The 67848-nt window shown below is 36.1% G+C and overlaps 1 protein-coding gene across 2 annotated transcripts; it reads left to right on the forward strand.

Moving 5' to 3' along the window:
* The first annotated feature begins 4763 nt into the window (after positions 1-4763).
* TDRP (testis development related protein) lies at positions 4764-60682 on the forward strand. Of its 2 annotated transcripts, none has more exons than XM_027840241.1 (5): positions 4764-4826; positions 5553-5778; positions 33558-33617; positions 56869-56972; positions 59147-60682. In XM_027840241.1, exons 2-5 carry the CDS (start codon positions 5671-5673, stop codon positions 59490-59492), a joined length of 618 nt encoding a protein of 205 aa, XP_027696042.1. In that variant the 5' UTR covers positions 4764-4826; positions 5553-5670; the 3' UTR covers positions 59493-60682. The 2 variants fall into 2 exon arrangements, with proteins under 2 accessions (XP_027696042.1, XP_027696043.1); XM_027840242.1 differs by lacking the exon at positions 4764-4826 and adding an exon at positions 4919-5041.
* Positions 60683-67848: the final 7166 nt, after the last annotated feature.

Genomic DNA, 67848 nt, shown 5'->3' on the forward strand with positions numbered 1-67848 from the left:
TGTTGTGAAGGCAACGTGTGGGTGAGTGTACCTGTACCTCTGGAACTCAGCTTCTTGGATCCACTGTCTAAGGTATGTTGTTTCTGACATATGATAGTAAAGCATACTCTTGCCTGATGGCAAAGCCTAATGGAATATGGCTTTAATAAGGCTGAATGATTGACCAGCATAAGTTGTTGACAATTTTGTTTGGGGCTTTTGTGAATGTGTGCCTCTATTTTGGGGATGCATTCTTTTGGTTTGTGAAGAGTCCATGATTGGGATTAGGTTGTTTGATTTGATTGTGGTTGGCTGATAGATATGGGGAAGGATATTTTTACCCCTAATTCTTCTTCTTCTGGGCTAGGTGGGGCCCTTTGCTAGAGCACCTAAAAATTTAAAAGTAAAGATTCAAAGTGTCTTTGAATCTGAGCAGATCAGAAGAGAAAGAAAAAGGAAATAAGACAACTGATGTCAGAAATTGAGATGAAAATGAGGAGGTACACAGCCAGAAATGGTAGGACAGAGAAGTTAGAAGGTCATAGAATGTTAGAGCTGGAAAGGGCCTTAGAAATCTAGTTCAACTTCTTCACATAAAAACTGAATCTCAAAGATGGGAAGGGACTTGATTATTGTTGCACATCTAATTAGTGGCAGAAGTAGCATGAGAATCCAGGTTTCTTGACTGCTAATGTAGTAATGGAATACCACAGAGGACTCATAAAATCCTGTTCAAAGGATCTGGAACTTGGAGGTGAGTTAGCCCAATTTCCCACCTCAAGCAGGATCCCTACTACAATATTCTTGATTTTACTCTTTCAATTTTGAGGAACCTACAACGTACAAGGTAGTCATTGTGATTCTTGAGGGTGCCAAAAAAAAACAAAAAAAAAAACCAAAACCAACTAATGGGAATACATAGTTTAGTGGTTTTTAAATAAACACACAGGCATATAGGGGGTAATCTTTTTTTGTAAATAGAATAACAGATAGTAAGAAGCAATATGGTGCAATGGTCAAAGGTCCAGAAGATTAAAACTTGAAGAAACTTGGAAATATTTAGTCTAATCCCTTCGTTTTACAGAGGGGAAGCCCAGGCTCTGAGATATGAAGTGAACTTCCCCAAGGTCACACTGTCAGTTAGGACTAAGATTCAGGTCTTCTGTATCCCAGTTCTGTGCTTATCCACTGTTCTGGATAAATAATGGGGAGAGCTAATCCAATCCAACAAACATTTATTAAAAACCTATTACGTTTAAGAGACTGTGTTTGAGGTGCTCAAGATTCAAGGACATAATGAAAAATGTCATTTTGGTCATTGTTATCAGTGAATGATGATTCAAAGTTCAGCAATTGTGAATGCAGGTACCTGAGTTAAAAAAAAAAATCCTTGACAGTTTCAAGGGATATCCTAATTGTTTTGTTCTTCTAGGACTCTGCTATGTAGTGAAAGTAGCTGGAAACCTCATCCTTATTCTTTGGGACCAGGCCCAAACCAAGTTCAAATTCAGCTTTACAGGGCTAAATTAACAATTCAATTAAATTCAATTCAACATTTAGTAAGCTGCCTTGTATGTGAGGGGCATTCTGCTAAAAGAAACAGCCCCTGCTCTCAAGGAGCAGACATTTTTACTGGGAAGGGAAGACACAATATATAGACATATGAGTAAATACTTTGAGAAGGGAGAGTTGAAGGTTTCATGGAGGAAGTGGCTTGACCTGACGTGAACCTTAAAAGAAAATTAGGATTCTGAGAAGAGATGGAGCAAGAGCGAATTTCAAGCACAAGGAGACAGTTTGTCAATGCACAGGTGGGAGGTGAAATGTCAAGTCTGGGAGAAAAACAAAGCCCAGTTTAGCTGAAATGGATAATGTGTAAGAGGGGAGTAGGATAAAAAAGAACTAGAAAGATAGGTTGGGGCCAGATTGTGAAGGGTCTTAAATGCCTGGCTAAGCAGTCTGTATTTTACCCTACCGCAAAGGTTCTTAGCCTTTTTGCGTGTTATGGATCCTTTTAGCAATCTGGTGAAGCCTATGGACTCATTCTCAGAATAATGCTTTTTTGCCTACATTGGAAGGAAATGCCATATTTCAATTAGAAGCAGGGGTTCTTAACCTGTGGTCAAATCAAGTTATGTTAACAAACACTTATTAAGCACCTATTATGTGCTAGGAACTGTGCCAAAAGATGGGGATACAAGAAAAGGCAAAAATAGTCACAGCTCTGGAGGAGCTCACGATCTAATGGGGAGATAACAACAACTATGTACAAACAAGATACAGACAGAACAAATTTAAGATGAGTTCAAGGGGAAAGGACTAGCACTAGCTCATGATTTTTTTTTTAATATTTTGATAACTAATATAATTGGTTTCCTTTGTCATCCTATATATATATATGTTATTTTATGCACTTAAAAACATTATTCCAAGAAGAGGTCTATTGGCTTCCCTAGACTGTCAAGAGGGGTCAATGATACTCAAAAAAATTAAAAACTCCTGAGTTAGAGGTTAGTGAAAATAAAGATGTAATGTTTACATCCTATCCAACTTAGTGGACCCCTTAAAATCTATCCAGCCTCTGTGGACCCCAGGTTCAGAACCCCTGTTGTGGAGGCAATCCTCAGAGGCGACTGAAGGCCTTTGAGCCAGTGAACTGGTGACATGGTCAAAGCTGTGTTTTAGGAAGATTATTTTGGCATCAAGTAAGAACTTTGAACACAGTAGGAGAAAGAAGGAGGTGCCACAAACATGCCCTTTCCCCTCCAAACTCCTGAAATTTGGTTTGTTACTTTGTAATGGGGGATGGGGAGGAATGGTGGTTAGGAGTTTAAATGTCTTTTGTTTAAATTGTGGGTATGTTTAAAGTGGGACTGGGGAGGTCATTTAAAGAGCAGTTGATATCTGATGGGAGGACAAAATATGCCAAGAACTCTGCTACAATTTAGCAGAGCAGTTAGCCCTTCTCTCTTCATCCACAATTAAAACAGTACACAATACTCAATTTTTTTAGTAGACTTACTACTGGTATTGCTTTTGAATTTTGAAGTAGTAGCTGAAGCTTCTGAAATTGTCTATGTCACCAGTAATTTTTCAAAATTTTGGGAGTTAATAGAACCAGACCCCAGTCTCTGGTATTCTCAAGTGAATGATTCTGGGTCTCTATCTCTAGAGTGACCTGTCTCCTAAATTCAAATCCTCCTTCTCCAGAGGTCTTGTGGCATATTTCCATTTGCCTATCCAGCTTCACTTCAAACTGAATATGCCTAAAATTCAACTCAGCCTCTTCTACATCTCTTTTCCCCACTCCCTCACTAAACTAGCTCCACTTATAGACCTCTCCATTTCTGGCAATGGTACTAGCATTCTCCCAGTCTCTCTGATTCCGAGGCTTCTTAAATTTCCCCTCTCTTGATTTCCATATTCAGTTACCAATTGCTGTAAATTCTTTCTTTGTAATGTTTTACATTCTTTCCAGGCTCACTGCCACCATCTCAGGCTAAAATTATAACAATAGTTTTTCCTGAAGCACCTCCCTGCCTCCTGGATAAACCACCTTGCACAATGCTGTTAGATTATACTTGTAATATTCTTGGTTTTCCTATATTTCCTACATTATTCTTGTAGTTTTTCATTTTCACAGTGCCTTGCATAGGTGCTCAATAAGTGTAAAAACAGTTGGTAAGCATTTTAAAGTGGAGTGTCCATCTGGTATGACCCAGGTGAATATGATGGTTTTGGTCCTTTTTTCTTGTTTTTTTTTTCTCCCCATTGCTTTCTTCCATCCAAAAGCATGTATTTAGGACACTTAGTAATCCAAGACATTCCTCACTCCCACCCCACCTCTTTTCCCTGTAGTATGCACGCAAGTGAAAGACTGGCAGAATCGCCAAGGCTATTTTGCCCACCTATTAAATAGGTATAATATCTGTACAACCTCCTCAAGGGGCTTTATTACTCCTTTGTGGTTTTGACTAATGAAATTATACAGGGCCACATGAAAGTTCCTTTGCCCCTAAACTTGGTTTTCCACCTAAGTATAAAATGACACAACTCCTCTGTATGAAAGAAAACTCACTGGAGACTTCCTACTACAGAAGTGAATTCCAAGATCATTGTTACTGGGGAATACTGGGGAACTTTCCCTTCTAGCTGTGAACACACGTTAATCGCCCCAGGACATTTTTCATTACCTTCCTTGCCCCTCCATTATTTCACCTTAACCTTTTTACAATTTATTTTCCTGTTTAGTGTGCAAAGAGTGGATTTGGAGTGAGTTAGTCAACAAACATTTATTAAGCTTTTTCCTACGTGCCAGGCACAGTGTTAAGCCCTGGGGATACGAAGAAAAACAATAATACGGCCCCTGCCCTTGAGGATTTTATATTTCAATGGGGGAATTAAGTCTGGTTACCTGGGTTTGACAGGGACCAGTCATGTGAAACCTGGGCAAACGTTTCGGTATCCTCTCTGTAAAAGAAGGGGTTCGATGACCTCTCAAGGTCCTCTCCTGCAATTTATCTTGTCATCTCATGATCCCTTGTGTGCCTGCTCTTCCCAATGCTCCCCTACAGAGAGGACATGATAGTTGTGGGGTTGAAAGAGAACTCAGCAGTCTTGCTGTCCTTGGGACTTGCCCAAGGTCTCACGCGGGCAGATTCACAATTCGTACTCCGGTCACCTCCTCCCAAAGCCTGCACTCTGGCCACTGCACCACCGAACCTCCTAAGAAGGGAGCGAGAAACTCACACCGAGTATGCGCGAACAGCGAGCAGCTCGCCCTCTCAGTGGCCAGCTGCTGTGCCTCTTCTCCGCTCTTGGTCTAGGCCGGGGCACCGGTTGCCGTGGTAACCGGAAAGCCCGTCTCTCTTTGGGAAGCCGCTCCTCTCCTCCCCTGCCCCCTCCCTCCTCCCTCCCCTCCCTTACCCTCCCCCGGCACCCGGCGCGCTGCAGCTCGCTTGAAACTAACATGGCCGAGCCCCCCGGCCGGCGGCAGCGGCTCCAGTGGCTCTGGCTTCTGCTCCGGCTCTGGGCTCTGGCCGGGGGTGGGGGCCACTCACTGGTGAGACGACGGCTCCCGGGGGGCGAAGGAGAAGCCACTGAGGCGGCCCTGGGGCCAGGGAAGGCGGAGGATAGGGCGGCCTGGGGAGGGGGGCGGTGGTGGAGGGCTGCGGGGACGGGACGGAGGGGACCCCGGCGGCCTTGGGTGGGTGGGGGGGAGGCTAGGCTGAGAGAGAGCGCGCAGGCGGCCGCAGGCCTGAGGAGGACAGAGTTGGGGTCGGCCCCGGGGGGGGGGAGGTGAGGGCAGCCTCGGGACTGAGGGTTATGGGGGGAGCCACCACCCGGGCTGTGCGGATACCACCCTCCCAAGCTGAAGGGAGCTCGCCTTCGAGGCCGACCCAAGTCGGGGTCCGATTTGGGACTGGGGCTGACCGGGGGAGTACCGGGAGGGTGGTGTAGTGTGAGGGGGGGGAGTCTGAGGGGCGCCGCCCCCTCCCGTCCCCGCCCCCTGACCCCTTTTAGTTTTCACAACTTTAGTTTCTCCTTTTTTTTTTCTCCTTCTCTTGGGACAGAAATCATAAACTCGGAAAAAAATTTATAGATCCTCCACCAGTCACCCCCACCGAAATCCAGCAAGTTTAAAAAAAAAAAGAGGGGTGGGGAAGAGGACGCCCCCAACCCTACTGTAGCATGTGGAAACTGAACAAGAGCAAAGTGCTTCTGGATGATTCCCCCGAGGAAGAGGAGAGCCGGGCAGAGGGGACAGCGCCGCCGCCTCCGGCCGCCGCCGCCTCCCAGGTATGTGGGGGCGGGGAGCGGCCGAACCCCCAGCCCTCGGGGGCTCGTCTGTGCGTGGAAGGGGGGGCCGAGCGCGCGGGGGCAGGCCGCAGAGCCGGCGCCCACGCTGCCCCCGCACCCCGCTGTAGCCTGCAGTCGCCGAGCTGGGGCTCTACGTAATGCGCCGCCTCCGAGACCCGGCTGGTCCGCAGCCCTGGACCTGGACGCGTCCTGGCCAGCGCCTCGGGTGTGCCGCTGCTTACCCCTATCTCCTGATCCTAGGAGTTTAATTGCCTGACCTTGGACGTGTCATTTTTTACCACCGTAGACCTCAGTTTCCTCATCTGTAAAAATTAAGGGTTTGGATTCGGATGAATTCTGAGGCCCCTACTTCTGAAGCCTATAATTTCCTAAGTTTGAGACCTGACTCTTTGGGGCTTATCACATGGTTGTGTGTGGGGGTTGGAGGGAAGAGAAGGATTTAGCTTAAAACCTGACGGGCCTCTCTCTCCGATGACTTTGTAGTTCCTGGTAATACTGCTGCTCAGCATGCAGCATCGGCACTCTAACTACATAAAATAATGTTTTTATTTAAGCGCCTAATGAATGCTTTGTCTACCTCTATTAACTTGTTATGCCTAAACCAGCCCCCACTGCCAGGGAAGTCTATATAATGTAATTTCCTTTTCTATAAAATGAAGGTATTTGACTAGTTGATCTCTTTAAATTTCCTTCCAGATCCAAATCCTAAGATCCTATTGACCTTAATGCAGTTAAGCTATAGGATGAGAGGAATCATGGCATAGTGACTAGAGAGCCAGCCCCAGAGTCTGGACAACCAGGGCAAGTTCCATTTATGACACATAAGCCTGTTTGACCAGGGGCAAGACGTATAACCTCTCAATGCCCTAGGCAATTCTCTTAAGACTACAAGTTGTAGAACCCTTGCAAGTCTGCATTGATTGGGAGTGTTTCCTTATTTGGAGTTCCCTATTCCAATGAAATCACAAGTCCAGCCAGGTTTGAACCAAAAAGGCCAGAACAAAACAAAGTAGTCTATAGGAAAGAAAGCTTAAGGAGTAGTTTTTTTTTTTAAACATGGAGAGAAATGCTAGCACAGCTCATTATAATTAGGAGAAATAGAGTTAGAAATATAACTCTTATCAAAAAATATTTTTTTTTTTTTGTGAACTGTCCTTCCAGGGCAGATCAAAATGCATGCATAGATATTCTCATCCTGTACATTTGTTAAAAATCTACCTAAAGTGCCAGAGGCATTCTTCTGGCTCTTTTAATATTTCCTGAATATAAATACTATACTCAAGTTGTCAGTTGTTTTAAACCTTACATGTTTTTTACTTTTCCTTTCAGTATATTTAAGCTCTGAACATAATCAGACAGACATCTAATCCTAAAATGGACATAGTTTCAAATTTTTCCCTCTTTAATTTCCTCAATTTGGAATGGTCAGAATATCAGAACCACAGGCAAGAACTAGTATATATAAGCCTACTGATTTTAATAGTATGAATTAACAGGATTTAGATGTTTATTTTCTTTGTAAGTAGCATCTATTAAAAATTGGTGAAGAAAGGTAAAGGATATTAATAGTTTATGCTTTGTGTCCTTAACCATATGTTCATTTAGTATTTTCAAAATGTACTCATCCTCAAGGTTGCTATTAGAAGCACTTTATAAAGCCATATATAAATGTGAATGGCTACTTTTTCATTATTTATTACCCTTCCCAAGACAAATTTACTGTACTCTCTGATATGAATTTCTTTGAATTAGATATTGAGAGAACGTTTTCATCTTAAATTTTGTTCTAGTTGTTATGCTGTATTTACACTGAATATTAGTATAATAGTTACAGAAAAGTTTGACTCATAGAAAACCATAATCACATGTTTATTGAATAATAAGTTATTGAAATACAGATCTTGGTAAATTTTAACTTTTAATAAATATTTGGTATTTCTTTTTTTTATAAGTGTTTGATTGTGTGAGGGAAAAGTATATATTTGTATACTGAAAACCCTAAAGGCACTGATGTTAAAATTTAAATCATGCTTAAACTGTTTTTAAGAAAGTTTCCCAGATGGGTTCTTCTTACAGATAGTTTCCACTTTTTCTCCTCCATTAATTCCTTCTATTTTATATATAGGTAACTAGGTTAAATATCCAGTGGGATTTTATTCTTTTTTTTTTTTAAGACTCATAAAGAGCAAGCAGTTGAAGAACATTGGCTCTTGAGTCAGAGTCAAATTGACAAGCATTTATTAAGTTCCTTGTATGTCCCAATCATTGGGGTAAGGCACTGGGGATACAAAAAAAGGCAAAGAATAGTCCTTTCTATCAAAGAGTTTATAGTCTAATGGCGGAGACAATATGCAAATAGCTATGTACAAACAAAATATAGACAGGCTGCCTTGGAGATAATTGCAGAGGTAGGCATTAACATTAAGGGGAATTGGAAAAGGCTTCTTGTAGAAGGTAGGATTTTACCTGGGACCTGAAGGGATATGAAGACATAGATGAGGAAAGAGAGAATTCTAAGCCTGAGGGATAGCCAGTGAAAATGCATAGTGGGAAGATGGAATTTCTTGTTCTAGGAGGAACAGCAAAGAGGCCAAATTTTGTGGGGGAGTAAGGTGTAAGAAGACTGAAAAGGTAGAAAGGTGCAAGCTTATGAAGGTTTAAAAAGCTAAACAAGATTTTTTACATTTGTTCTTGGAGGCAATGGGGAGCCACAGGCATTGATTGAGTAGTGAGGTGATATGCTCAGATCCATGTTTGAAGATCAATTTGACAGCTAAGTGGAGAATGAACTGGTATGGGGAAAGACATGGAGATCAACCAGAAGGCTATTGCAGTAGTTCAGGCTTGAGGTGATAAGATCCTGCACTGGGAGTGGTTGCAGTATCAGAGAAGAGAAATAAGTGTAATATACATGAACTTAGGGGGAGTGGTGGTTGCTTTGATAGTAATAAAAGAGGAAGAGGCAAGGATTTTTGCCGGGATTGGGAGGGACTGGATAAAATTAAGTTTTTGATATGTTGAGTTTGAGATGTCTACAGTATATCCAGTTTGAAATGTTTAATAAAGATGTGAGACTCTCTGTGAGATGTGAGAGGTCAGGAAAGAGGTTATTGTTAGGAATAAGTTTGGGAATGTGTGTACAGATAACAGCCGAATCCTTGTGAGCCGATGAAATCACCAAATGAAATAATATAGTAAATCAGATTGCACGCTGTCTTGGGGAGGGGGAGAAAATTTAGAACTCAGAATCTTATGGAAGTGAATGTTGAAAACTCAAAATAAGTAAATAAATCAAATAACATAGAAGAGAAAGAGAAGAGGATAAGTTAGAAATGTCCATTAGACAGTAGGAAATGCAATCCTGGTAATCAAGAGAGAAGACTTAGGTTCAAATCCTATCTCTTAATGTTCATTACTTGTATGACCTTGGGCAAGTCAGTCTCAAATTCTGGAGATAACTGATATGTTAGTCTCCCTAGATCTTGTGCTTGTATTTTTCAAGAACCAAAAAAACCCAGTATTTCATTTTGAATAAATTATGGAAACTCATAGGGCAGCTAGGTGGCACAGTGGTTCCTGGGTTCAAATATGGCCTCAGACACTTACTAGCTGTTTGACCCTGGGCAAATCACTTAACCCTATTTGCTATAGTTCCTTTTCTATAAAATGAGCTGGAGAAGGAAATGGCAAACTACTCCAGTCTCTTTGCCAAGAATACCCCAAATGGAGTCACAAGGAGTTGGACATAACTGAAATAACCAAACAAAATACAAAATGGAAAATCCTAAGCTTTGTCATAATTCATGTCATTTTCCTATTTCTCCCAACATCTTAAAGATTCTTTAATTTTTAATAGAGCTTGTCAGTATTCTCTATATTATTAAAACATTAAGATTTCATTTAAATGATTTGAAATATCTGGGTCATATTATTAAAAAGTACCTACAAAGTAGCTGTGGGGAAAACTTTTCATGTTTCTTATGCTGACAGAGATGAGGAGGAAAATTATCTACTAATTCTGATAGGTTAGTCATACACTAAATTTAGTATTGCCAACTCTTCCAAAAGTCTAAATCTTTATCACAACACCAGATTCTTTAAGTATTGAACTTAACAATGTATTGCAATTCAAACATGAAACCTCTGCCCACAAAATTTTATTTTAAGTTTGATAAAGAATTATACATAAGCAGGACTGAAATAATCTGTTATAATATGACAGGTTCTCCAGTGTCTTATTAAAACTATTAACTTACTGTTTTTACTTAATTTTCAAAGAGTTCATTATAACTACTTTTCACTACTAAGTAGTTTAATTAGTAAGATATTAAACAGATTTCTGTGCTAGAAATGCATGTAGTTTGAAATGAAATCTATTTTGTACCTAACTGAATTGATTTTTCAAGGATGACATCATTTACTTGGTTATTTTATAAAGCAAGAAAGTGGTTTAGTGTTGAACAGAAATGAGTGTGATATGTAAAGCTTTAAAAATTTTAAATTGTTTAATAGGAACTGCTAAAATCTGTGATAAAATGGTTGCAAGGGGTTGAGGATTGGAAAACAGCATATATAAATTGAAAGGAATCAGTTTCAGGACACTTTAGTAGGCATCTAGATCTTTTAATTTGAATCACTGTCCTTTGATTTTTTTAAAATTATATTTTGATCTTGAAGAAAGCAATACAGTGACATGATCACTATCAATTAACTTATGCTTGTGAGTATTTAAAATTAATCTTTAGGAAAACATTTTATGAAAAGTTGTCATATTGAAAAGCAAAGCACTTTTTAAAAAGACTCTAAAATATGCCCTAAAGATATTGGAAGGAGGGGGAATGTGATATTTCAAGTGTTTGTTAATTGGCACTGAAGAAAACCACAGGATAGTAAAACTATAATTCAGAATCTGTTGAGTTAGAGTCTTGTGATAGCACAACCTCAGATGGGCTGAAATTTGCCTTGAAACTGTAGAGGAAGAATAGTTTTGTTAACAAAATTAATCTTGTAAACTTGAATCTTGTAAACAAGATTCTGGAAGATATACTATTTGAATTAATACCTGTGTTTTAGTCCTAGCTTTGGTACATTAGCTATGTGGCTTCACCTAACTTCCTGTACTTACTTAAGTGTCCTCATTAGTAAAATGAGTTTTTAGACTGGAGGATCTCTAAGGTCCCTGTTGTTGTTCAGTCATTTTCCGTTATGTCCAACAGTTTGTGAGCTTGTTTGAGGTTTTTTTTGGCAAAGATACTGGAATAGTTTGCTGTTTCCTTCTCCAGCTCATTTTACAGATGAGGAAACTGAGGCAAACAGGGTTAAGTGACTTGCCCAGGGTCAAGCAGCTAGTAAGTGTCTGAGGCCAGATTTAAACTCAAGAAGATGAGTCTTCGAGATTTCAGGCCCAGCACTCTCTCCATTGCTCCACCTCGCTGCCCAATCTAAGATCCATTCTAGTCCTAAAATTTGGCGAATAAACTATTTTAGAGAATTTAAATAACTTTATTATTTGTATAAATGGTTGCTAATTATAAGTTATCCAGATAGTGAAGCTTATCTGGCAAGACTTCTGTGAGGAAATAAATACCTTTTTAAGTGTTACTATGTGGTCTTGAAATTTAAAAAAAAAATGAATTCTTTCAAAAATATTATGCAATGTAGATTGGTCTTATCCCAATTAGTATGAACTAATAAGGTTTTATTATATGAGATAGCTATCCCTAACAGACACTTCATTGTCAATTTTGAAAATTTTACATATTCTTATCCATTGTAATCCTGTTTTACTTTTTTCCATGGGTTCTGGAGACTACAAAGGAGAAGGGTGGGTATGCAGGAGCTACGTCTCTGATTATGTATTATTTTGCACATTCTTACTAATTGGGGGGAAGGATGAAGGATGAGCATCTCAATTGGAAAAGGAGTCACGTTCCTACCAAGTACATATATGTGTGTGTATTCTATATGTATGTGTATAGATGTGTGTGTAATATTACTTATACATCCTACTGTAAGATTCATTGAGATCTCCAGGTTTGTCTTTTGGAATATAGACAAATTACTTTTTCTCTTCAGTTGCCTTAATGGGATCAATATCTAGATTAGTGGTTTTGAAAAAATATTCAATGGCAAACAATTTTGCCACAAATTTTTCTAGGGTGCTCTGAAATTTTGGATGTTATGTTATTGTAGATAAAATTCATAAGTGATTTTAATATAAATTTTACTTATTCAGCATATGTAGTATATAAATATTATTCACAAGATAAACAAAACTTCCCTATTATATGTAACTAACTCCAAACTAACTGTACTAACCTTGTTAGACATTGAACTTGCAAAGAACTCAATAAAAATGACTTCTCTTACTAAATGGAAACTGTGCATGTTCAAGTTTCCCATGGTGTTGCCAAATTAAAACTGCCAGCTGTATACTGTGATTTTTCTGAGGAATATTGTGCATTGAATTAAAGTTTTGTTTAGGTTAGATGTGGAGATGAAGATAAATTGGAGATGAGCTATTGAATAGTACAGGTTAGGCTCTTCCCCTTCATTGGTTTAACTGTCTCCTTTTTTATATTATGGATACTTGGGTTTCTCTTATGGAAGAAACTGCTAGAAAAAATCCTTCATGAAGACATAGAGCCTCTTTTTGTTTTCTTCCTTCCTTTCTTTCTTTCTTTTTTTTGTGGTAGTTTTAACAGAGCATCATGAGCTAGTTTATCTAGTTCATGCTAGCAATATTTTAAGTTCCTTCAGGGCAGTTGCCGTAATTTATACTTTTTCTTTGTTCTTCACAGTACCTAGAACATTGAGCATATATAGTAGGACCAGAAAAGTAATTATTAAAATCCAACAAACTTTTATTAAATGACTGGTAGACTGGGCATCTTATAGATGACAAATTGAGGTTCTTACCACACAAATAACCATACATAATAAAAATTAGTATATAATAAGTACATAAGAGAGGTAAGGTACAAAGTGTTGTATGAGTCATAGGAAGGAAAGAGCAGTTCTGATTGGAATCAACAAAGAAAGCTTCATGGGTGAGTTATCATTTGAATTGGACCTTAGGGATAAGTAGGATTTCTGAGCTCTGCTTTTGACTTTTCTGGACTTCTTTCCCCATCAATACACAGCAACCTTCTCAAACTGGAAGATCACTGTTCTTTGACTGATCAGTTCTTCCTGGAACCTCCATTTTAAGCAGAGTATGTAGGCTAGCCATGTTCATTCCTTCATTCTTCTCTCAGGTCCTTTCTTCACTCTTTGGACCACCCCCTCCACTCCCCCTTCCCACCCCCGCCAGCTTCTTTTTTATGTGTTGTCTTCTCTTATTAAAATGTAACCTTCCTGAGGTCGGGGTTGGCTTTCTTTTGCTTGTATTTCTTTTACCAGCACTTAGTACAATGCCTGGCACATGGAAAATGCTTATTAAATGTTTCTTGAATTGACTTTCAATAGATGGAGATGGAGGGAGAGATTTTCTAGGTGTACAGAATGATGTCAGCAAAAATTTTTGGAATAATATGTTGTGGTTAGGGAAGTATGAGATATGTGTGAGGAAGTGTTTTACATTTCATATGTGTAAAAAAAAAAAAGAGTAATGTGTCTGTGTCTAGGCCTTTCTTTCAACTTCCTTCTGTTTACCTTCACTGAGGCCTGGTTTGCCCCTGACCATGCTATATCTCTAACTCTCATCTTTACCGCTGGCTGTACCTTTGTCTATGTCCACACCTCTTGACATTGGTTTTGAAGGGGGATTCAGAATACTTACATCCCCCTCTGCCACTTCCGTACTCGTCCTTTATTATCATCACTTAGCAACCATTCTTTCTTTGAAGTTCACAGAATCAAAATTTACCACCTATATCAGAGTATGGTGGCTGTTGTATGGAGTCCCCAGGTCGTCCTTTTTCTCAGGAACTTTAGCCTCTGACTCATCTCCCTCTGCTCAATTCCTGATCATATACTAGGGGGCTTCATCATTCATGTTGATTGTCCCTCTAACTGCTAAACCTTCCAATTCCTCGTTCTCTTTAAATCCCATGACATTTATTCCATTCCACCTCACAGGGATTGTCACACAATGGATCTTACCATTACCCAAAAGTGTGTTCCATTTCTCTAATTTAAAATTCTTAAATTTCTCTGTTGGATTGTAATCTCATGTCATTTCTTCTCTTCCTAGGCCTTCTAACTCTATTTTTCACTCTTATTGAAACTGCCAATTCTTCTACCCTGAGGTACTTTCTTGGGCCATTACCTTTGCTCTGGCTTCACTTCCTCCCCTCACTAATATACTAATATATATAATATATTAATATATTACTAATAATATATAATATTAATATATATTTATATATATATACTAATATATAGTTAGCCAATTCAATTCTATACCATCTACTACTTTTGAATCCCTACCCCCCTTTGAATCCCTAGTGGTGTCCTATCACCACTCACCAAACCTCAGTCCTATATTACTCCCTTCATCCATGTCCCTCTGCTCCTATTTATGCTCCTAACAGGAGCTAGAGGAAGTCATGCAGCTTCTTACTGGGTACATTTTTTTTTTCTTTTTTGGCTAGGCAATGGGGTCAAGTGACTTGCCCAGGGTCACACAGCTAGTAAGTGTTATGTGTCTTCGGTCACATTTGAACTCGGGTCCTCCTGAATCCAGGGCTGGTGCTCTATCCATTGCACCACCTAGCTGCCCCTTGACTGGGTACATTCTAAATTCATGTTATCCATCTTTAACTGGATTGTCACTGCAGCAAGTCAATCCTTTTATTACTCCCTAATTCCCTATTTTACTTCCCAGAAAAACCTTTCTAAATCTTGATTCATACTTTGTTTGCCTCCTCTCTTAGTTGAGGATCTAGCAGTGTTGAGGAAAATTGAGGTTATTTGAAGTGAGCTTCCTCTTCTTTTTAATCTCAAAACCCTTTAACATCATCACTGACTGTCCTCCTTTCCCTTAGCCTCTGACAATGAGAAAGCTTTTCTCCTTGCCAAGGATAATCCCTGTAAGGCCCTTAATCCCATCCCCTCCTGTTCTCTTTAGTAGATTGCAATCTCAGTCATTCTTCCTCCCTCCCTCTCTTTTCCTCAGCTCTGTCTCCTTATCCCCATCTACTACTTCTTTATGCACTTCAAATATGATCTAATCTCCTCCATCCTTAGCAAAAGCACACATTAAATCCTCTGTCTACTCTGCATTTCTTAGCCACATTGCTAGAAGAAACTACCTCCAAATCCTCTTTCACTTATTTCTTAATCCTTTGCAGTCTGGTTTCTAATCTCATCACTTAACTGGAACTGCTCTCTTCAAAGTTACAGTGATCTCTTAATTGCAAAATTTGATGATCTTTTTAAAGTTCTCATCCTTCTTGATTTATCTGCTCTTTACCACCATCTCTTTCTGTAAACTCTCTACTGTGAGTTTTTGTGACAATACTCCTAGTTTCACTTGCTCCTTCTCAGTTTGCTTTGCTGGTTCATTTTCATTTAAGTCCCTTAAATGTGAGTGAAGTCCTCTTACTGTTCTCTCCCTATACTCTCTCATTAACTCCTATGGTTAATGTCATCTCTATTCTGATGACTCACATCTATATCTTTAAATATTTTTGTGTCCTCATAGAAATACGTATATATAGATAATATACACATCTTCCTCTATATCGATAGATAGATAAATAGGTATCTCCAGTCCCAGTTTCTCCCCTAAGCTTCACACCCAATTGCTTATTGGACAATTCAAACTTATCATGTCCCAAACAGAACTTTACCCTCAAACCTCCTCCTCTTCCAGACTTTCCTATGTCTGTCAAAGGCAGCTACCATTTTTTCAGTCTCCTGGGTTCATAACTTTGTCTCTGTTCTGTACTCCTCACTCCCTTACCCCACAACAATCAGTTGCCCAAGCTTGCTGTTTCTGTTGGCACAACATCTCTCACATCACACCCCATCTGTACTCATATTGTTACCACCTTACCTCAGGCCTTTATCTCCTTTTTCTTTGGTTATTGCAGTGGCTTCTCACTTGGTGTCCCTATTTTATTCTCTCCTTTAGTGCAATCTGACCATGTCATTCCTTTACTCAGTAAATTCTAAAGGCTTCCAATTGCCTCTAGGATCAAATAGAAACTCTTATGTTTAGCTTTTAAAGACCTTTACAAACTTGTGCTAACATAACTTTCCAGTCAGTCAACAAACATTTATTAAGTGCCTGCTGGTTTCCAGGCTCATTGCATATTATTTCCCTGCGCTCACTCTGCATTCCAGACAAAATGACCTCTGTGACTCACACATAACACTCCATCTTGTGTGCTTTTGCTTTGACCATCCCCCATGCCTAGAATGTACTCCCTTGCCACTTCTGCTTTATTAAATCCCTCTTTCCCTTTAAGAAGCAACTTACACGTTCTCTCTCTCAAACTACTTTGTACTTACTCACTGTACATATATTTTATTTATATTTCCCTTTGCACTCGTTTCCCCTGTCAGAATGTAAACTCCTTGCTAGTAGGGATTGTTTTATTTGTTGTATTTGTATCCCCATTGCATAGCACAGGGCCTAATAGGTACTTTTTTGATTGATTATATAAGATTTTGAATGCCAGGCCAAGGTTTTCATACGTCATTCAAATAGGGAGCCATTGAAATTTTTTTCAGTAGTGTAATGACATGATTGGAATGCTGCATTAAGAAGATTAAATTGGCAACAAGGTATAGAATGAAAAGGAGAGGCCTGGAGCCTGGAGGTGAAAAGGCCTATTGGAATAGTGCTGATAAAGAGTAGTAAGGGCCTGAATTATTGTAGTGACATTGAGAATGAAAAGAAGGTAACAGTTGAGACATTTTGGAGATAGAATCTATAGGGTATGGCAACTGTCTAGATGTCAGAGGTGAGATCAATGAATCAAAGATAACAGGGAATGCTTGAATGGCTTGGAGAGTGGTGATACCACTGATAGAGATAGGGTAATTAAACGGAGGAACTGAGTTTAAGGCTAAAGATGATGTTTGGCTTTGGGCATGTTGAATTTGAGGTGTCTGTAGTACATCTAGGTGATTGAGTTGGAGATGTTCATCAGGCCTTTGAAAATGTAGCCTCAGAAGAAAGCTTACATGTAGAAATAAAAAATTTGGAATGATTTTTATAGAATAGAGTATATGAAGGGGGTGGTAATAGAACACTCTCCATTTGGATAGGGGCCCTGGTGCCTTGGCTAGGGTTTTCTCAGTCACTGCTCTGGTGCTAAATTAATGAGAACTTAAGGCATAGTATGCTCCCTACCTTCAGCTACCCCTGCCATTTGTGGCCATAGTCTGAGGGATGGCTTGGAACATAGCACATGCTGGAACCCAGCCATCCCTCATTTGCTCCCTCTCATCCCTCGCCCCCCCCCCCTTTTTTTTTTGATGGGGAGAACTGTGCTTAGTCCTGTTGGGAGCAAGGTTCAAAAAGTGCTGATTCAACGTCATATGGGTCAAAGGGGTTAGTTAGCCCATGCACAGAAGAGGGCCACTTCTTCCTCTGGAGAAGGAAGGTGGAGAGAATTACATTAAATGACATATTCCTAAGTATTGTTATAAAAATGTTTATAGAAAGCATATTCGGTAGGAGTTTTTTTAATCATATTTTATTTTCTCACCTATTCCCAGAGTTTTATTGGGGTGACAGAACAGAATCGCATTGTCTACTTGATAAGTGATAGAGATAAGAGAGTGAGGAAAGAGGCTTGTAGAATTATAGAATTTAGAAAATGAAAATAGCTCCTGTCTTCAAGGAACTTACATTCTATTGAGAAGATTAGTATAAATGAAATAAACTCAAGGTAATTTTTTGACTGATATGGGGATCAGGAAAGGCTTTATGTAGCTGACACTTGACTGAGCTTTGCAGGAAGTGAAGGATTCTTAGAGTACAAGTGAGGAAGAAGTGCATCGTAAGCATGGGGAAAAATAGCCAGTGCAAAGATGTGGAGACAGTAGGTGAAGTGTGTACTCAGTGTGAAGAACCAATTTGGCTAGACTGCAGGGTATATGAAGGGGAGGAATATGTAAGACTAGAAAGGTAGGTTGGAGCCAGGTTATAAAGGACATCAAACACCAAACTGAAAAGTATGTACTTGATCCAAAGGCAAGAAGGAGCTACTGCACTGGAGTTTATTGAGTAGGAATGTGACATGTTCAGACTTGAACTTTAGGAAAATTAACTTGCAGCTATGTGGAGCCTCCACATAATGCTCCTAAAATGCTACTTTGATTATGTTACCTGCTTAGAAACCATGTTGCCTAACATTCAAATTTCTCCACAGTCTGGTTCCAGTCTATCTTTTTATCCTCCTCCAATTAGTCCCCTATGCGCTCCCAGGTACTTAATCTTATGTAAACTTTGTACTATTCCTGCTGCCTAGCACTAAATATATTACAGTGTTGTCTGCATATAGTAAGTAATTAATAAATGTCAGTTGAATTAAATTCCTAATTCACCACTTTTTTTTAGGCCTTTACCCCTGCCTAGAATTTTGTTACTTTTTTTTGTAATCCAGCTCATATCCATTCTTGACCCACTGTGGATAATGTTTGACTTGGAGTTGGGAAAGCCTAAGTTTGAATCCCACTCCAGTTATTAGCTTTGTAATCCCGGGCAAGTCACTTGATATCTGTGGGTCTCAGCTTCCACATTTGTAAAATGAAACCATTGGACTTGATGACCTCAGTGATCTTTCCAGCTCCAAATCTGTGATCCTAAGGTAAGTCAGCTAGTCTGCTTGATCCTTCCTTGGTCATTTCAGGCCACAATGCTCTTTCTTTTCACTGAACACACAGCATTTGACTGCTTTTATCACTCAGTTGGTTCTTATTCCTTAGTCTAAGAAAATTGATTATATCATAGCATTTAGAGCTGGAAAAGAACCATAGAAATCATCTAGTACAAATTCTTCATTGTTTCTACTTTAGACTTGCTGGAAGAATGTGAAAATGAGTAAAATTCATAAAAGATATTACTGTCTTGTTGGGGAAATGAATAAATAGCTTTAATCAGAACATAAGTATATAGGAAGGATACTAAGTCCTATGAGAGCTCTGAGGAAGGAAATATAACTTGGCGTCTGAGCTAGACCTGGACAAATTTTAATAGGAGAGGATAGGAAAGGGTACCTTCTTTAAAGTCAAGGAAGCAGGAAAGGGCAGGCTGATTTGGGAAATGTTAAGTTTGTTTGGAGCAACAGAGTTAGTGAAAGAAAGTGATGTAAATTAGGTCAGTTGGGGCCAGATTATGGAGGGCTCTAAATTAATGAGTTTAGACTAGCAGTAGACAGTAGGTATCCACTTGAAGATTTTTGATCAAATAAATGACACGACCAGAGTTATGTATTAGGAATATTATTCTGGCATTGGCACATAGTATGGATTGAATTGGGGGGCATTGAAGTCAGGGAGCTCATTTATAGCACTATTCTAGTAGTCGCTGTTGAGAGGTGAACTGAACTAAGATGGTGGACATACAGTAGTTGCTGACAACAGAACCAAAAAAAACAACCAAATCATTTGTCCCTGATGACCTCCTTTGCTTACATATTTTGTGCTCTCTTTGTTTCTTCTTGTCTCATGTACCTTCATTCAACTTTTTTTTGTCTTAGTCTTCTCTGATTTCTTAAGTTTCTTTTCTATGCACTTTTTCCTTCATACCTATGTCTTACATCTGAACTAATAAACAGTTCTTAGAAAACAGAATTAATCAGAAGATCCCTGCCTCTTACTCCACAGAAATAATGGAAAATGTGTCATGTATGTAATGTCTATAATAGAAAGGAAGACAGACTGAAGAGATAATAGGAAGAAATGTAATGTAGAGAGATGACAGAGCTGTAGGTTTAGAGGGGAAGGGACTGTAGAGGTCATCAAATCCAACGCTCTGCCCCTTTTCCTATTTTAGATAAAGAAACTGAGATCCAGAGAGGTTAAGTGACTTGCCCAGAGCCACAGTTAGTAAATGTCTGAGAAAAGATATGAGCTGAATCTTTCAGTCTCCCAGCCTAGTGCTACATCCACTGTGGCATCTAATTGCCAAAGAAAAGGGAAAAACGAGATCAGAGCAGCCTTCACGAAAGGGACCAGGCACCTAGAAGCTACTGAGTATGTCCCTCCTCGGCTTTCATCTAGCACTTTGCCAGAAGAACCTAACTAGTTCAAGAGCCTGAGTGATATAGCCACTGCTACTACTTCATGTTAACAAGTATTTATTGAACACAAGCCTATGCTTTTAAGGGCATACTGTTTCTGAAATGACTAGAAGTACTTTGGTTCTCCATATTAGCTTCATGAGTACAAGATAGTGGAGGTTATAGCTAAGCTATGGTTGATCTAAAAAAGACCTAAATGTTTTAAGGATTGCAAGCATAATATAAGTAGTCAACTCTGTGATATAGCACTCTTAGACTGCTTTAAGAGGAGCATTGTGTCCTGAAGTGATAGTCCCATTCTATTCTGCTCTGGTTCAGGAGTGGGGAACCTGCAGCCTCGAGGCCACATGTTGCCCTCTAAGTCCTCAAGTGTAGCCCTTTGACTGAATCCAAACTTCACAGAACAAATCCCCTTAATAAAAGGATTTGTTCTGTAGAACTTGGACTCAGTCAAAAGGTCGCACCCAAAGACCTAGAGGGCCACATGTGGCCTCGAGGCCACAGGTTCCCCACCCCTAGTAGACCATATCTCAATTGTTGTGTTCATTTCTGAGTGCAACAGTTTAGAAAGAACACTGGAAATACTGCTATTTCTGCTACTTGTACTACTACTACCACTGCTACCACTGCCACCGTCTAGCATTGTATATTACTTTAAACTTTGCAAAGTGCTTCAGAGATACTTCATTTTATTCTCACAACAACTTTGGGGGTGCTATTATCCTTGTTATACAGGTGAAGAAACTGAGGCTGAGGCTAAGTGATTTTCCCAGAATTACACAACTAGTAAATGTCTGAGGTTGTGTTTGAATTCAAGTCTTCCTGACTTCAGGCCTAGCACACACTGTCCACTATACCACTTAGGTAAGACTTTAGAATGTTCCAAGAAGGGTAGCCAAAATGGTGAAGGGTCATGAGATCACATATAATGACCAGTTGAAAAAGCTGAAGATCTTTACACTGGAGAAGAGAAAACTCAGAGTAGGGATTAAACTTTATGTCTTTAACTTTAGGGGACAAAAGAAATAATGGATAGAAATTACAAAGAAGCAGATTTAGTGATGTAAGAAAGCATTTCCTCACAATTAGAGTTATCAGAAAATGGAACAATTTGACTAAAAAGGATGGTGGATTCTCCCTCAGTGTTGGACGACTTCAAACAGGTTGGATGAGAACTTTTCAGGTACATTTTGATGGGGATTCTTATTCGGGTACAGATTGGACTTTGTGGGTTCTGAGGTCTCTTCAAATCTGAAATTCTATAATTCTGTAATTCAAACACCCAAGCCTAGCATTACAATGAACTTCTTAAAATTGAAAAGTAATTATATGGCAGTCTCTCTTTGTCTATATCTTGCTTTGCCACTTTTCATTTTGTGACTTTGGCCTTTCTCCATCCCCAGCTTTTATCAACTCTCTAGTGTGTGTGTCAAGACCCACTATTTAAGAAAGATTTGTTTTGGGGGGGAAATCTTAGTATTTAATTAATAATTTCTGTACTATTTCTATGTCAAAATATAGATCCTGTAGAGGGTGGATTAATCCTTGAATTTCTCTTCATATCTCCTACCTAGGCCTCTTTGAACATGAAGAGATCTTTTGTTTTTGTGAGTGCATGAGTCCCTTCTGTGACTAAAGGAAAAATTCCAAGTTCAGTGGAGATAAGACAGTCAATCAATCAACAAACATTTTTTAAGCACCTTCTATATGGTAGATACTGAGAATACAAAGACAAAAATGAAACCATCTCTCCCTCAAAGAGCTTTTGTTCTTTTGGGGAGGATAACAAATCCATAATTAAGTCTACAGATAAATTCAAGGTAAACATTTTGTAGTGGAGGATCTAGTTCCCTTCTGATGATACAACTTTCCTGGCTACCCTAGTCAGCAATTTGACTCATGCCTTTTTACTCCTGTAGTTGGATATTTGGAATACTCCTTGCTCCCCATTGCCACTTTCAGGTTCCCTCTCTCTCCTACCATTGCTCAGTAATCTTTCTTTCTTTGGTGTTAATTCAGTCCATATTTATTAAGCAGTCAAGATTCTGCTATCTATAGACTTCCAAGACACTTTCCTTCCTTCAGTCATTTCAGTGCATGGCTCAAAGTCTTTCTCTACTCCCCAGCTCCTGCCCTAGAGGACTTCGATATACATATTGTTACATTTTCACCTTCCAGGTCTTCAGTTTACTCATTTCCCATAACTTATTCCTTCATCTGACCAGTTACACAAAGATGGTCATACTCACCAACAAGTGTTCCATATTCACTTATATAAACTCTGAAATTTCTTTATCTAATCATAATCTGTGGTCATTCCAGTTTTTCTGTCTTGCATCTCTAAACCCTGTTCTTTCTCCTCACCATAACTTCCAGTACTTTTACTCCTTAGTTGTTTGGAGATGTGCATTCCTGTAGCTTGGGAGAAAAATCGAGATTGTATCTAGATTTTAGAGTTGTCTCCAGACTCATGCATGGGAGTTGATGTTCTCACTAAGTGGGAGAATATAGAAAGAATGGAAGGAATTGTTTGTCAGCTTGGTGTTTAAATGGTGAACTAGAGGTAGTACTAGACTCACATTTTCAGCTCTTTTCCTTAATAGGGACTTTTTATTTGGTCATTTGAATATGTCTCGTTATAAAAATACTCTTATTGTTTGGTGTTTCTGTGAGAAACAGTATCTTCATATCTTTTAAAATAAGTTTTAATTTTTGGTTATCAAAACCCAAGAAACTTTTAAAATTATGTTATAAAATATATAAGAAAAATCCGTTAATTTCTTTTAACCACTATGTAAGGTTTGTAAAACATACAATTTTATCACTAGAAGGAATTTTAGATGGTTTGGCCCAATCTCCTCATAGTACACATGAGAAACTGAGGGGCCTAGTCTAGAGAGATTAAATTATCTGCCCAGCTGTATATAGCTAATTATTAGTGGATCCAGGGCTAAGTTGGTTTGAAGATTTTGGATTTTTTACTATGTTAATGATAAGCATTTGACTGAACCTTACTAAATACATGATGTTTTTTAAAATAGATTTTTATTTATTATTGTCTTTATATCTCCTACATGTCCTCTGTTTTCTTTCATTTACCCCCTTCCAGAAAGCCATCTCATAGAGAGTTAAGAAAAAAGGGGGAAAAAAAATCAGTAAAACTGATCATTACATTGAAGAAAACTTTTAGTTCATATTTAATGGCCCCCATTAATGGACCTCCCATTTTTGCAAAGGAGTGAGGGAGTTTTCTTCTCATATAAACATATGGTCTTTGGGATCATGCTTGTCCTTTATAATTTTGCAACATTTGTTTCCCATTGTTTAATGATCGTTGTTCTTTTAATTTCTATTGTAGTCATTGTGTATATTATTTCCTTGGCACTGCTTAACTTTATATACGTTGGTTCAACTAAGTCTTTCTTATATTCTTTATGTTTCTCACTTTACAATAGCATTAAATTTCATTCATATACTATAATTTGTTTAGTCATTTCCCAGTTGAAGGGACATCAACTTTGTTTCCAGGTTTTGGCTACCTTTCAGACATCTCAAACTGGATGTCCAGTAGACATCTTATATTAGAGGACAACATCATCCTTCCAGTCAGACAGGCTCAGAACTTAGAAATTATCCTCAATTCCTCACTATTTCTAACCGCCCCTCCCACTGCATGCGCAAGCATGTGCGCGCATGCACACACACACACACACACACACACACACACACTCAATCTGTTGCTAAAGCCTGTCCATTTCACCTCTGCAACATCTTTCTTACATTGCCCCTTCTCTCCTCTGACACTGCTACCACTCCAGTTCAGGCTGTCATCACTTTACATCTTGATTATTGCAATTGCCCGCTGGTGGGTCAGCCTGCGAAAAGGCTCTCCCTACTCCAATCTATCCTCCATTTAGTTATCAAAGTGATTTTCTTAAAGCACAAATTCGACCATGTCACTGCACTACTCAGTAAACTTCATTGGTTTCCTATTGCCTCCAGAATCAAATACAAAATGTTCATTTTGGTATTCAAAGCCCTTCATAACCTGACCTCCTCCTACCTTATTCAGTCTTCGTACATCTCTTAACTCCCTGCCATGTACTCCTCTATCCAGTGACACTGGCTCCTTGCTATAATCTCCAGGCTCAGGTATTTTCTCTGACTATCCTCTATTCTTGTAATATTCTTTCTATTCAATTATGCCTACTGGCTTCCTTGGCTTACTTTAAGTATCAACTAAAACCCATCTTTTACAGGAAGGCTTTCCCAACTTGTATTACTTCTAATGCTTTCCTTCTGTTAATTATTTTCTATTTATCCTATAATATAGCTTGCTGTATTTTATACTCCTTAAGGATAGGGGACTGACTCTCTTTTGCCTCTTTTTGTATATCAATGCTTAGCACAGTACCTGGCACATAGCAGGAATTTAATAAATGTTTATTGATTACTTGTTTGTCTACCATAAAAAAGTGATACTATAAATATTTTGGTATATATGGATACTTTTTATCAGTGACCTACTTTACTTGAGTGATTCCATATTGCTTTCAAAATGTTAGCTCTTGATATTTTAAGCAATATTTACCAATAATCAAATTCTAACTCATCAGTAACCAGTGAGGGTTGATGTATTGAGAAACTTGAATTTACTTAAATTCTTTTTTTTTTTTATTGCTTTATGGTGAGGCAATCGGGTTTAAGTGACTTGCCCAGGGTCACATACCTAGTAAGTGTCAAGTGTCTGAGGCTGGATTTGAACTCAGGTCCTACTGACTCCAAGGCCAGAGTTCTATCCACTGCGCCACCTAGCTGCCTCTACTTAAACTCTTGAGACTCAAGATAAAAATACTTTCCCAAAAGTCATGGTGTTTTTTATCATCTCTACCCTGCTTCCTTCCCTTGGTTATCTGGGTTTTGTAGGAGAGTCTGCATAATGAAACTCAATTTAAAAAATTTTTATTTAGTACTTAAAATTGCAGAGGGAGGTATGCATGGATTTATAAGGAACATTTAATGCACCTGTTAAATTAGTCCTTTTTATCATTTACAAGCTTGTTTAAACAAAAGAACATTTGTGAGTTCCTAAGGTATGTTATGGCTAGGTTACTTTAGGTACTTTTACTAAGAATAGGCATTTTTTAATAAGTTTTTTTATTTCTATTACCTAGATACCCAAAATAATGTATTCAAAGGACAGTTACTTGTGCCAACTGAGTAACTTTATAAACGAAAATTATACTGTATGCTAAATCCTTATTCCAAACAATGAAAACTTATTTGGGCAAATTAGTCTGTTAAGTTACATCTAAACCAAACTTTAAATGGAATGAATGAAAAAGTATAATTTTAAAAAATGCTTCAAGTGGAAGATTTCCTTTTTAAAAAGACAACAGTGAAATGATTTGAATTTTAAAATCAGGATCTGGAAATAAATGTTAAGCCATGAACAGATTAGTTTTAGTAATCTTCCTTGGCATCCTTGAGTCTAATGTATATTGAAAATTAACTTTTTCCCCCAGGTTGTTATTTAAAGAACAGAAGCTTTATCCTGTTGAACATTGAGAAATGTCTAGACTGAGAAATAGGGAAGATAAAATTAAAGGTTTTGTCAACTGTGGCCCCTAGTCAATATCCCAAAGTGATGCCTGTTCAAAACCAGAATGAGTATGTGGTAGGATGTTCTTGGCAAATGTTGTGAACAATATATGCCATCATCAAGGTGGTGGATTGAAGTTTATTTCTTTGAAACCTACCAAAAGTTACATGATATACAGGTGCAGTTGAAAAGTTTATTTGCCATCACTTAATTACAAGAGGAAGACTGAACTGCAAATCAAACTTTTTTCCTCATTATTATAAAATAAATTATTAAAGCTATTAAAATAGAGGACCCAGTTCATTTAGTCAATGAGTTTAAAAACAACCTTAGTTAATTTAATTGATAACTTTAAAGACAAATCCTTTTCCAGCTATTTATCTTAAAATTATATAGACGTAATATTTTCCATATCTGTGTAAGTTTAGAATAGTCATAAATCATAGAGCAGGAAAGAATCTTGGTCATCCAAGTTCACTTACTTTATAGATGATGAAACTGAGACTCAAAGAAATGAAGTAATTTGCCCAGGGTCACACAGCTATTTAGTGATAGACTGCTTGTGGGAAAAAGTTTCAGTGTTCATAAAAAATTAAAGTTCTTGAATCTTTTTTTCCTTGCCAGCCAAGGCCACATTTCCTGTACCGTTCTCTCTGTGCCCTTCGGTCTATTAGCTATTTTTTCCTTGTGAAATTCCACCTGATTTAGTTTTTGCTGCTTTATATTTGCCAAGTACTATTAACAACTGTCTGGCTTATGGAAATTTTAGTGAATTGAAGATGGAACAAAGGATAATAAATGCTTTTAACTTTTTTTATCATACCTCTTGCCCAGGATGTCAGTATTACTAATATTGCTCCTGCAATATTTAGTTTAGTTACTTAGAAAAGATAGTTACTTAGAGTGAGGATTTTCTATAAAGTAGTATAGTACTTTGAAAAACTATGTAATGTCATAAAATCATAGCTTTACTATTGGAAGGAATCTCAGTGGCTATCTTGTTCAACCCCTTCATTTTACAGATGAGGAAACAGACAAGGAGGTAAAATAATTTGCCACAGGTCAAACACTAGTAAACATAAAGGGAATTTTAACCTGGATCCTGTGACTCCAGAATCAGTATTCTTTTCTCTGTACTATATGTCTTGACTGCAGATTTGCATTTTACCTTTATTTATCTATAATCTCCCTGCAAACTAATTTCTGGAAACAAACATATAAGGTAAGGAAGGTGGTTATAAAAGAAACTTGGAAAAATATATGGAAATAGTCCAGTTCAAGAAATGTTAATTCTCACAAGTCATCAATCAATCAACAAGTACTTATCAAATGCCTACCATATGCAGACATTGTGCTAAATAGACACTGAGGATACAAGATCAAAAACTAAACAGTCTCTGTCCTTCATCTTATATTCTTTCAGAATAGTGTAAGTCATAATACGATCTGGTCTTCTTTTAAAGAAATATAATTTCATTTTTTTCTCATCTTAGATATTTTGAAGAATGATCTATATATTTAATGGAAAATGTTTTACTACAGAATAATTTTGTCATTTTGTACAGAGATAAAATTTCCAAACTTATAGTACTTATTAGTAAACTTACATATACAATATTTGAAATTTTAACTCCAAGTTGGAGTGTAGTAGAGGGCATTGTGGTAAAGAGGACCTGACTTTAACCTAAATTTAACGTAATCTTTATGGATCTTCTAGATCCTGATAAAGCTCAAAATTATTTAGATTTGGTCACAAGTTAATGTCTTTCTCCCCCACCCCTTAATCCCCGCACTGAATACTGGGATATGTAGAATGCTTTATTTTTTTTTTTCCAAAAACTGAACTTAATCAAAATGATACTTTGTGTCCTTGCCCACTAATAATATGTTTTCAGAAAAGTTTCTGGTGGCCTTGAAAAATAAGGGTATTCCTTTCTCCCACATACTTATGCAAACCTTTATGCTAATAAAGAAATCAGATTCCTCCCACCTCTTCTTTTTTTTTTTTAAATAACTTGAAGGACTCTTGATTATTATGGTTCATCTTTAGTTTTTTAGATACGCATTCCAGGATGTTGGATATAAAGCCAGTTTTCTTTAAAGCAGCCACCTATTTCTACCAGTTTCAAGAACTCTGCATTTAGGTTTGAAACTAAATTTCTTTTCCAGTGTTTCTAAGCACAAGAGAATAATAAAACAATTTTGAGGGAAGGGATACTTTTAGGTTCATTGATTAGGGTGTGCCCCATTAATAAATATTTTTTGTCATGTACCCCTAATGCATATTTATTTGTATATTCTATAATGTACTATAGTGCTAATATGTATATTATAAAATGCACACAGATATGCATTTTTAAATGAGATGAAGATGAAATAATTTTTAGTAGTACATTTTCACTCTCACTAAAATTAATGTTTTTAGTGAGAACCATATGATTGTGTCTTTCATTATTTAAAAAAAATCTTGGTGTAACATTTCAAGTTCAATTTATTTGTATTTTGATACTTGCTTTTAGTAAATGTCATAACTGTAAGTACCTGGCATATAGTAGGTGCTTAATAAGAAATGTTTATTGATGGATTGAAAAAAAATACCAAGGAACACAACAGAACCACACCCAGGCCTTGAGTTTATTACCTCTGTGACCCTTGAAGGGAGTAAGATTTCTGAAGGGACATTTGTCTATTAGAATGTAAGTACTTGATAATAATTTAATTTCTTCAGAACTAACAAGTTGAACAGTTTGTTCAACTGTCTTTACCTTTCTGGGTTGTTTTTTTTTTCCTGTGATTGTATTTCAGATATTCTGCCCATGTCTCTCTCCATCCTCAAAAAACACTCACTTGGTTGACACATCCCCACTATTGTTATATATCTCACCTCTCTTTGGATGCTAAACTTGTTGAGAAAGCAAGTATTTCCACTTCTCTCACTCTGCAATCTGACTTCTGACTTTATAATTTAACTGAAAGTATCCTCTCTAAAATTAGTAATTGCTAAATCTAATGGATTTTTCTTAGCCCTCATCCTCCTTGATCTCTGCAGCCTGTGCCACTGTTGATTATTATCTCTTCCCTAGGTTTTTGTGGCATTACTCTTCCCTGATCCTTCCTTCTGTCCAATCATTTCTTCTCAGTCTCCTTTGTTGATTCTTAATCCATATCCTGCACACTGATTGTAGATGTCCACCAAGGTTCTGTCTTGACCTCCTTCTCTTGTCATTGTATACTATCTTACTTGCTAATCTTACCAGTTCCCATGGGTTCAGGAATTATTCCTTTGTAAATAATTTCCAGATCTATATGTATTCAGCTTTAGTATCTCTGCTGCACTGTAATCATCCATCTCTAATTTCCTCTTGGCCATGTTGAACTGGATGTTTTGTGGCATCTCAAACTCAAAATGTCCAAAACAGAATTCATATTTCCTATACCCCCTCCTCCCAGTTCTTATTTCTAATGCCCTTATTACTATTGAGAGTATCACCCTTCCACCAGTCACCCAGGCCTGCAATCTCTGGTTGATCCTTAACTCCCCACTCTCACCTCATGTATCCATTCTGTCTCCAAATCAATATCTACCTCAGTATCTCTCTTGATACATTCCCTTCTTTTACTTATATGGCCTTAAGTCTAGCTAGTTCAAGCTCTTAGCACTTCACCTGGACTACTGCAATAGCCTTCTTTTTGGTCCCTCTGCTTCAAGTTTCTTCTATACTCTAATCCATCCTGCATTCAGCTGCAAAGGTAATTTTTCTAAAGTGTAGATCTGCCTACCTTATCCTACTTGCCCAATAAGCTCCAATAGCTTCCCTATCTTACTTCCAGGATCAAATATAAACTTCTCTGTTTGTCCTTTAAGCCTTTCCTAACTTGTCCCTTTTCTCCATTTCCAGTTTTATACCTTATTTCACTCCATACACTCTACAGTCCAGCTACACTAGTCTGTTTACAGTTCTTTGAACAGGATACTTCCTTTCCTACTTAAGTGCCTTTTCACTAACTCCCTACCAAGCTTGGAGTGATCTGCTTCTTCACTAATGCCTCTTAGTTTCTCAGGCTTCTTTCAATATTCATCTCAAAACCCATCTTCTTTCACAGACCTTTTGTGGTCTCTCCCTACTCCCCCTCCCCCCCATCCCTGATTGCTAATGATTCTTTTCCTTTCAGGTTACCTTGAAACTACTTGAAACATCCGTGTACCTGGTTATTTTTATTTCTTCCCTATATATACTCCTTGAGGGCAGGGAATACATTTTTCTTTGTGTTTCCAGTGCTTAGTACATTCCTTGAAACATAGTGCTTAATAAATGTGTGTTAACTGATTGATTTTTACCTGAGTCCAGCCTTTTCATCAAGAATGTATCAAAATCTTCTGTTCTATTAAGGGTCCATTTCTTTCCCTGGAGAATTATGTTCAGCTCTGCAGGGATAAATTATTTTTGCTTGTAAGCTTTTGTTTCCTTGTATTTTTGAGTATTCCACACTTTCCCTTTTTTGTTGTAATTACACTATAGTCTTGTGTGATCTCCTTGCCTGTCATTCCTTGGTGTTTGAACTCCATAGCTGCTTGCAATATTTTTCTTTAGCCTAGAAACTCTGAAAATTTGGGGTAATGACTTTTCTGGGTTCTTCAGTTTGAGGTTTTTTTCAAGAAGTAACCAGTGGGATTCTTTTAATTTTCTCTTTGCTCTCTGGGTTCTAATAGTCCTGGACATTTTTATTTCCTTTGAAATATGGTATCCATGTTTTTTGTTTGATCACACAGTGCAGAGATCCTGGTGATTTTTAACTTACTTCTCATCCTGTTTTCCAGGTAAGTTTTTATAGTGGATATCTTACATGTGCTTATAATTTTCCAGTCTTTTAACTTTCTTCTATTATTTTTTGATGTTTCATTGAATCATTGAGGTCTGTTTCCTCCATTATATTTTTTCAAATGTATCCACTTTTTGAGGGGTTTTCTACTTTCTGTTTCCATCTGTTTACCTTTCCTCAAGATCTATAATTTTATTTCTTCCTTTAGGTCTTTCATCCATTCTTGGAGTTGTTTTGACCAGTCCATTCTTTTTTTTTTTCTCCTTTTTTCTCCTGGGGTTCTGTGCCAGATTCTACCCTTTCCTGGATACTTGGGTGGGGTCACTAGGTATATGTCTTCATACAATGGAATGGTTCAGTCCTTGTCCCCTTCCCTGCCATCTTAATTCCTTGTTTCTACCTATGTCTGATCTTGGACTGACATAAGCACAGGTCTCTTCCTTGTATCTCTCATCTTCTCCTCAGTTAATTTTATTCCTTCTAATCATTAATCTTTTTAGCTTCAGGCCTCCTGGAGGTCCTCCAGGCATAGGCTGCCCAGGAGCTTTAGTCCTTTTCTCTCCTTTCACAGTCTCCTGCTGGGAGCTATCTTTGTCCCTTGGTGACAGGGTTTCAGGTCTCCCAAACCAGAGATTGCATTGATTTCAGCTTCCTAGAGGGTCTCAAGTTAGAGCCAGTTTCCTTGGCCCTTCCATCTCCTTGTGAAGTCACCTACTGCAAATTAGCTTTGTCCTCTGCTGAGTGGCTCCATGTCAGGACCCACGGTTTTCTTGGATTCAGTCTCTCTCAAGGACCCTAAAAATGAACCGCAGGATTCTGGTTATTGCCTTACGCAGTCCTGGCCTGGATAGGCAGGCTTGTTTTGTCTCTGGTTTTATTGAATCTTTTCTTCCTTTGGCACTTTTTCATCTTTGTTGGGTTACTTGGGAGTCCTGAACTTGACTGGTACATTTCAGGTCACTGTCTTTGTTAGCTGTAGTTGTTTTTACTTCATAATATGGTTGATGAAGAACTTATACTAGGAGTAGGAAAAATGTCAGCTCTACCACTTTCTTGTTCTTAGTGCTCACACTAATAGAATTATCTTCAACTCATGCTCTCTGTGTGGGAGTCTTTTTAAACCACGTGTCCTTTTTGTTAGGATTAATTATGTTAAAACTGTATAATATAATCTACAAATACATTTAACTGGGTACATGTAAACTGAAGTATATTGCAGCATACTAAAAACAGATGAAAGAATGAAGGTGCTATTGTCAGCTCTTCCTGGTTGTGGAACACCCCATGTTGCCTCAGCTCTATAGGCTGAACTCCATGGTTACTGAACTCCCTTCCAAGTATCAAGTTCTGTGATTCCATAGCTTGATGGTTTAGAAGATCAGGATACTTCCTAAGCCATGTATAATGTGTGATTGTCATGGACGGATTGAAGGCACCGTTATCAATTCATAGATCATAAATTTACACTCAAAAGAACGTTAGTCAATTAGTCCAACACATTCATTTTGCAGATGAGGAATTGAGGAAAATAATTTACTATAATGTATATTTTCTCTTTTATTAGAAGTGCAAGGAGGAATATAAAGTTCTGTTGGTTAATAATGGGGAAAATCTCTCTCTACAGGCTGCCATTTGGACTTCCTTATAGTCTTTATCAATAACTTTATGTACTTACTGTTGGTTGGATACCCACTTGTCATTTGTTAACTGATTTTGTGAATTCCTATGTTTATTCCAAGGCCTAGGGATTACTTAAGAACTGTAGTATCATCAGATGTTAATTTTTGAAGGGACTTTATAAACCATCAAGTCTTGGAATCACAGAATTTGACACTTGGAAGGGATTTCAGTAGCTTGGGAGTTCAGCTCATACACCACAGGTATTCCCACTATAACATACCTGAAAAGTTGTCATCAGGCCTTTGCTTGAAGACCTACAAGGTGTAAGGAGCCCACCATCTCTGGAGGCAACCAGTTCTACTTTTTGTTCTAATTGTTAAAAGTTTTTCCTGACTGCAAGCCTAAATTTACCTCTTGTAATTTCTAGCCACTCTTCTTGTTTTGCCCTCTACGGCCAAATAGAACATTAGCAGTCTCTTCTCTATATCACTGCTCTTGAAAGATTTGAAGGTAGTCCTGAGTCTTTTCTTAATCAAGTTCAGCATACCCCATTCCTTCAACTAATTCTTATTTAACATGGGTGCAAGGTGTTTTACTATCTTGGATGCCATTTTCTATTACATTCTTTAGCTTCTCAATATCCTTATTAAAACTGTGGCATCCAGAACTGAACATAGTAATTCACATGAGGTCTGATAAAGCCAGAGTACGGTGGGAATATTACCTCCCTGCTCCTGGAGGTGATGACTCCTAATATAGCTCCAAATTGTATTAGTTTTGTTGGTTGACACATCATGCTGCCAACTCTTACTGAATTTGCATTCTTCTAACCCCTAAATCTTCAGAACAACTACTATCTAGTTGTGCCTCTCCTTTCTTGTACATATTAAGGAGTACAGCCTCCTCATTTTGTAGATGAGGAAGCTAGCATACAGAAAGGTTGAGAGACTAGCCCAAGGTCACACAATGAGTTAGAAGAATCAGAGGTAGGACTAAAATCTAGTTTTCTGGACACTACATCAAGTATTGTATCTGGACCTCTCTTTTGTTTGCTGTTGATGTCAGAAGCTAACTATTGTTAGGGGGAATTCATATCCTTGAGTGTGATAACTCAGGCAAGTATTCTGACTCTCAGACCATTGTACTACTTTATTTTTTTTTTTTTAAGTTTAAGGATTGTTAGTATTAAAATAAAAGGGTGTTAAATCTTAATAGTAAATGAAATTTCCCAACCACATATGGAAAAGTTGCATACGTTTATGAAATTTGTGTAATTCCACATCCATTGCCTACTAGTTAGACCTGGGTAAAAATTTATAAGATTATGCTTTTTTAGTAATGTCATGATTAAAACAAATATCTACTACAGAAATAGAATTTCCCATGGAATTGTGATGGAACTTATCATTAAGTTTAGTAGATTTAATAAATGTTTTTATTTAATATTTTTAGTTGGTGAATGATTTATTTTTTATTCAGTTTTCTGACTTTTTAAAAAATTTGTTTTTCTTAAGAACAAGGACCAGTTACTTCAAGATGAAATTACCTCCTCCGTGTCTCAACTTGCCACAAAGGTAGGTATTTGCATATTTGCTTTCCCTTTTCACATGATGTTTCTTATATAGGTCTTTATTTTTAATTATACTTTGAGTGTAGTTCAGTCTCATACTGAGACAAATTGATTATCTCTGTTTATAGAGCAGTTTACTTACACTTTTTAATTTAGAGTGAATGGAGAAAACAGTAATCAACGTACAGTAGAAGGAAAAAGATATATTTTTCAAGTATTAAAACACATTGTAATCATTCTACATCTAATGTTTCTAGTAATAGGTAAATGTGAATGTACTTAATCAATATCTTATTTTTTCTAATTAATAAAATCAGTGCTGAGAGGTGAATAATTTGCTCTAGTTCAAGCAAAAATTCCTACTCACTTCTAGACAATCCCCTAACAAAATGTTTTGTTTTTGTTATGTTTACACATGCAAAGTAAAGCAGGAAATTGCAGCAATTTCTGGGCAATTAAAACAAAAATGAAATAACTTCTCCCTGAAAGTAAAGTAGAAGTGGTTCTTTTTTTAAAAAGACTTGAATTAGCTGAAAATTGTCTCAATTCTTCGCTTCATTGTTTAATATTGCTTTAATAATAATGTCTGAATTTCTGGTTCTAAAATAGTTTTTCTTTTATATTGTCTTTATATATAGCCCATTATCTATCAGTAGATGTTTGCCAAAGGACAAGAGAATATGGCAGCAATTTGGTTTAGGGAGAGACAATGTGGTTTAGTGCAAAGAGTCCTGGTGTTGAACCCAAGACAGAGATTCAAATCCCAGCTTGGATGCTTACTGGCACCATGTCTCCAGCAAAGTCAATTAACCTCTGTCAGCCTCTGTCTCTTATTCTGTAAATTGGAGTTAATACTTATGCTTTGTTACAGAGTTTTTATGAGGAAACCGTTTTGCAAAATCTAAGAATGATTTTAAAACATCATCTAAGAATGATACATTATTATTATGTAGTTATTACTATTTTAGTAAAGGCCTTAGAATGTAATCGTAGTTTTTTAGCAGTATCAGAGCCTTTGGGGTCCATAGGGTTTATTGATATTGTCCAGGCCTCTTTATTTTACGTAAGAGTAAAATATCCTAGTCAAGTAACTTGTCTTAAGCTCTCTTGAGCTCTAGTTAATGGGAAAACTAGTTTTAAAATCTGAATTGGGAGAGCTAGTCATAAAATTTGGATCACCTAATTCCCTGGACCTCATTTTCTTCTATAATTATTCATTTTATATTCAGGCTGCATAAATTTATGTATGTACTCTTGTCTTCTCCATTAGAATGTAAGCTTCATAGGGATTGTTTTTTGTTTTGTATACCCAGCACCTAGTAGAGTGCCTAATACATAGTAGATACTTAACAGATGTTTGTTGAAGTATTTGAGTATCTACTGTGTCAGGCATTGTGCTAAGTAATCGATGGGGTTACAAAGACATAAAGTGACAATCTCTGTCTTTAAAGAGCTTACAGTCAATTGGGGAGACATGTACATATAAAATTATGCAAAATAATAAGGTAATATTGTGGGTGCTAGTGAGCATTAGTAGTGGATGATCAGGAAAGTCTTAAAAGGTTTCTGGAGCTAGATTTGAAAGGAAACAAGGGATTCTCAGATTAGGATTAGGGGATTTTCAAGAATATATCTGTGTCTTAAAATTCTACCATTTTGACTACTAATGCAGTAGAAATGTAATAGATGATGCTGGTCAAATTACACAGCAGTGCTTTCCAAAGGAGAAAACCTTGAAATCTTATCTAATTCCTATAACTATTTTAGCTTTTAAATTGGATACCTACGGTTATCAAAAAATATTTGGGAGGAATAGAATAATAATAGCTATTGGTCAATGGATCCCCGTCCTTAGAATTTTTAATTATTTTACCTCTATTAAATTAATATTCATTCATTTAAAGCCTCTTTCAGCTTTTTCCTTTATAGATATTCTCTTGTCTGTGTTCAATAAAATTATGACTTTGGACATTAAAAAAACAATCCATGATGTTATATTGAACCAAGGCTTTTTTTTTTTAATTTAACAAAACACACAATTCAAGTTAGTATAAAAGGTAGTGGTTTTTTTTTTTTTTTTACCTTTTATATACGAATGAAAACATTCCTTAAATATGAGGTATTAGCAAGTGAATGGAAGATCTAAATATGTGAATATATATTTATATTTATAAATACATGAATATATATTTATATTTATAAATATAAATGAATATACGAATATGGAATATCTCTAAAACTTTACCAGTGAATATTCTGTTTAAGGAAATGTGTATCTCCTAGTTCTTCAATTTTTTTTCCCCTTTATTTTTTTTGGGGGGGGGGAGGCAATCAGATATAAGTGATTTGCCCAGGGTCACCTAGTTAGTAAGTGTTTGAGGTAGGATTTGAACTCAGCTCCTCTGACTCCAGGTCTGGTGCTGTATGCACTGTACCATCTACCTGCTCCTGTTCAAAAGCAGGGAGTTATCACAAATTCAGAATACAAAGGGATTAATCATATTTTTAGAAATTGTCATGTACTAGTCATACATTTTTTTCACTTTTGAAATTTCATAATTACACTATAATTTAGGTGTAGTCCATCTCTTTGAAAGGAACTTTTTTTTTTAGCATTAGAAGAATTCTACATGTAGAATTTTTCCTGCTATTATAAGTCATAGGATGTAGTTTGACTTTTTTTTAATCATACTTGCTAATATGATGTGACTTTTTTTTCTTTGCTCTAAAATAAGGAATATAAAATTAATATCCTGATTTCTAGTTTGAAAGCTAGGGATGGTAGAAAATGTACAGAAAATCTCAGTGTTTGTTATAGTCCTTATCTGAAACATGATATAGTAATTAGTGATTCAGAAAGATTCCTAAAGTTTGTCAGTATTTACTTGAAAGACTTTTCTTTTACTCAGAATAATAAGCTGTTCTATTAAGTTCCACATATCTTTCTTTCAAAACCATGTACTTTTTTCCTTTTCCTTCCCTGTAAACTTGTTTATGTTATATTTTTTGTTTTGTTTTTGTTGGAAGAGCCTTTTTTTTAAAAAATTATTTTGATTTATCAACAATCACTTCCATAAGCTTTTGAGTTTTAGATTTTTCTCCCCCTCCCTCCCCAAAATGGTGCACAATCTGATATAGGCTATACATATACATTCCTGTTAAACATATTTTCACATTAGTGATGTTCTAAGTAAGAATTAGAACCAATTGGAGGAACTGCCAGAAAGAGAAAACAAAACTATAATATACTTTTTGTACAAAATAATATTTTTTCTTTGTTTTTAAGAAGACTAACTACAAAACTGATTATAAAACTGGAAGCTTGGGCAGCTAGATGGCGCAGTGGATAGAGCACCGGCCTTGGAGTCAGGAGGACCTGAGCTCAAATCCAGCCTCAGACACATAACACTCACTAGCTGTGTGACCCTGGGCAAGTCATTTAACCCCAATGCCTCGCCAAAAAAAAAAAATAAATAAACCCCAAAAACTTTAGGGGCAGCTAGGTGGCGCAGTGGATAGAGCACTGGAAGTCAGGAGGACCTGAGTTCAAATTTGGCCTCAGACCAAACACTTGACACTTATTAGCTATGTGACCTTTGGCAAGTCATGTAACCCTAATTGTCTAAAAAAAAAAAAACAAACAAACAAACTGGAAGCTTGTTTATTTTGGTCATCATTGGTAGAAGTTTTGTATTCTTTATTTTAGAAATGCTCCTGGATGAGAGTGCTTAATGTTGTTTCTATTCTCTGGGCTTCTGAATTATTTTTTTTTTTTAATTTTTCAATCTATTTTTTTGAATCTTCTTTTCAGCCTTATCAGCCCGAGCTACTTGTTTGATTGACACTTATTTCTCCTTACTTTGCTGATTTCAGGACCTTTGAAATGAAAACTTTCAAACAAATCTCCAGAGTGCTCACAACCATGCTTTGTATCAGATTGAGAGTGTTTGTGGTGGGAGGGGATGAGGGAGGGTTGCGGATTTGGGCTTGGACATGGTCTTAGGGGAGTTACTGGATTCTTAGGTGAAATGGGTAATATTAATTGTACATTTATTTATATAATCTCTTAAAGTTTACTAACTACTTTCCTTACTGCATCTGGGATAGGTGTTGTAAGAGTATTATTTTACAGATGAGGAAATGGAGGCGTAGAAGGGGTAAGTGATTTGCCTACAGTCACACAGCTAGGAACTCCTTAGCCCTGGAAACAAATGAAGGTCTGTGGGTTTTGAAGTACAGTTATTTCCACCTGCCTTACTAGAAAGATTTGACTTTAACAAGTTATTGTGGATGCCTGAAGTAAATCATTGGATTATTAAATCTGTATTGTACAATATAAGTTAGTTTTGAATCATGCACATTTTTGTTCACTTTCCTCAGTGGGAATAATTAAAGTAATTGTAATTAGATCAACTAGTAGTATTTAAAAGAAAAAAGTTACCTAGTGCATAAAGTGATTAGATATTAATGAAAATTATAATGAACAAATACCTGAGGTATAATGTACTTCTGTGCATACACAAAGATGTTTTTCCTTAGGTTTACATGAATTTTATGTGTATATTAATAATAATGTGTTAGTAACTTATATTTATATTTTCTAAGTGACTTCACATAACATTCTCATTGTCCTTTTCCAAGTAGTTTGAAGGTCATTTGAAGATTCCCAAATCCTGAGTTTTTTCATGGGAAAAAAATCTGTACAGGATGTTAAATTTTTAAAATTGACTTGTGGCATAAATTGTTCTTCAACCTGAATGTAAGCGATCTTTGCAGAACTTAGTGCATAATGCCAATATTACAATTTAGAACACTGGTTTTACTGTATGTTAGTACTCAGGGATAATGAAGAAGCAAGGTAGAAGTTGCCCTGGTTCCCAACTTTGTTCCAATTCTAAATCTAATTAAGTAAATGGCTAGGTCCATTGTATTATATATTGGTTCACTGTGTGCTTCTGGAATTTCAATATAGCTTTATTCCACAGTAAATAGTAGTGTTTTTATCAGATGGAGGAATGAGGCAGGGAAGCATATAAAGGCCCTTGCATTACTTTGATCAGCCTTGATATAATCAGCATTGTGTGCCATCTGCCAGCTTTTTAGGTAGCTTTTGTTGCCCTTATAAATTCAGTGAGAAGTTAATGTTACTCTCTGTTCCCATTTTTCAATTTTACAAGGGTAGGATCAAAGATTTAGAGCTAGGAGAAACCTTAGAGGTCATCAAATCCAACCCCATCATTTTACAGCATAGGAAACTGAGGCCCAGAAAAGGGAAGTGATTTGTGTGAAGGTCACAATAGAGCTGGGATTTGAATCCACCATATCTAAATCATAGAAATTGTGTAATAACTAAGATTAAGGCTCCATAGAAAGAGATAAATTCAGACAGCTATTAGGAAAAAAGATAACAGCTCCTCTTTCATTTTATAAATTAGTTTCATATTGTTGCATAATTTAAAAGTTATCTTAATGTATCCAGAGTTAAAGTTTAAAACATATATATTTCTGTGCAGGATCCATTGATTTGACTGACATTTCACTGTTACTGTCTTACAGATTATTCAAGGTCTCTATCATGTCTCCTATATATACATAGGATGAGTACTGCTATGAAGGCAGTTCAGGAACAGTCATCTTTTTTTTTTCTTTTGAATTTTACTAAATTTTTTAACTATGCAACATCCATTATAGTCTTGCATTTAAGCTCTATCATTTTGTTTTCAAAGATCAACCTTCTTTCTCTCTAAGTTCCTTTCTCCTCCCCCTTCTATCCCCTCACTCCCTCCACCCCAGCATTCAGAAAGCAAGCAAAACAAAACACCTGTTACAAGCATGCATATGTTAAAGCAAAACACAATTTCTCATTGGCCATGTTAAAAAAGAATATATCTCAATCTGTGCTCTGAATCCCGAGCCAAGTCCATCACCTCTCTGTCAGGGGGTGGGCAGCATTTTTTATCATTACTTCTCAGGAATTGTTCTTGGTCATTGTATTTGAGCAGAGTTCCAAAGTTTTATTTTCTTTTTTCAATATTTTGTTTTAATCAGCCAAGATCCAACCTTCTCACCTCCCCCCCCCCCACCCCATTGAGAATACAAGAAAAACAATATCCATTACCATGTATAGGCAATTAAAACAAATTTCCACTTTGGCCATGTCTTAAAAAAATATTTGTCTCATTCTTCATTCTGAGTCCTTCATCTCTGTATTAGGAGGTGGGTAGCATGTTTCATCATTAGTCCTCTGGTTGGTCATTATGCTGATGAGAGTTCAGCACAATAGTATACCATCATATTTATATATCATAACTTGTTCATTCATTCCCAGATTTGTGGTTACTACTCCAGATTCCCATTCTTTGCCACCTCAAAAAGAATTATAAATATTTTAATATATTTTTAGAATTTATTATGTTTAGGACTAATCCTTCCCTTAATCTATTCTCCTGCTAGCTTCCCTTCTCCCCTTTCCCTCATATTTCACTGTTGAGTGTACCCAGATATGTGTTTGCATTTTCTTCCATATTTTGACCAGCTCAGATGAAAGTGTGGTTCAAGTGTCAGCCATGCCTCCCTGACTCTTTCCTCCTTGTATAGATGTCTACTTGTACACTCTAATTATGTGAGTTAACCTTCCTTTCCCTTTCCCCCTTTTGTACCCCCAGCATGTTCCTTTTCTTCTCTCTCTTTTTATTTTTTTCCTTGAGATCACCAAGACATAACAGAACCACTCCTAGGCCTTGGCTAATTAGATTCCTTCTATAAGAGGTCTGAGAATAATAGAGGGGACACATGTATCATCTCCCTATATATTAATGTTAAGCAATTTATCCTTGTTTGATAGTGGGCAACAGAACTATAATTTGGCATCTTTACCTGTCATAGTGCTCCATTGTGGGTCGGGGGTACCCCAATATGAGTCTGAGACTTCTTCTTGCCCTGGTGCACAGCCATTCCCTGGGAGCTGAAGTACTTTTTGTATAGCATCCTTCTGGCTTTACCCCATTCCCAGTGTCCAAAGGACTTACTGTGATTTTTGCTTCATTTCTCCATCAGGATTCAACCTCATGCCTTTTCTAGATCTGTTAAAAAGTGTTTGTGGAGAAGATCTCTCTGTATTCTTATCACTCTGCCATCTTGACTCTGCCCTTCCCCATTTCTTTGAAACAAATGTACTACATCTTTGGTCTCATACTAGGAGGTAGATTTGCCGTATAGATTTGAGGCAGTAATTTTTGTATTGAGCTTCCTTGGAGATACTTTTTGATATTTCAGAGAAGTAAGATGCTTTAAATAGATGTTCCAGGAACTTCAGACATTACTATATCTTCAAATATTCTAATACTTTCAATTATTACATATAATTATTTGCAGAAAAGTCCTGGAAGAAGACTAACTTGGAAAGTAAGTTATTAGAGCTTGGGAAAAATGTTTGGGGAGGGATAGATATGACAAATAATCTCTTTTTTAAGTATCTTTGGAATATTCTGGACAAAATTTCAGGATACTAGACCCTAAGGACTTAGAATAGGAGAGAATGATCTATTTTGTGTGCCAAATGGAAATTTTGCTAGCTTAATTATTTTTAAATCCCTGAAAGATTATGTGTGTAAGTAATCATAGACTTAAAATTTAGACTCGTGTAATAGCTCTTAGCAAATTCATTATTTGGGAATATTTTTGTAATTCTCTTATGAAGGATTTGGCCTAATAACCTAGAGCTGTCATTTTGTAAAAAATATTTGTTGACACTGGGTGCCCTTTTGGTAAATATTAATACAGTACAATTCATATTTACTTGCAAAATTGAAGAATCTAAACCTTTGGTGGCATTTCTTGGCAGTGAACACCATTGCTCTTCAAGTAAGTTGATGCTCTGAGTTAAAAGTGTAAATTCAGAACATGACCCTAATTAAGAATTTGCTAATATCTTTATATCTCAGCTTAAGTGAGAAAAGCCAGAGTAGTAAATGATTGTGAGCTATTATTATTTGGATTTCTTTCAGCATCACCTAATACAGGCTTTCAGATGAATTTTCACAATTTGTATCCCTACCCTCTAGTCCTCTCCCTTTCAAATCCAGTTTTCACAGAACTGTCAAAGTGATATTCTTAAAGCATGGGTCTGACCATGTTACTCCCTTGCTTAAGAAGCTTCAATGTCTCTTTTCTTCTCAGATAAAGTTCAAACTATTCTGGCATTTAACCCTTTTAACAATCTTTTTCCAGAATGATCTCATGTAACTTTTTATGTACTCTAGCCAAATTGTCCTGTTTGCTATTTCCCCATAGTCTCTCACCTCCATGCTTTTGTGTATGTCAGCAGTGTTCTCCCCAATCAGTTTACCTCTTAGAATACTGTAATTCCCTTCAAGAGTAGCTCAACTACTACCTCCTTTAAAGATACCTTTAAATTACTTTGCATTTACTCATCCATGTATATGTTATTTACTTGCAGTAAAATGTGAGAATGTGATCTTGTTTTGAGGACAGACTATTTCAGTTTCATCTTTATATCCTCAGTATCTGGCTCAGGATCTAGCAAACAGGTGCTTAAATGCTAGATGAACTAAATTGAAAATTCAGATCATCCTCGCCCTAGCTATCCTATGTATCTTCCTATTGTGCTTAAATTTGTTCAGACTACAACCAGAGATACAGTTCTCATTTTTCCTCAGATCTTTTGCCTTTGCACAGTGAAAAAAGTGTGCTGTATTGAAAGCTAAAGACCTTGGTATAAGTCTGACTTCTGCCAGTAACTCACTGTATGACTTTAGGCCCAATAAGTAAAATTGTTTTACAGCAAATAAAATAACTTTCTTGGACTTGTGTTCATCTGTAAAATGAGGGGCTTAGGGTATACAGCTCTGGCCTTGGAGTCAGGAAGACATGAGTTCAAATCCTACCTCAAGCACTTGACGCTTACTAGCTGTGTGACCCAGGGCAAGTCACTTAAACCCAATTGCCTCACCAAAAAGCAAAAATAAAATAAAATGAGGGGCTTAGATAAAAAAAAAATTCAGTCATTTCCCTCCTTCCCTTTCAGTTTCTCCCTTTTACCCATCTTTAGGGAGGGAGGGAACATTTACTTGCCATGTTCCATTTCCATTTCCAGAATCTACAGGTATTTGGAAAAGTATAAAAAGATAAAACTCCTTATGTAGGCACATAATTTTTAGATTATAATGAATTAATTTTATATGAAATATTTCAAATTTATCTCTATAGGTTTTTATGCTTCTATATCATTTAATATTTTAGTTTTTTTTTGCCTTAGTCAGTAAACATTTATTAAACGCTATCAGACAACGTGCTAAGTGCTAGGGATACACATAAGGTAAAAGATAGTTCCTGCTCTCAAATTGCTCACAATCTAATGGGAGAAGGGACAGCTAGGTAGCACAGTGAATAGAGCATTGACCCTGGAGTTAGGAGGACCTGAGTTCAAATATGGCCTCAGACACTTACTAGCTTTGTGAACCTGGGCAAGTTGCTTAACCCCAAATGCCTCAAAAAAAACCCAATCTAATGGGAGAGACAAAATGCACAAGTAGTTATGTATAAAAACGCTATATCTATAGATGTAAATAGATATAGGATAATTTGGAAATAACAGTGAAGGCCTCCTGTAGAAGGTGAGATTTTGGCTGAGACTTTGACTGAGACCAGAAAGCAGAAATGAGGAGGGAAAGCATTTCAGGCAGGGGGCATAGCCAGTGAAAATATTCAGAGATGCGAGATGAACTGTCTTATTTGAAAAGAACAAGACACTGATATCTTTTATTTTTATATCACTTCCATTTCCCATCAAAAACCCTCCCAGAAAGCTATCCTTATAATAAAGGGAAAAAAAGGGAGTAGGGGAGAAAGCAGGTCAGCAAAATACAATAACAGATGCATTGATATAGTGGTTAACATTTTTAATTCTAAAGGAAATAATAGAATATTTCTAGAGGTTGTCAGATCATTTCTAATGTCTCCTATGTCCCATATTCCCTTCCTGTCTAGACTTCTGGTCTCACACAGGCTGGATTTGATCCTGTTGACTTGACCCAAAGAGACATTTTCTCTTTTTGGTTTTTCTTTTTGCTCTCAGAGTAAAACTTAGTGAAAATTTGAATAAAGCGTAGGTTTCCTCAGATGTTGTTAACAGGCTCCCTATCTCCAGCATAGGCACTCAGTGTATAATAAGGGTATCATGTATGGGGCAGCCTTTTTATTTTCACATACCACACTAAATGCATCAAATGAAAAAGCACCCATAAGCAAATAGAGAAATACCAATCACTCAAATAGCCTGTTTGACTCACCTCCCCTCCTCTCCCTGTAAAGAATTTTTAAAATTTTAGTAAATGTTTATTGACCAACTTAGTGACTGAAATCTTCTCTTTCCTGAGAGAGGAAATACTGAACTAAGGAACTCTTAACTTCTTAGAAACTCTCTCAAACTTGGACTTACACATTAGATAGCCCACATGACTCGAAGTGTACACTGTCAGGATTACTCGTCCCTGATCTGTGCTTAGAAAAGGAGAAAGACAGAAAACATTGAGGAATTTTGGTTAAACTCAATCTACTCAGGTGCTTTTCTTGCAAGTTTCAACTTTTAATAATTTGGAAGTAACCTCCACTGTATTCCAGTGTGGAATTCCAAAGGAAAGAAAATATAACAAAAAGGAAAAGAAATGAGGCATTTTAGACTTGGAGAGGAGGCTCACTCCTCAGGCAAATGCCTATCCTCCTAAGCCTCAGCCATCTAATCATCAAAGGTATTCTTATTCTCTGAAGTCTTTTCCCAACAAAGGAAAAGCCCTGTAATCTTGTGTTGATTGTTGGAGATGCATCAAATTGATTTGGGAGTCCTTTGATCATCTTGTTACATTAATAATAATAGCTTTAACATTTATGTACTGCTTTAAGGTTTGCAAAGGGCTTTACATATATTACTTCATTTGATTCTCACAACAACCCTATGAGATTGGTGCTATTATCATTCTTATATTACAGATGAGAACACTGAGGCTGTGGTTAAGTGACTTGCCTCAGGTTTCACAGTTAGTAAGTATTTGAGACAGAATTTGCATTCGCTTCTTGCTAACTCCAAGTGTAGTACTCTATCCATTGTACCACTAATAATGCCAGAGATTTAAGAACCAAAAACAAAACAACCCTATTTGATTTTCTTTTCCTCTAAATAAATGCTTTGGAAGAAGGCTTGAAGATGGTGGTAATTTATTCATCAAATCACTTAACTTGACTTTAGGGGATTATGATTCCATTATTGTAGATATTTCTTCCACTGATATAGACCATTACCTCATATATGACTTAGTACATTAGATGGTCAAGTGTTTATATGTTTCTTTTAGCACTAGGAATCATAGAGTCCTAGGTTTAGAACTGCAAAGGACTTTAGAAGACATTTAGTTCAACAACCTCATTTTACAGATGAGTAAACTGATGTACAGAGAGCTTAAATGACTCGTCTAAAGTGACACAGGAAGTAACTGGCAGAGCTAGGATTTAGAGAACCAAGGGTTCTCTGACCTGATCCACCTCTTTCCCGTCATGTCTTTGGAGCTCCCCCACTCCTTCCTTCTAAAACAAAACAAAGCAAGACCAGAGATTACTCCAGAGAGATCTAGAAAATGTATCAGACCAAATCCTGTTGGGGAAAAAGCTGCAGGTCTGTGGATCCTGGGATTGGGGTCTGGTCAGCAGTAACCACTCCAAGCACTCATCCCCAGAGAGAGACTGTACACGTGGACAACGGGAGATCCCAGACCCATACTGGGGCACTGCAGTGGGAAGAGGTGTTGATTGACAGCTTTGACACCTATTCCTCAATTCTGGGTTGCAGATCCAGAACAGATAGAGGAGGGTACCAGTGCGCTGAAGTGGCTTTCTGATGTAAGAAGCTGCTGAAGGCCCTAAGCAGTGTACCTGGAGAGGAGCAAGTTTGGAAGTAAGCACCAGCAGTGTGACTCCGACCTCAGGAACAGAGCAGGATATCAGTTATAGCTTGTAGCCCAGCCTGAAGCCTACAAAAGCAATAACCAAGGAAGGAATCACAGACCAGAAAGGAACCTAGGGTTCTGTCACACTGAACCTGTGGCTAAGTGTAGTGATAATTTGCTGTCACTCAGGTTCACATGGGAAAGGGGTAATTGGTAAGAACAGTAATGACACTGCCCTGACAGGGCCCCAGCTGGAGCTACTCCTGAGATCCTGGAACAACACAAATACTATTTAGAAAAGAGTGATGGCTGGAAGGGGTCAAACAAAAGAAGAGTCTCTCCGTAAAAAGCTGTTGTGAGAAAGATGCTCAAGACACAGACTCAGAAGAGAATGATTCCAAAACATCTACAAACAAAGCTTCAAGGGAAAATACAACTTGGGCACAAATTCAACTAGAATTCCTGGAAGGGAATGAAGCAAAAGTGAAAAATGTTTTTTACAAATGAAATGAAAAGTGCTAGACTTAAAAATTTGAAAAGAAATGAGAGCTTTGGAAGAAATAATTGGAAAGGAAATTTAATAGCCTGGCCCAAGAGGTACAAAACCTTGCCCAAGCAGCAAACGCCCAGAAAATTAAGATGGACCAAATAGAAGCCAATGATTCTATTTAGCTGTAATCTTCCTTTTGTCTTCTGGTTTCATTTATATTAAAATGCTAGTGATGTTATAGTTTATATTTGTGATATAAATATATTTCTTAACACCTTCCCACCTCCCCCCCTGCCCTTTATACCACTTTGATATGGGCACAGCAGCACTAGAGAGGGCCACACGGGATTGAGGATTTTTTCATGAGTTTTCATTGCAAAGGAATTTGTCACTTAGTGTTCAATCTACTAGTAATAACCCTCTTTTAGATTAGGTCTAACTAATTTATAATCTGCCACTGGAACCATATTCAAAATCCTTTTTTTCCTTAAGAAAACTTGCTAACATGTAGACTTTCATAGTCTGAGAATTCAGGGTCATCTTCCATACTGTGATGTGTGATTAGAGTAAAACTGTGATGCATGTTACAAAAAAAATTGAAATGCATAAAGGTAAAAGATTTAGGCAGGTCATTATACTTAAAAGTATTTGATGTTAAATTAGTATATGGCAATCCAATTAACACATTCTCTAATCTTTTCTAGACAAAGCATATTCTTCTTTACATAATCATAGTTCCAACTATGAAACTGATGTTCTTAACACCTTTAAAATGCAGCCTTTTAAAGGATATATGTGAAATAAAATGGAAATTATGTAGGAAAAAATTTGTGTTGTGAAAAAAACTTCTAAAAACAAGCAAGTTTGAAAAATATCTTGGGTTTTAAATTATATTTAAAATCGGGATCTGGTTTTTTAGTATTTTGGTTTCATTTACACTAAGAATACCAAGCTTGACATGATATACATTCCCCAATAATGTTTGCATTAGGTCATTGGGGAAGGATTTTATATTTAGAATACTCCCTGTTAGTAATTGATTAAGCTAATGTTTAGAGACAGTCTCCAAACTGAAATTCTTAATGTATTCACTCTGCTCTCTTTTTTACTACTTTGCCACCATTACTGTAGAAGCAAATAGAAGGGGGTCACACAGAACTGAGGACCATTTTATATTCTTCATTGTTTTATGGATTGATGAGTCTTTTTTATAATTAACTAGGCTAGTCATTAGGAGGAAGATTTCAAATATCTGTTTGATGGAACCATACTTGAAGCTTTTCAAGGATGGTGGAACCTGCTCTGCCTTGTGTTCTCTTAAATAGGGAGATTTGTTAAGATTTGATGCTAATTAAACACTATTTAGCTGCAACTACACTGCCAACTTTGGGTGTGATGAGTGACTTTACGTTATAGCTAGTTGATTTTTGGATCAATTTCAGATGGCAGAACTTGAAGTCATTGTCAGTTTTTTAAAAATTGATTTTATTGATACCTTTTATTTTTAGATCACCTAAGTTTTTCCCTGTATTGTTTCCCCTCCCTTTCAGAGAGCCATCCCATATAATAAAAATATTTTTAAAATATAATAAAAAAGAGAAAAAAAATCAGCAAAACCAATCATTGAATGGAAAATATCTGTAAATATTTGCACTGTTCCACACCCATGAACCCCTACTGACTCTGTAAAGGAGGAAAGTATTTTCTCATATCTCTTCTTTGGAGCCATGTTTGTTCTTTATAATGTTGTAGCTTTGCTTTCTTTTTTATAAAATTATAATGATAGCTTTTTTTTTGTATCACCTAAATTTTCCCCAGTATCTTTCCTTCTTTCCTTTCCCAGAGATCCATCCCATAAAGTAAAGATTTCTTTTTAAGAAAAAGAAGAGAAAAAAAATCAGTAACACTAATAAATACATCAAAAACAATTCTGAAAACATAGCTGTTCCACAGCTGTGGACCTACCACCTCTGCAGAGAGGAAAGAAATAAGCATTTTTTAAGTGCCTACAGTGTGCCAGGCATTGTCCTGAGCACCTTACAAATATTATCTCATTTGAGTGGGAAGAAATATCTTTTCATATTTCTTTTTTGAGTTCATGATTGTAACATACAGTTTTCATTTGTCTTATGCTGTTTCTTCCATGATGGTTTCAGTGGTTTTTCCATTTACATTGTTGTCATTTTGAATATTGTTTTCTTGTTTCTGCTTACTTCACTCTGCATCAATTTATGTTAAATTTTTCCATGCTTCTCTGTATTCATCACATTCATTGTTTCTTACAGTACAGTAATATTCCCTCATACCATTTTCTGTTTGTAAGCTTCTCAAGGTCAGCCTCTGTCTTTCTTTCTGCTTGTATTTGTATTTCCAGTGCTTAACACCATGTCTGGCACATAATAAACACTTAATAAATAGTGGTTGACTTGACTATACCTCTAGAAACCAACAATAAAGACCACCTTTACTCATCTCACTTAGTGATCTCATTGGTTCCCATGAGTTTAATTATCATCTCTATGCAGATGACTTCCTGGACTACAAATCCATCCCCGAAATGTCTTCTTAACTCTAGTAACATACTTCTAAATGCCTGTTGGACATTTTGAATTATATGTCCTGGTGACCTCTTAAACTTCAACATATCCAAAACGGAATTCCTTATCTTTCCTCCCAAATCTGTATCTTTTCTAAACTTCCTTATTTCTGTGAAGGGTACCATCATCTTTCTAAGCACTCAGATTCACAACTTTGACAATGCCCTCAACTCTTCACTCTTTTTATCCCACATATATAATCAGTTGCCAAATATTGCTGTTTTTATTGACACTTTAAAAAAATTGCTTCATTTCCCTTTTCTCCCCTTATGTGGTCAACACCCTTCTCGCCCTTCACGTCGACTATTGTAGTAGCTTTCTAATGACCTTCATGCCTAAAATTTCTCTCTCCCTAATCAATTTTCCACATAGCTGCCAAAGTGATTTTCTTAAACTGGAGGTTTCCCTAAGACACTGTCATGCTCAAGAAATGTCTCTCTATTACCTTTAGGATCAAATATAAAGTTCACTTTTTGGTTTTTGAAATCTTTCAGAACCTGGCTACAACATACATCTCCAACCTTATTATATTTTACTGCCCTTCCCAGGTCTTCTGTGGTCCAGCCAAACTAACCTTCTTGCTGTTCTTCATAAACTATACTCCCATCTCTTGCATCCACTTGCCTTTGTGCTCTACCATGCCTGCAGTGCATTACTTCTGCCTCTTAGGATTTCATTTCCTGCAAAAACTCAATTCAGATGTCATGTTAGGCATGGAGCCTTCATTTATCCTCCCAGCAATAGTGCCCTCCACCTTGTGTTTATTTTATACATACTTAAAGATGTAAGTGTTGTCTCCTTGATTGAATGGAAGCTACTTTTTGAGGAGCTTTCCCTCATATATTCCATTTCATTTCATCTTTCCATGCCTTTGCATAGCATGTCTTCCACGTTTGGATTTCACTTCCCTTTCATCTACACCGTGTAGAATACTATCAAAGTTCAGCTGAAGTGCCGTCTACTATGTGATGACTTTTTGATACTTCCATTTAATTGTCCAATCCCCCTCCAATTATATTTTGACTGTATTTATTTTGTATATATTTTCTATATACTTACCTGTGTTCGTGTTGTTTTCCTTAAATAGAATGTAAGCTCCTTGAGGGCAGGCACTGTTTTTAGGGGTGTATTCCCAGCACCAAGTACCAGCACACAGGAGCTCCTTAGCCTTTTTGAATGAATGAATGAATGAGCACAAGTATAAAGACAAATAGTTAACTGTGTGATACAATGTTGTACGCTGCTCTGTTCATTTCAGGTATTTGAAAAGTTGACCGAAGTCTGGAATTCCTCTCCTTCAACTTGTTATGCCTTGTGATTAGGCCCTTGTGTAAAGTTGCCACTTCTTATTGATAACATCAGTCATGGAACAGTAATGATGTCTGTAGGACCAAAGAGTAAAGTAATTGCTTATAACATATAAATTCATGAAGTATTTATTAGTTATTCTTGTGTAGAATAGCAAGTTTATGTAGTTTTGTACACCTAGACCTTAATACATACCATGGGATATGTCATACTTCAGAATCCCAACCAGTTCTTAACATTATACTTTTGTTTATAGTTTGAGTAGAAAATGTTGTATAAAAAGTGAAGGTGATGCTTCCATACACTCTATGGGCAGAATTATCTGAGGATTTCAAATGCTATTTAGAAAAAAAAATTTCTCCTAAACAAATTCTGAAGTACAATTATGGTTATCATTTAAATCTTCATAATGATCAAAACCTATTTGTGAAATCTTACCTTGTTGGGACTGTTTGTTTTTGCAAGAACTCTTCAGAAAGAATAGTAATCAGGATGTGCTTTATCTTACAAATTTAATAGCATCAAATTTAATTCACTTAAACACTTATTAAACACTATGATACTGCCACTGTGTTAAATAAGTGGTAAGACAAAGATGAAATAGGACATAGCCCCTTTCCCCAAAGAGTTGACAGTCTAAAGAGCTAATAACAAATTGTCAAATAATTCAGCCCCTACTATGTGCAAAGGACTGAATACAACATGGTAAATTGTTGTGCCCTGCTTTTTTTATCATTTTTTAAAAGTCACATTTTATGCTCATAATTAAATTTTGTCACATTTCCTCCATGCCTTAGTTTTTCAGAAACACATTTATTACTTAATTTTACTTTTTAAAAACATTTTGAGTTCCAAATTCTCTCCCTTCCTCCTTCCTGATGTCAAAATCATGCAAAACATATTTCCATATTAGCCATGTTGAAAAAAAAAGCCTTATGTTTCAATCTGCACTCATCTTTTATCAGTTCTCCTTTTGGATGTAGGTAGCATTTTTCATCAGATTGGTCTTGGATCATTGCATTAATAAGACTAGTTAAGTCTTTCACAGTTGATCATTGTATTATATTTCTTTTACTATGTATAATGTTTGCCTAGTTCTGCTCACTTCACTTTGCTTCAGTTCTTAAAAGTTTTCCCAGGTTATTTTTGAAACCATTCTGCTCATCATTTCTTATAGTACAGTAGTATTCCATCACAATCATATGCCACAACTTATTCACCTGTTCCCCAATTGATGGGCATCCCCTCAATTTCCAATTCTTTGCCACCACAAAAAGAGCTGCTATAAATATTTTTGTCCATTTAGGTCCTTTTCCTTTTTTTAAAAAATCTTGTTGGGATACAGACTTAATAATGGTATTTCTATATCAAAGAGTATGCACAGTTTTATAACCTTTTGGGCATAGTTCCAAATTGTTCTCCAGAAGGATTGTATCAGTTCACAATTCCACCAATAGTACTTTAGTGTCCCTGCTTTTTCACATCTAATCCAGCATTTCTCATTTTCCTTTTCTGTCATTTTAGCTAATCTGGTAGGTGTGAGGTAGTACCTCAGGCCATTTTTTCATATGACCATAGATAGCTTTGGTTTTTTCTTTTGAAAACTGCCTGTTTTGACCATTTCTCAATTCTTTATTTACCCTTTGATCACTTATCAGTTGAGGAATGACTTTTCTTTTTATATGTTTGACTTAGTTCCCTACATTTTTAAGAAATAAGGCCTTTATTAGAAAAATGCTGTAAAAATTCTTTTCCAGTTTCCTGTTTTCCTTCTTGTTTTGATTGCATTGGATTTGTTTGTGCAAAACCTTTTTAATTTCATGTAATCAGATCTATCTATTATGTTTCCCATTATCCTCTATTTCTTTTCTTTGGTCATAAAGTCTTTCCTTATTCATTGATCTGACAGGCAAAATTTTCCATGCTCTCCTAATCTGCTTATACTACCATGTTTATGTCTAAATTATGTACCCATTTTAATCTTATCTTGGTATATGGTGCAAGATGCAGTTTATACCTAGTTTCTACCAAACTACTTTCCAGTTTTCCTAGCAATTTTTGTCAAGTAATGCATTCTTGCCCCCAAAGCTTGGATCTTTGGATTTGTCAAACACTCTGATCATTTTCTGCTCTGTATTACTCAATCTATTCTACTGATCTGCCATTCCATTTCTTAGTTAATACCAGATTGTTTTGATGATTACCATTTTATGATATAGTTTGAAATCTGGTACTGCTTGGCCACCTTCCTTCATTTTTGTTTTCTTTAATTCCCTTTATATTCCTGACAGTTTGTTCTTCTAAATGAATTTTATTATGATTTATTTCTAACTCTGTAAAATAAATTCTTTGGTAGTTTGACTACTTTGGCACTGAGTAAGTAAATTAGTTTAAATTAAAAAAGTAAATTAATTTAGGTAGAATTGCCATTTTTATTATATTGACTCAACTTATGAACAATTAATATTTTTCTCATTGTTGAGATTTGTCTTTTTATATGAAAAATATTTTGTAATTGTGTTCGTATGATTCTTGTGTATGTCTTGGCAAATAGAAATACTTCCACTTATTTTGTACAATCTATGGTTATTTTAAATGGAATTCATCTTTATGTATCTTCCTCTTAGACTTTGTTGGTTACATACACACACACACACACAAATGCTGATGATTTATGTAGGCTTTTTTTTAATATCCTGCAACTTTGCTAACTAAAGTTATTAATTGTTCCAACTAGTTTTTTAGTTGATTCTCTAGAATTTTCTTAAGTATACCTTCGTACTGTCTCTAAAGAGTGATAATTTTGTTTCCTCATTGCCTGTTCTAGTTCCTTCGATTTCTTTTTCTTGTCTTATTATGGCTAGCATTTCTAGTACAATATTGAATAATAGTGGTGATAATGGATATCCTTGCTTCATGAACCCTGATCTTATTAGGAGGGTTTTTGGATTATCCATTTTACAGATAATGCTTGCTGATGGGTTTACATAGATACTGTTTATCATTTTAAGGAAAGCTCCATTTATTCCTTTGCTTTCTATTGTTTTGAATAGGAATGAATGCTGTATTTTGTCAAAAGCTTTTTTTTTTGCATCTATTCACATAATCATACGATTTTTGATGTTTTTGTTATTAGTATGGTCAGATGTGCTGATAATTTTCCCAATATTGAATCAGCTCTACATTCATGATATAAATCTTACCCAGTCAAGAGTATGATTTTTTTTTGGTGATATATTACTGTAATATTATTGTTACTTTTTTATTTAAAATTTTTGCACCAATATTCATTAGGGAAATTGATCTATACTTTATTTGTTGTTGTTTTGTTTTTTGTTCTGCTTTTGCTCTTCTTGGTTTGAGTATCAAAACCATATTTGTATCATAAAAGGAATTTGGTAAGACTCTTTGCCTATTTTTCCCAAATAGTTTATATAGTATTGGATTTAATTGTTCTTTAAACATTTGGTAAAATTCACTTGTAAATCCATCTAGACCTGGGCATTTTTTCTTAGGGAGTTCATTTATGGCCTGTTCAATTTGTTTTTCTAAGATAGGGTTATTTAAGTGTTCTATTTCTTCTTCTATTAATCTGGGCAATATTGTTTTGTAAATATTCATCTATTTCGCTTAGATTATCAAAATTCACTGGCATGTAATTGGGCAAAATTATTGCTTTAATTTCATCTTCATGGATATCATCCGTATCATTTTTGATACTGGCAGTTTGGTTTTCTTTCTCTCTTTTATTTTTAATCAAATTAACCAGTGGTTTATTGTTGTTGTTGTTTTTTTCCCCCATGAAAGCAGCTTGTAGTTTTATTTATCAGTTCAAGGGCTTTTTTAACTTTTAATTTTATTCATCTCTTCTGATTTTCAGGATTTCTGTTTTGGTTTTTAGTTGGAGCTTTGTTATTTATTCTTTTTCTGTTTTTTAAATTGCATGTCCAATTCTTTGATCTGCTCTTTCTCTTTTTTATTGATATAAGAGTTTAGGGATAAAATTTCTCTGGGTTCAGTTTGGCTTCATCCCACAAATTTTGGTATTTTGTTTAATTGTTGTCCTCTTTAATGAAATTTTTGTTTCTATGATTTGTTCTTTGACCCTCTCATTCTTTAAGATTACATTATTTAGCTTCCAGTTAATTTTTAGCCTATGCTTCCAAGGCCCTTTATTAAATGTAATTTTTATTGTATTATGCCCCCCTGAAGGGAGCATTTAATATTTATGCTTTTCTGCCCTGGTCAGTTTTTGTGAGGGTTCCATATAGATTTGAGAAAAAAAGGTTTACTCCTTCCTATTCCCATTCAGTTTTCTCCAGAGGTCTATCATATCTAAGTTTTCTAAAATTCTGTTCAAACTTGTTTCTTATTTAATGGTTAGATTTATCTGGTTCTAAGAAGGAAAGTGGAAGTTCCTCACTAGTAAAGTTTTACTATTTTTTTCCTGTAACTCATTTCCCTTTTCCTTTAAGAATTTCCACCTCCCTTCCCCCTTCTCCTAATGTATACCTCTTTCTCACCACTTATTTTTTTAAAAGATCATCTCAATATAATCTACTCACACTCATCACCTTTGTCTATGTAGACTCCTTCTAACTGTCCTCATAACTATAAAGTTCTTAGAAGTTACGTGTATCATCTTCCCATATAGGAATTTAAACAGCTTAACCTTATAAAGTCTCATTACAGAGTTAACTTTTTGTGCTTCTCTTGAGTCATGTGTTTGAATGTGACATTTTCTGTTCAGTTCTGATCTTTTCATCAGTAATGTTTAAAAGTCTTCTGTTTTATGAAATGCTCATTTTTTACTCTGAAAGATTATCCTTAGTTTTGCTGGGTAGATTATTCTTGGTTAATTTTAGATTAGAATTAATCCCAGTTCCTTTGCCTTTTGGAATATCGAAGTTACTAAGTTTTGTGTGAATCCTTACTGTGGTTCTATGGTATCTGAATGGTTGCTTTCTGACTGTTTGCCATATTTTCTCCTTAATCTGGGAACTCTGGAATTTAGCTATAATATTCCTGGGAGCTTTCATTTTAGGCTCTCTTTTGGGAGATGGTAAGTGGATTCTTTCCATTTCTATTTTACCTTCTGGTTCTAAGATATCTCGGCATTTTTTAAAAAATAATTTCTTGAAATGTGATGTCTATGTTTTTTTTTAATCATGACTTTCAGATAGTTCAATAATTCTTAAATTTTCTTTCCTCAATTTCTTTTCCAGATTAATTGTTTTTCCAGTGAGATATTTCACATTTTTTCTATTTTTTTCCCCTGTTCTGTGACTTTATTTTATTATTTCTCGATGTCTCATGGAGTCATTAGCTTCCATTTGCCCAATTCTAATTTTTAAGAAATTGTTTTCTCCAGTGAGCTTTTGTACTTCTTTTTCTGAAGGAGTCCACTGAAGAAGTAAAATTTTTGTACCCCTTTTCCCATTTGGCCTATTTTGCTTTTTAAGGAGCTTTTTTCCTCAGTGAATTTTTGTCCTTTTTTTTTTATACCATTTGACCAATTCTGTTTTTTAAGGTGTTATTTTCTTCAGTAGTTTTTGTACTGCTTACCAAGCTGTTGACTCTCTTTTCATAATTTTCTCGTACCACTCTCATTTCTTGTCTCAATTTTTCTTTAGCCTCTGCAATTGCTTTCTTTAGCTCTTCTAGGGATTCTTATTGGCCTTATGTCCAGTTTGCATTTTTTTTTCCCTTTGAGGCTTTCCTTGTAGCTGTCTGTACATTGTTGTCTTCTTGTGAGTTTGTTTTGATTTTCCCTGTCGTGATAGTAGCTTTTTATGATTAGGTCTTTTTTGTTTGTTTGTTCATTTTTCTAGCCTATTTTGTGACTTTTAACTTTATGTTAAAGTTGGGCTTTGTTCCCGGTGTGGGAGTTGGGCACTGTTCCAAGCTTCAGGCTTTTTTGTGCTGCTGTTTTTAGAGCTAGTTCTGGGTGTTTGTAAGTTTTTTTGGTGTTTTTAAAGTGGTGTGCTCAGGAAGAGGTATGGTCACTGTTTTTGTGGCCTGTTCTCTGCTCTTTACCCAGGAAAGTTCACTGTTCCCCTGCAGCTACATGTGCTAGTGCTCCCTTGTGCCTTGAAACTGTGACTAGGGCCTCTGCTCTTCTGCTCCCTTTAGTGCTTATACTCTTCTTGACCTTGAAATTGCATGTGCACAATGCATCAGGTTCCTGTACCCAGTGCCAGTTCAGGGTCCCTTGTAATCCTTCTGACCAGTTGTTTCAACACCCCTCCACCCCCTGCCTTACTGTGTCTGAGCTGAGAGCCCTGAAAAGCTGCTTGCTGCCACTATGGCAGCCACCACCAAGGCCCACAACTGATGCTATCTCACTGTGTGTGCTCCAGGCCAAGGCCCCACCCAAGTGTCACAGACCTCACCTGCTTACTTCCTAAGTTGTCTTGGACTAGAAAAATGTCTCACCCTGAACTGGCTCTGTTGCTTCAAAATTTGATTGTAGGTATTATCTTAAAATTGGCGGAGGGGAATGTTGGAAGAGTCAGGCTGGATTGCTCCCTTTACTCTGCCATCTTGGTTCTGCCTCCTCCTTCATGAGTTTTTCATGAGTTGCTATAGTTTCCATCTCCCAAACTCAAAAACTGGTAGCCTTCTGGTTTTAAGTATCTCATTTAGCTAAGTATAGTCTTCAGTCAATAGGAATTATCTTACCTTGGACTCATTAAAAACCTTTTCAGCTTACCAGATCCTATCTTCTATAGGCATATGCCATCAGAACTCTTTGCCGTAATGAGGAATTAGAGTAGGACTTTGTTGGTCACTATAATGCTGTAGAACTTAGGATAGGGTAGAAAAGCATGTGTAAGATTTTGACCTGCTCACTTACGATTTCATATTATAGGATTTTTTGAGTTTTTAAAAATCTTTTACTAGGTTCAGGGAGCCAGTTTCCGAGGTTGGAAAGAAGTGACCTCAATGTTTAATAAAGATGATGAACAGCAACTACTAGAAAAATGCAAATCTCCAAAGTTTAAAGGGTAAGTAGTAAAAGATTGTTAAAAAAAAATTAACATTGACAGAATAAGACTGGAAAACAGGCTTGAATGAATAAAGAAAATGATTTATTGTGTCTAGTTTAATTATAATAAAATGTATCTATGTCTTAATTTTCAAGCATTTTGGGAAATTTTTGTTGTTTGGTCATTTGAGTCATGTCTGATTCTTTGTGACCTTTTCTCCAGCTCATTTTACAGGTGAAGAACTGAGGGCAAACAGGGTTAAGTGACTTGTATAGGGTTATACAGCTAGAAAGTATCTGAGGCCAGATTTGAACTGATCAAGATGAGTCTGCCTGATTCCAAGCCCAGTGTTCTATCCACTGCGCCACCTATTAACACTTTCAAGCAAGTGGTAGTAGTTTTATTTTTAAGGAATTGTACATGGTCAACAAATTAGCTATATTTGTGATGTTACAATTATTTGTTATACTTGTAAACTTTTCATAATTTCTTTACTTCTATTCCTATAAATTAACCAATTGAACGGTTTTAAAAATCTGGTATTTGTGTATTTTAAACAAAAACTGCATTCAGTTTGATATGATTTTGAAATTTGGGGATTTTTTTTGTTGTTATTACTGAAACTTGAATTTTCACTTGAAATAATTAATTAGCCTTTAAGCAACTTCAGTGATACTCAAGCATAAAAAGAGCTTTAAAAGATAAAACAGACATTAGAAATTAGGCATTATTAAGTTTTAGTGGCTTACAAATATATACATTTACATGTACACTGTACATGTAAATTATTTTTATTATATATTTTTACATTGGTAATTCCAGTATGTACATTTTTAAAAGATGAATTGACTGCAAGTACTTTTCTTTATTCTAATGACTATTATAACCTTTCACTTTACTTTAGCTAGCTAAGTAGATTTGACCTAAACAACATTCTGTTCTGGATGAACTGGTTTCAGTAAGTCTTGTTAATAGGCAGGATGATCAACTAGATAATTTTTAAAGCTTTCTTTCAGTCTGTTTATGTTATGGAGCCCTTTCCCAATTCTAGGTATAGTTTACTTTGTGGAGTAGATGCTTTTCTGAATTTTAGGCATTTAAAGAAAATAAAGCCACTTGTTAAACTTGCTTTGGGGGAGAATCCTAGTTAAAGGCATTCAGTTACATATACTTTCTGTAAATTGAATAACCACCTCTTGATTGTAACCTATATTTTTTTAGTCATACCTCAAATAATGTTTTGCAATTATTAATACATTTTTATCAGTTTGCACTATAATATAAGCTGATCCTTGCATTGTTCCTTGCCCCTAATGTTTTTTCATGGTAACTGTTAATCTAAAGTTAAATGGTGTCTGATTCAGATTTCTAAGTTCCTCAAAGTAAATTGTGTGCAGCAATGGTTTCAAACTCAAATAGAAACACAGGCCACTAAACTATACATAAGGATCCTTCCAGGCCACATATTGAATTAAAAGAACACATAGTAATATTATCTGTGTTCTATTGCATTCTTACTTGTTTTATTAAATATTTTCCAATTACATTTTAATCTGATTAGGGCCATAAATGCCATCCACAATGGGTCATGTGTCTGACACCACTGGTATACAGTTTATTGTTTTTAACCTAGCTTCCATTTCTTATCCTAAAATTTACCTTTAGTCCATTATCCTTACCTTAGCAGAGCCATAGTTCTCTCACAATGAAGAACTAAAGTTCTTTTCTTTGCTTGTAAATTTGACTGAGCTTCCACTATAAAAAATTTTTTTAAAAGAGCTCTAGGATGAAATCTCTACTTTCAATAATAAGAAAAATGCCAAATACATGACATTCCCTCTACCTCTGCAGTTGTGACCCCCTGAACACCTTAGTAAATAAATAGTCTTTCTTCATGAGTTGCTATGTCTTCCCCTATCCCAGTTCATCTTTTGGTAACTAATCCTTTGATACATCTCAATAAACTATTAATTTTTGGTATTCATTTTAGATTGTTTGAGAATGTTAATTTTGTAAATTTAAAGTTTTGAAGAATATTTTCAAAATGATTTTATTAGCTCCCCCAGTTAAAAACTACCTGATATTTTATATGCCTAAATTATTTTAAAGAATTGCTTTAATTGGAAGCACACAAATATCACAGTGCCTTTTGGAGAAAGTTGTTCAATATTTAACATTTTCGTCTACCTCAGAACTAACTTAAGAATAAAAGAAGACGTGAAGACTGAAAAGAAATCTGGATTTTGGGACAGTTTGGTGTTAAAACAGAATATACAATCTAAGAAACCAGATGAGATCGAGGGATGGGAGCCACCTCAGATTACTCTTGAAGATCCAGCCACTGATGTAGGTGACTCTTCTAGGGACCATCTCTCCTGGCCAGGTTGGGAAGACGAGACTAAAGGTTCCACTAAATACACCAACCTGACCAGCTCAGGAAACAGTTCCAGGTGGAGTATCAAATCAGCTGGAAAATTGGTCAGCATTAGACGTCAAAGCAAAGGTAATCTTACTGATAACTGGGAAGAATTAGAATGATAATTGCAATTTGAAATACTTCATAAATGAAAATGTTTTTTGATGTCTATGTATAAGTCAAACCAAAATTTGCTCAATATTGCACCCGTATGCTTGGTTTTGTTCAGATTCTTATATTTTCTGTTATTTTTAATTAGTTTATCAACAGATGATTCATCTGTTTTCTTCATTTAAAAAAAAATAGAAAACCTGTTTTGTGCCTATTTTCCACATTTGGATTTTTCCAGTATGTCAAATTGTTGAGATAACCAAAAATACTGCATTTTCTGTGTGAATGTATACACTGGTTTTGAATTTGACTGCCTTATCTAGAAACTTCTAGGCTCTTGGGACCCCAAGACTTCTGAAGCTACAGATGTTAATTTTGGATGACTTCCATTAAAAAGCCAGTGTTGATTTGTAATTTGCCACAAAACTCTTTTCATGCCATAGTTATAATTCTAGGTTTTTTTGACTGAGAATCTTCTTTTCCTTGTTTTTTAATTAGTCATTCTGTTTCTGTGTGTATGTTATATGAAATATGAGGCTGTAGCAGTTGTACAATTCTCTTCCATTGCCAGAAATTTGCAATCAGAGAGTCAATAAGTCTTCCAAAGGTTAAGCTAAAAATTACTTAATTTAGCAAAAAATCAGAATTTGCATTAAAAAAAAAACTTGGCAAAACAGTTAAATAGGAAAATAAAGGGTTATAATTGAGTGCAAAATGTTAAATAAAAAATTATATTCATGCAATGCCTATGGAGAAGTAGCTTCTAGTTTGCACATGAATAGTAATGATTTTGGTTTGGTTTTGTTTTTCCTTAGTTCTCCTTCTTGACTTTTAAATATTGATCTTATTTTTAAATTATTTATTTTAAAAAGTCACTGTGCTTTTATGTTGTCAGAGTAACTAAGGAATGATAGGATGTGTGCTAACTACATGTCTTGGTACTCTTAATTTTAGTTTGGGAATTAAATTGATGTATTTCTGTTCATTATAGATTTCAAACTATATAAAAACTGAAAGTGCCTCTTTTTCTATTATAACCACAGATTTGGGTTTAATTTTCAAAATGATATTCTTAATGTAATGGATGTTAGTTACATCTTATCTTGTAAAGAAAATGCCTATTTTTAGCAGAAAAATAATTTATGGCTGATCCATTATCACTATGAAGTTATTTCTTGAAGTAAAAAATGTTTAAATCTTTTATTGTTGTCTTATGTGCTCATGTCAGGTGTCTTTAGCAATATGCCACTTCACCAGGGATGCTTAGATAGCCCTTTTATGTGAATCACCAACTTGTTTGAGGAGGAAAAAAAAAAGTCATAGCTTTTATTTTCTTGGGGTTTTTTCAGGAGGTTATATTCTTCAAAACACACAATTTACCAACGTTGTTATATTGCACTCTCCCTGTTCCCTGCAAACCATATAATGCAGTTGTACTTCTGTGCAGTTCAGTTTAAATGGACTTTCCAATTAAAATCTCTATAGAATATCTGAACATGCCTGATAGTAAAACTACTAAGTCTGTGTTTTAGGAAAAAAGATTTTCTTTGACAAAAATAGTCAGAAAGATGCTGTATTTCAAAAATGTACATGAAATAATTTTAATTAGGTTTTTGTTCATAATATAATAGAAAACTTTGTTGATACTATGCTGCTTAGCCTTGCTGAAGAAGAAAAATAATTTGCCTCAGGTAAATAAGTTATTTGGTTTTTGTCTCCAGAGTCTTTGCAGCTGTGTTTGCTAAAATTACATAAGGATGTATTTCATAATTCATAGATCCATTTTGTAGTTTAAAAAAAGTTTAAGATTAGGAGCACTGTTTTGACATATTTTCAGCTAATGCTGACATAAGACGATAGAAACAAATAAATTGAAGACCTTACAACAACCCTGTAGCTGAGGAGAGAGGTCAGGAAATGCCAATATTTTTTCCTCTTATTGGGAATTCTGTTATACCATGACCAATAAGCTATGCCTTGCATAGTTTATTGTCAAGTGCCTGTATTTCACCTTTTATTTAAAGTGTTTGTGATGCACAGCTGGAGAAAAAGCCCTGTATAATTACAAAAGATTTCCCATAATCTGAATTATTCTGGACTTAAAACTGTATTTGGATCAGAATTTATTGTATAACTTATCTGAATTTTTCTTTCCTACAGATGAAACATATTAAAGTAAAATATTAGTGTTTTCTGCCATAATTTTGTCTGATTTTAAGGTAAAATGATTATGTTGTGATTTTAATATAATTATTTATTATATTTTGTAGCATAATTTCCTTTGAAGAAAATTTCACTAAAGTGAGTTTTTCTTTTGTTCTTTTCATAGACATTTCAATAAATCTCTTAAACAGAAAATGTTGAGGCCTTAGTTTGGGTTTTAAATGTTTATGTATCCTGAATATGATCAGGAATACCGGATGCATGCAACAGGGATAGTATTTAACTCCTTAATGCTTGTTTGATTTTGATGAGAAATTGGTCATGCTTCATAAAAGATAGATTTAAAAATGAATTTTTGAGGTTATATAAAAAAATTTACTTAAATCTTTTCCCCCATTATCAATTTGCATGATTACTGGCTTTTACTTAAGTTAATGTGTCAGATGACTGTAATAAGTCACACAGTGACTTGACATTTTTTTAGCCTCATTTTCAAATGCAAATAATACTTGTAGAATTTTCACATAAATAAAGAAATAATTTAAACTGGAGTATCATGATTTTTTTTTAATTTTCAAATGTCCTTGAGTACCATTTTCTTTTAGGTATATCAAAATTGTCAGTATAACTAAGGTAAGACCTGCCTCTAAAATACTTTTCTTGACATGTGACACAGGTGAGTGTTAGGTGTTCAAGTAGGGCCACTGTATTGTGGATTGTGACTGGTACAGGTTGCCTTGATTTCACCATTGGTTACTTAGTGTTCAATAAACCATAATCTTCTTGGCTCTCAACTTTGTTAAACATGGAACAGTAATCAGACATAGGGTCTTGGATCAGAGATTTGAGACTTTAGAGGCCATTTGGTCCAATCTCGTTGTTTTTCAGATGTAAAAACTTGAGGCTCAAAGAGAGCACATGACTAGCCTATGCTCACATAGGGAATCAAATGGCAAAGCCAGGTTTTGAAACCAGGACCGCCCACATAAATTACTTATCCTCATCTACCTCTAAACATGCCCCTTTTTCCAGCTTCCCTAATTTTGAGGTAATACCACAATTTTCCTAATGACTAGAAATCTCCAAGTCATCTTTTCTTCCCGTTTCTCCCTAACTCCATATTTAATTATTCACCAATAACAATCATCAGCCTTGAATTAGGTAGTTGTGGTTGCTACTCCTGTTTTAAAGATGAAGGAATGGAAGTCCAGAGAGAGAAGTTTAATTGTCCAGGGTCACTTAATTAAGAAATATCAGAGCCAGAAATCAAACCAGGATTTACCACATAAAGTAAAGGAGTTTTCTTACTGTTGTGCCATGTTGCTTTTAAGTCTGGACATTCTGCTTCCACAATCTCTCTCTTCCCCATGTGCCTTTGCTGGATGATCTTAGCTATTATCATAAGCTCATCAATGGAGAAGGGACAGGGACCCCAACACAGAGCCTCTAAACACAAAGGCTCTTGTTTAAAGCAAATGAAAGGCAGCGTGGAATAGTGGACGGAAATCTTGATTTAGAGTCAGAAGACTAAGGGTTTGATCTTAGATCTGATGCTTTACACCTGTGTGATAGCAGGCAACCTACAACCTCTTTAAGGCCTTAAATTTTCTCATCTCTAACAGAGAGGCTTTAAGTAGATAAACTCTAAGGTTCCTTCTAACTCTAAATTCTGTGATGTATGTATCTTGAATGATGAAAATGGTTTCAGGGGAAAGATCAAAGAGGAGAGCTGGTAGGAGCTGTTTATGAAAGGTGATAATATTTGTAAGGCACTTAGCACAGTGCCTGGTATACAGTAGGCACTATATAAAATACTTTATTTCCTTCCCCTTTCCCCTCTTTAATCTTTTGAGGTATTTACCTACACTACTGAGTAAAATTCTACCCAAAATAGGGGGGAGGAAATCCAGAAACTTAATAAGTAACTAATAAATGTTGACAGATTTAACCTTTCTTAGTTAAATATAATTTGACAGTTGTCTGGCAGTCAGTTCTGATTGGAGATATATACTTCATAAATGAAACAGGTAAGGAGCAGATTGAAGAAAGCTTCTGGTAGGAGACAGATCGATCATTAGTTAGATTTATTATCCAATTTACTGTTGTCCATTAACTTGCTTTGGTTCTTAAAGACCAAGAAAGGTCATACAAGTTGGTTTGGTTTTTAGGTCTCTTTATATTTTAGATTGGGTAGCTAAGTGGCATGGTAGATACAGTGCCAGGCCTGAAATCAGGAAGACTCTTCTTTTTGAGTTCAAATCTGGCCTGAGATACTCACTAGCTTTGTGACCCTGGGTAAGTCACTTAACCCTGTTTGCCTGTAAAATGAGCTGGAGAAGGAAATGGAAAACCACTCCAGTATCTTTGCCAAGAAAACCCTGAAAATGAACTCACAAAGAGTTGGACACGACTGAGAAATGACTAAACAACAACAACAACAAATATTTTTAGATTAAAGTTATGCTCCCTGCTCCTCAATCCAAGGTTTGTACCTGGCAGAGAGAAGCTGTCCTGAACTGTACCTATACCTTGTTAACAGTGTGATATAAAAAGAGAAGGAAAAGAATGCAAGTACTGAATTAGGCAGAGCTAGTGGACTTAATTGTTTAATTTTTTTTTTTTTACTAAATTGGCCTATTTGTTTTAAATTAATTGATTTCCTTTTGTTTGAAAAAAAAAAGTTTTAAAGGTAATTACTTCTTTTGCAGGGGTTCTAAATCTTTTTTGTTGCCATGGACCTCTTTGTCAATCTATTAAATACTTTGGCTCCCTTATCAGAGTAGTGTTTTTAAATGCATAAGATAAAAAACTATAAGATAACAAGCAAAAACCCAAAGGTTAGCAAAAATAAGGATGGACTTTTTTTTTTTTTTAATACCCAAGTTCAAAGACCCTCCTCCCTACCCCTAGAAGCTGGGTCCTTAAATCCTTTGGACTGCCTTTCTTTTAGATGCCTTGTGATCATTGTCTCCAAAACTCAGACTGGTTTACAGAGTGGTTCCTCCTGGGACTCAGGGTTGGTTTACTAGGATCAGAGAATTAGGACATCTAATCTAGTCAAGTTCCCTCATTTTAAAGATAAGGAAACAGGTCCAGCTATCTTTAAAGTTAAAACCAAGTACTGGATACAATAGTGAATCAATCACATTCATACTTTGGGATGCAAAATTAGGAAACTGGATTTTTGTATGTGAAACTGGAAATTCCATTTCAGTCATCATCTCTGATAGTGGAGTGTTAAAATATTAAAATATATCCTATTTATATATGATACACATATACACATGTGTATATTATCTTTTGGTATCTATGTATTTAATTATGTACTGCCAATTTGAAATTAGGAGAGAACTAGTACTAGAATTATAGCTAATGAGAAGGTGTATAAAGATAGCCTTTAAGGTAATAGGCTCATGAAGATTTAACAGTGGAAATACTGTAATTGTGAATATCAACTCAGAGCCACTTGATTAAAAAAAGAGAAGTGGGAAATATAAAAGGTGACCATGGCTTTAGTAAGATCTATCTTTTGAGAATAATTGAATTTCTCTGTCCTTAACCACCACTAACTGCCAGTTATAGGCAGGTAAGCCCCAAAAGCCCCAGGGATAGCAATAGTCCCATACTACTGGTTCTATTTCCAGTCTACTCCCTGCAGCTATGATTAGGGGAGCAATTATTGTGGAGCAGGACCTAGCCATTCCCGCCATTTGCCAATAACTACTACTCAAAGAGTAGGCAAGCCAGCCTAACTGAAGTAGCAATACACCTTGGAGAGATAGGAGGCAGCATGTACCAGGTCAGTCAAGCTATCATCTTCCATAAGACCCCAGTGGAAACAGTCTAGGATCCTGGGCCCAAGCATCCCTTTGAAAGGCAGTGCCCCACCCACACTACCAGCCCTACTTCTTGAGCAGCCATTGTAGTCATCGTTTAGAAAATCAACCCTTGTGGAGATGTAACATAAGAACACCAAAGTCCTTGGCATTGTCAAATGGTTCAACCTCAGAAATGGATATGATATTATTGGTGGAAATAACATTAAAGAAAGACGCTTTAGCATCTGCTTTGCTGCTGTTATCTAAGGACTATGTGGACTTTCTGTCTGACTTGCAGATGAAACTTTTCCATGTGTATTCTTAGCCTTTATTTTTTATTTTATTTTATTTCATTTATTTGTTTATTTATTTATTTTGGCCAGGCAATGGGGTTAAGTGACGTGCTCACAGTCACACAGCTAGTGAGTGTTATGTGTCTCAGGCCAGATTTGAACTCAGGTGCTCCTGACTCCAGGGCCAGTGCTTTATCTATTGTGCCACCTAGCTGCCCCCCTAGCCTTTATATATATAGTAAGTGCTTACTAGTTTTTTTTTTTATGTTTTGTTTTTTGTTTTGTTGTTTTAGGCAGTTGGGGTTAAGTGACTTGACCAGGGTCACACAGCTAGTAAGTGTCAAGTGTTTGGTTTGAGGCCAGATTTGAACTCAGGTCCTCCTGATTTCAGGGCTGGTGCTGTATCCACTGCGCCACCTAGCTGCCCCTAGTTTTTTTTTTAATTTATTCATTAACTAAACTATATTGACTCATTACTGTAGATCTGTAGAAATAATCTAGTCCAGTTCATTTTGATTCTTAGCATAAATTGGAAACATTAATATGGTGAAGGAATTGAATAAGCAACAAACTTTACACTGGCTATATTACCAGCTGAGTAATATAAATTACAATACTTCTCTGTACCTCAATCTCCTCATTTCAAAGTGGAATTTATACAATCATTGATTTAAAGCCAGAAGAGAGACCTCAGAGGTCTAGCCCAACCCCTCATTTTGCTGATGAGCCTAAAGAAATGAAGTTAACTTGTCCAAGGTCCCAAAGGTAGTAAGTGAGAGAATTGGAATTTCAGCATAGTCTCCTTTATTCACTATTCTTTCCACTACCTGACCATGGCCCTTATCTGGTGGTATCAGCACAAGGCTGTTGTGAGCATTAAATGACAATTTAGGAAAAGCACTTTATAGTGCTTTAAAGCATAGAGTTCTTTAAGGTATATTTACATAAATGTTATGAATATTATAAGAACAGAAACAGGAATAGATGTCCTAAACAAAGATGATTCTCCCCCAAATGCTTAATAGTTTCTCACAATTAAGGAGAATTTACCATTTATAATCCTGGACCCCACTTGATTAGTAATGAACATGTGATCTAATAGACTGCACTGCTAACCAGAAGAAACTTCTCACACCCTAAATAAGGGAAGGTGGTATCAGATATTAAGTAGAATACTCCAGTAGCTTATTTAACTTATTTAAGCACACAAAAGGTGTACTATTTCATCATGGAAGAAAACTGACCTCAATAACAGAATGCACACTTTGTTCTTAAACTTTTTAGTGTGACTTAAGGGGAAAGTAAAAACTTGAAAATATGGACATAGAACCACAGGGTGAAAGCCTCTAACCTACTTTAGAAAAGGCTGCCTTTTGAAAGATGAGACTGGTAAGCTGGTATAAGTAGTTTACTTTATTGGTTTTTAACTTTGCACCAAACTACTTAATTTACCTAAGTCTCTGCTTCAAACCATACAGTTTTCTCTTTATCATTAAGCTCCTTGTTTAGCTTCAATGACCATGAAAGAGAGTTAATTTATTTCTGTCCAGTTTCTTATCAGGTTTATTAGCACCCTCCTGCATCTTCTTGTACTCCACTGAAAACAGAATCAATATCAAACTAAACTTTATCATGGGATATTATCACAGTCTCTACCAGGTTAACAAAACCCCTTTGAAAGAGGCTTAGTTCTTATCAACCCATATTTTACCTCCCTTACCTGTATTAGCTTAATTTATTTAGTAATTTCATGGTATTAAACATTTATAGCTTTTGGGGGGGGCGGGGCTAGCGAGAAGGAACCCTAGCTTATGTGTGGAAATTGTTGAGTTGTCTTAGCTACTGGAAAATGTGTCCTGACAGGCAATTTAGGTAAGCAATATGAGAAATTATTTCTCTCTTGTATTCAATAACTAATTATTGTATTAGAGCTAGACTTTTCCTCTTTTCTACATCCTCATCCAGAAGCTAACCTGTATGGGAGATTTACACAGGCTAAAATTTAATCAGATAGTAAAAGAAATTCTAAGTTAGGACTAATGAGTATATTTGTGCTCACTGTGTTTGCTTCTACAGGTCTAGGGAAGTGTTGA

Source organism: Vombatus ursinus, unplaced genomic scaffold (genome assembly GCF_900497805.2).
Source record: "Vombatus ursinus unplaced genomic scaffold, bare-nosed wombat genome assembly UNPS02014841.1, whole genome shotgun sequence".
NCBI classification, from domain to species: domain Eukaryota; kingdom Metazoa; phylum Chordata; class Mammalia; order Diprotodontia; family Vombatidae; genus Vombatus; species Vombatus ursinus.

Excerpts from the sequence above, each read along its gene's own strand:
- TDRP (XM_027840241.1), top strand. The coding sequence starts at position 5,671 with ATGTGGAAACTGAACAAGAGCAAAGTGCTTCTGGATGATTCCCCCGAG. Across the intron at positions 5,779-33,557 it reads CGGCCGCCGCCGCCTCCCAG|AACAAGGACCAGTTACTTCA; the intron begins GTATGTGGGGGC and ends GTTTTTCTTAAG. Across the intron at positions 33,618-56,868 it reads TGTCTCAACTTGCCACAAAG|GTTCAGGGAGCCAGTTTCCG; the intron begins GTAGGTATTTGC and ends ATCTTTTACTAG.